Source organism: Chiloscyllium plagiosum, unplaced genomic scaffold, assembly GCF_037043375.1.
Source record: "Chiloscyllium plagiosum isolate Xiang-an unplaced genomic scaffold, Cpla_swu_hap1 HiC_scaffold_37, whole genome shotgun sequence".
In the NCBI taxonomy this organism is placed as follows: Eukaryota; Metazoa; Chordata; class Chondrichthyes; order Orectolobiformes; family Hemiscylliidae; genus Chiloscyllium; species Chiloscyllium plagiosum.
This window is the reverse complement of record NW_028270175.1, coordinates 786,885-858,973: the sequence shown is the minus strand read 5'-3', so window position 1 is coordinate 858,973 and position 72,089 is coordinate 786,885. Positions and strand designations below refer to the sequence as shown.

Below are 72,089 nucleotides of genomic sequence, written 5' to 3'. Positions count from 1 at the left end.
AACTAATCTGTTAAGGTATAAGTGACAGAGAACTCCCCAAGTTCCATTATTTAACAAAAATATCAATTTTATTCTCTAACTCTAAAGTGAACATTAAACAACAATTATTTACAACTCTAGGCCTCCTTTCTCTTAAAGCTTTGTTATCTACCTCCCACTCGATAAAAATATACTGATCCAATAAAGCCCTGATTAAATTTACAGCAACTTAATTTTCAACAAAACAGACAATGGCTGTCATCTCCAGTGTCGATCTTCCTCTGTTTGCAGATCTCCCTGAGTCATCTTTAATATTTTCCTTCACACATTTTTCGTATGGGAAAGGTACCTTTTGATAGACTTTTCTTTTGGGCGGGCAGTCTGTCTGACAATGGCAGGTGGTGCTCTTTCTGGCGGACTGTCCAAAATGATTGCTTTTGATACCCCAAACATCAGATCGTCTCATTTATTCAATGTTGTCAAAACAGTAAAATTCAAATTTGATTGGGCTTTAGAATATTGGGACATAACTTAAACTGGTTAAATTTGAACTGCTGTAAAAACAGCTGGTATCTAGGTTACAGCCAAAACGATATATCTTTCAAGTTTCCAGCACACTCTGTGATAGGTGTTTGCCAGCTTTCATTCTCCCTTAAAGGAATAGTACACACCTTCAACTTCATATCAGTGAAAAGGAAAATGGTTGTAATTGTTGGATGTCTGCTCCAGGACATCCTTTTACTCAATTCCTTTTACTCAATTCATTCTGATATATTACGATTCATGCTTGAAACTATTGGTACTCAAACACTGACCATCTGATCCAAAGTTTGTGTTAGGTCAAACTGTCTGTTGCTGGCGAGGTGATGGCCTAATTGTATTATTGCTGGACTTTATTCTAGAACATTCCCTGAGTCTTTGGAGACTGAGGTGAATCCCCCCACAGCAGATGGTGGAATTTTAATTCAATAAAAATCTGGAATTAAAGCTCTAATGGTGACCATGAATCCATTATCAATTGTCAGGAACAACCAATCTGGTTCATTAATGTCCTTTAGGGAAAGAAACTGCCATCCTTACCTGGTTCAGCCTACATGTGACTCCAAACTTACAGCAATGTTGTTCCCCAATGATTGTGCAACATTCAGCAAAATTCCCGACTAAAGAGCTCCTTGTTCAAATGCAGTGATTTCTGGACAATAATAAGACACAAGCAATATTCACATCACACAAGTGCCAAGTAATGACCATCTCTATCAATGAGAATCTAATTAACATCCCTTGATACTCAATAGCATTACCATCAGTAAATGTCCCACTGTCAACATCCTAGTGTTTACTGTTGACCAGAAACTCAACTGGACTGTCCACATAAACACAGTGGCTACAAGAATAGTTCAGAGGCTGAGTCCAGTGTCCAGTAATTCACATCCTGTCCAATATCTACAAGGAATAGATAACCTGTTATTTAAATAAGAGTTCTCTTTAACTAAAATGTCCCATTTAACTAGCATGAACCACATAATCACATTGATAGGAAGAGCAATTCATTGTACACTTTGACATTGAGGGTTAAAATAGAAGATAAATTGACAATGATATGAATGTTAAAAGCATGAGGAAAAAAATTCAAAAGCAGAGGTCATTTGTGGCAGTACAGAATTAGGATTTGCCAGGAATCTCTCGAACATAATGAATCACAGGAATATGATAATGAATTACTTGACTGGCATCACATCCATAAACATTCACTCCCTCTACCACTGACACTCAATTGCTGCAATGTGTACCATCTACAAGATGCACTGCAGAAAGGTGCTTAGGCAATATCCCTTACAAACCTGTTCCCAAGACAGCCCCATTTCTCGCACAATCCCATTCTCCACTGAGCCCAATTCTCCCATGGCTGTATTTCTCACACAGCCTTATCTCTCATTGTTCAAATATTCCATCCTTTCTCCTTGTTTACATTAGTTCTTATATAATTGGCCATGACAGTCCAATGAAGTCAATGTTATTTGTTGCTACAGGTACTCAACAAACAAAGGGTATTTATTAAATTTGATCCCTATCCAAGGTTGTTCCTTGAGATTCCTATAGTTCTTTTATCAACCAAAGTGAGGTCAAAGATCCTTGACCTTAGCTGATACTCAGTGCAATGGACTGTATAAATGTGCAGAGTCTGTGATAGCTGTGTACTTCAGAAAGGAACAAGAGATATAAAATTGTCAAGAAAAATTCACTGAAAAAGACCATTTCTGTAGACCGTGATGATTAAATTACTGTGAAAGGTATAGTGTCATATAACAAGGTGACAGGAAGTCCCAGAACAGATGATTCTTTGTTCACATTCTGCTTTGTGTAACGTTTTATAATGTGATGTCTATTTGAACAAAAATTGTCAACAAACTTAGCCTGAATGAAGAGTAATTTTGTTTATGGGATTTCTGCAAAATGGCTCCAGTTCAGTTTTGATACCACAAAAATGGAAATAGATTTAAAGTGGATGGTTAAACAATAACATCTTTGCAGTGGAAAGAGAGCTGTAAACAAGGTTAGATCATTTGATAAAGGGTGATTCTTCTTTGAGTTTTTTTGCCTAAAGTTTCAGGATATTGTGTGACAATAATTTTATTTGCAATTCATTTTGATTGATGTTTTTGTTGTGAAAAATGGTTCAATTTTGCTCAAAGCTTTATCTATTATCAGTTGCAGTATGATACTTACATTAATCAATCGTGATGAAAGCCGTGTTTGTGGTCCTGGCAACATGTAGACTACAGAGCCATTTTTAACCCTGCACACTGACAGAAACTGGGTTGATGAGTTGTTACAATATTCCTTGTGATTTCTCACAGTAACTCTGCTGTCTCCCCAAAGGCTGTGATTTAAGCCTCATCTTTAAGCAGACAGGAGGAAAGCTATTTAAAGGCAGCTGACTTGGAACACTATCACTTGTTCCTTCTCTGTCTCTGAAAAAAACCCCAGAGGCCTCTCCCTGACAGCAGTGCTAGGACTGCAGCAGTTCACCAATGCTTCCTCTAAGATTGGTCAATAAATGATGGCCTTGTCAGTGATACACATATCCCACAAATAAAATAAATTCACTGACCTTGGTCGCTTGTACAAGGTCATTGAACTTCCTCTGGCCCTGTATCGAAAAATCAGAAGTCTGGCAGTAATTTGTGTGGCATAGTGTCTGACTGGAGAGCCAAAGTATCTCCTGGGGAAAGATGAATTCTCTTCTCCTTTCTGCCTCATGAACTAAAGCCTTAAGAGTTGCATTTGAGGACATGGAGCCTTTTTTCTGGCATGAAGCTTCATTTCACAGCTTCTTCGCTGTTGTCTGTTTACATGATGTGGGTATTGCTGGCAATAGCCCAGCATTTGTTGCTCATCCAATGGAGGGGAACTAGCAAGTGTTGGTTTTCCCATGTATGTGTTGTCTTTGTCCTTCTTTTTGGTAGTGATCATGGGATTGGAAGATTGAAAGAAACCTTGTTGAGTTGTCATAGTGCATCTTGTAGGTGATACATGCTGCTGTTTCCACTATCCATGTGTTCACAGTTGGGTTGCATAACACAATTTACCGAAATGAGAAAGCAATACGACATTTTGCATGCTGTCGCATCTTTTCCTGTGGGTGAGGAATCCTCTAATCTCTCTTAACTTCAATCCTCTCATTCACTTGTGGGCTTAATTGAAATATTCTCCTCAATTTTTCCAGCCCTCCAAACTCATACAGCAGGATTACTCGCTGTCTACCTGGAACCCACAGCCTGGAGTTAAAACAGGGGCTTTTATTTCAAAACAATGTCGAGATGCTTCCATTCAACCATGTGATTATAGTAATGATACAGAATTTGTTACTACCAGATTGGAATGTCTCAGCACAGTTTCAGAGAAACTGTTTCTTGTGGAACTGAATTCTAAACCAGGGAGAGTGAGGCTGGTTGCAGTAGTGAGCACTCTGTTTGATTTGATTGTTCCTTAACCAATCATAGCAACACACTTTGGAAACAGGCTTCAAAGCATTTTTGTAACTTATCATAGTAAGTGTAAACATAACAGTTAAATACACTTGCACTTTCCTCACCATCCATTTTTTTCTCTACTGACCTCTTGTATGTTTTATTCGTTATCATCTTCCTGTGATTTATTATGTTTATTATGAAAGATTCTGGCTACATCCTAATTCCCTCCTGCCACAATGGCCTCTGCTTTAGATACATTTTCCTCATGCTTTTAACATTCACATCATTGTCAGTTTATCTTCTATCTTAATCCTCAATGTCAAAGTGTACAATGAACTGCTCTTCCTATCAATGCGATTGTGTGGTTCATACTCGTTAAATGGGACTCTTTAGATAAAGAGAACTCTTTTTTTTAAATTACAGATTAACTCACTCCAAATACTCGTCAAAAATTGTTTTGTAAACATAATTCTCAGGCTCCTGCATGGGGCCATCAATGAACAGAAGTGTTTCATCTGTATCCAGATGGAAAGTGCTAGTTGCAGCATGATGAGTGCAGGTTTAATTTTTAATCTGAAAATAATTTAACAGATTTATTATTAAAACTTGCTAAAGCTCAGTGAAAAGGAACTCAATGTGATAATATTTCACTTTATTATACAATGTAAGTTATAAGAAACTATTTTCCTCCTATGTCATTAATAGGCTCATATTTTTCATTTTTAATGAAAGACATTGATTCAATTTGACCTCATATATAAATTAACCTTTACTATAAAATGTGTCAGTACAGGATATATTCCACTGGGAGGTGGGGGCAATGGATGGATGGTGTTACACTATAAAAGTGTCCTGCAAAGCTCTGCTTGCTCACATTATATATGCACCAATGAGCTGGATCAGTTCCATTGGTAGTAATCATATGTCTGAGGCAGCAGGTGTGCTTTCACTCCCAGGAGTTGAGCACACAATGGGCAGACGTAACAGGGCACAGACCTGCATTGTTGAAATTATTCAGGTGGATGTTAAACGATCCCTGTTATTTTATCTAAAGATCAGTGAGGTTTCCTGGTGCTCTAGCCAACAATAGTTCTTCAATCAATGCCACTGCTAAACAGACTAACTAATCATCTGCCTCATTTGCTTTTGTACAATTGGCTGCAGCTACCGAACAAGAACACTTCCATATTATTCAATTTGTTGTCAGACATTTGGAGGCAGCTTTAAGTCATGTTACACTGTTGTTTGAACCAAACTTCTTCCATTCATTGATCTATGGTAACTTATAGAATTGTAAATTCCCAGAGAGAAGATACATTGACTTTTGCTGAAAGTGTCCTGTCCAATAAATCTTATGTTCGAAAGAACCCAGAGAAGGTGCTTGTCAGAACAAACAAATTAAACTGCAATACAGGATGTATCAGAACAGACTATACCTGCAGATCCCTGCAATAAAACCAGACATTGTCTCAGGCATTTTAGAGACATATAACAGTGAATGAGTTTTGCATTTCTTCTCTGCATTTATAAGTTGCAATTAAAATAATTTTGATAAAAAGGCACAGTTCTTTATGAAAAGAGAAATAAGCACAGTAAAATATATTGATTCTTTTTATTTGGAAGTCCAAAGGCTGGATTTTGTTGCAGTGAAATTCATAGCGATACTTCATTTGTAGTATACCAGGTTAAAAATGAAATTCAACAGCCTCATTGTTGCAAGTTAACTGAAATCATGAAGTTTGTTATTGTTAGTGGACTGACACAAACAAAATCAGCTTTATTAGTTAAAAGGAGCTTCAGATTAAATTACATGTACAGTAATTGGAGAGATTTTGAAAAACTATGCATGCCTTATATTGCATGCTATTACTCTATTTAATGGAGCGGAGCTGAATTGCAATAGGTTTTTGTGTTCTTCAACATGAAAAATCAAGGTTTAAAAAAACAAAAACATTTCCAGAACATTATTTAGCCCAATATAGATGAGATACCCAGTAAAATCCCTTTTACGTAGCTTCAGAGTGTAACTTCAGCCTTTGAATGATATTCACGAGTTAGGGATTGTTCAAATTCCACAATGACCATTTGTGTGATGTCATTAAGTAATATTACCAACTAGCGCTGAACAAAACAGCTGCATTTTATGTAATATGGAACAACAGAAACTAATTTTACTAACAGAGAAAAACTGGGGAAAAAATCTTTTGGAGCAAACTTAACTTTGGAAATGTGCACCATGACAATCCATTTCTCAAAAAGAAAGGTTCACATAGCCAGATCATTCAAACTTGGTTCAGACAGGGTCTGATTGCCTGTTTATGCACCGAAGGTATAAGAACAAGCCATCAGCTTAACCTGTCTATTATCAGAAAATGTGTTGCTGGAAAAGCGCAGCAGGTCAGGCAGCATCCAAGGACCAGGAGAATCGACGTTTCGGGCATGAGCCCTTCTTCAGGAACTCATGCCCGAAACGTTGATTCTCCTGCTCATTGGGTGCTGCCTGACCTGCTGCGTTTTTCCAGCAACACATTTTCAGCTCTGATCTCCAGCATCTGCAGTCCTCACTTTCTCCTACTATCAGAAAGTAAAAATAATCCATACTACATTTACCAATCTCTGTTATCATCCCTTCCTTCATTGATCTCTCCAATATGATCTTGAATGTTGGCATCATTTCTGCACCATCGCCTTGGCACTCTGTGTGATGAGTTATCTCTTGGTTTTCTATCCTAAATCTCTTGCACTTAAATCTTGTGTCTGTGCTCATTTGCTCGACCAACAGTTACTGGAATGTATAATTTGCTTCTCCCTTTGTGACCCCCACAACCCCCCCCCAACTCTGTAGCCACCTCCAACCATATATCCTGACTCTTCCCCCAAGGCATTTACACTTATCCAGTTCAGGACTCTTGACAGCTCTGAGTTTAATCATTCTACTATTAGCATCTGTGCCTTCAGTTATGTGGCATTTCCTTCCTAAAACTCATTATTTTTCTGTCCTCCTTTAAGATGTTCTTAAAGATTCCCTCTTTGATCAATCTGTTGGATGCCTGACCTAATATTCCCTTGTATGGTCACCGTAGATAATACCCTTGTGAAGCATTAAAATCTCTTACTTCAGAACATTAACTCTGTTTTTCTCTCTGCTGATGCTGCCAGTCTGCTGAGTTTCTCCAGCAATTTCTGTTTTTATTATATAAGATTTGTGTTTGCTTTAATGTAGTCTAATTGTTTCTGAATGTGTAGTTTTTGGGATTATGAAATAAACCTGCTTGTTATCCAAGAACAGTGTCTTTTCTGTAGATACTTTACGATGGTGTATCCTCCACTACTGATCTTCTTTTATTACAAGAATATACTTTATTCACAAAAAATACTTTACAAACGTACATAATTACTGACAAACTTTGGAAATCTGGCATTCTCTGCAATTGTAAAAAATCCAAGGCATTTCTTACTTACACAGGACTATATTTATATACAGTGGGGCATCAAGAGAGTCTGGTAATGATCTGTACTTCAGCAGAATGACTTTAGACAGTGGTCTTTCCCTACTGTGCTTTGGCGGCAGCTGCCCCAAGCTTTAGTGCGTTCCTCAGCATGTAGTCTTGGACCTTGGAATGTTCCAGTTTGCAACACTCAGTTGAGGTCAACTCTTTGTGACAGAAGACTAATAAGTTTCGAGAGGACCAAACAGTGTCTTTTACTGAGTTGATGGTCCTCCGGGTGCAGTAGATGTTTGTTTCAGTGTATGTCTTGGGGAACAGATCATAGAGCACAGAGTCCTGTACCATGTAGCTGCTCAGGACAAACCTCTCTCCAGACCTTCTTTAGGAAGTCACATTCCAGAAGAAAATGTGTGACAGTCTCTTCAAGCCACTTCAAGGACAACATGGTGGCACACAGAGACTCGGCATGCACTAGGGATCTGACAGGCAGTGCTCTTCTCCCCGCCAGCCAAGTGATGTCTTGGTGCTTGCTGGAAAGTTCTGGTGCTGAGGCTTTGGCAGTCTGCTCAGGGAACTATGTGACAGAATCCACCTTCTGCGTTTCCCGCAGGGTCTTGGAACACTACATGCTGACTACTTTATGCACATCATCATAGGTGGGGGGGGTAAGCGACTAAATGAAGTTGAGAAGATAGATCACTCTACTCCTGCCCACAGTGCACTCCTCTCTTTCAAGGCATCGACAGTATTCATGAACACCGAGTGCTCCGTCTCTAATGACACCTGGACACGAACATAACTGTGGAAGGGGGCAGACAGTCAGCAGAGATGACTAACTCCATGGCCTGCTACCTGGGCCTGTTTTTAACTAACCTGGCCAGGCCCAGGGGCAGACTCATAAGGAGATCCTCAAATCTGCCCACATCCCTCTGCACTGGGTGCCCAAAGATCAGGAGCGTGGGGCTGAAGTGCAACCATTTATATATTCGGATGGCTTAGTCATAATTCCAGGGCTATATATTTTGGGAGATTAATTAAATGAATTCATTTTTAGATGAATAATCTTAGTTATCATGAAACAAAATAGAACATAAAATTACAATCTGATTTCCAGGTTTGTGATTTTAATTGCTTTTCCAGAATGTGATTGCAGCTCTGGTAAGATGCCTTAGGTGATTTGTCAATGGTGTTGTTTCCTTTGGTATTTCTGTCAGGTTGAGATGATGCACAAGTGGTTATTCTCAATGGCTTTGAAATTGCACTTCGAACACAACTACTCAGGTAAAGAATTTCCTGTGCTTCCTGTAACTTTGCCATAGGACCTGAAGTAGAATCAGTGGAGATTCATTCCTGGATCTCCCATTGATTTTAATAATGTAGATGTGAGGATCATTTAATTTTAAATTACATGAAACTAAGCTTTCAATGATAAGCAGTTATGCCTCACCTGCCAGTGCGGGATTAATGAAATAAATTACAGAAATAGAAAATACTGAAAACACAGTAGGTCTGTTAGCGTCTGAGCAGATGTGCAGATACTGGATATGTTTTCATGGTGAAAGTTTGTTTTGTTTTAATAAAACGTAGATGCAATTGTTTGAGATAATCGTAATTATATCCTCAGCTGAATGAACTGATTTTATTCACATGTTCCTGTTACTACACTTGACACTAGACTTCAGAAACGAAATAAAGAGAGGCTGGGTGGGGGAAGATGGTGTATCTGGGGAGGGGATGTATCTGCGAGGTGTGTGTGTGTGTGTGTGTGTGTGTGTGTGTGTGTGTGTGTGTGTGTGTGTGTGTGTGTGTGTGTGTGTGTGTGTGTGTGTGTGTGTGTGTGTGTGTGTGTGTGTGTGTGTGTGTGTGTGTGTGTGTGTGTGTGTGTGTGTGTGTGTGGTGATATCTTGCAGAATGTATTTGGTGGTTCCAATATTTCCAAAGTTATTGCTGTGATATGCAATGGAGTCATTGGTTTGTCTGTAAGGGTCGTGGTTGGTTATTTTACTCTGTCATGTTATTTTGATGCTCGAGATGGACGTAATTTTCTTCCTGTTGAGGAGCTGGGGACAGAGCCTGATCAGAGTGGGTGGTCTCTGTAGGAAAATGTAAAGAACACTAATCTTCATAGTGAAATGTGCAACAGTCAGGTGCCAGCAATCAGGAGGGAGAAAGTGAGGACTGCAGATGCTGGAGATCAGAGCTGAAAAAATGTGTTGCTGGAAAAGCGCAGCAGGTCAGGCAGCATCCAAGGAGCAGGAGAATCAACATTTCGGGCATAAGCCCTTCTTCAGGAATGAGGAAGGTGTGCCAAGCAGGCTAAGATAAAAGTTAGGGAGGAGGGACTTGGGGGAGGGGCGTTGGGAATGTGATAGGTGGAAGGAGGTTAAGGTGAGGGTGATAGGCCGGAGAAGGGGTGGGGGCGGAGAGGTCAGGAAGAAGATTGCAGGTCAAGAAGGTGGTACTGAGTTCGAGGGTTGGGACTGAGATAAGGTGGGGGGAGGGGAAATGAGGAAGCTGGAGAAATCTGCATTCATCCCTTGTGGTTGGAGGGTTCCTAGGTGGAAAGTGAGGCACTCTTCCAGCAATCAGTCAAAAATATTGGAAAGCGCAAAATTCAGCAACTCAAACTAGTCTCAGAAATTGCTGGTTTTTTGACAGTACTTACTCCTGTTGCTAAAAGTACATTTTCTGACACTATCAGAAAAAAACAAAATGGGCTCAGAAATACTATGAATATCAACTTGGTACTTAAAGTGACTTAAAGCTGCCATTGAGAGAGTGAACAAAATGATTTCACCTTGATTAGCAATGACAGGTATAAGAAAGCCAAAGGGCTGCCATTCCTGTCCTGAGACGGGAAAGGTCATCTGGTTTAGCACCCAAGCTTCATTAGTATGAAACGTGACCAGGAGGTTGGTGGCAACTGAATAGTAAATGGTCACAAATTGCCACCCAGCTGCCCACTCCTGCTTCTGAATGCACCATAGCACCTCGGTCCTGCTCATATATTCCTTCATATGCACAACTTCAAGTAAGACTTGTGCCTAACTTTCAGAAGCTTCAGAAGCTCACACATTTGCTAACAATGGTGCTTGGCTCAGCTGGAGGCCAGAGGCTGAAATGGAAAACAGGATTGTGAGGACGTTAGCCCAACCAGATCTGTTTGGATCCCATTGACCTACAACGGCCAACCTAGTCTCCAGTAAATTTAAAATTAAAGTTGGCCAGATTGTGTGGGAAATTGGCCTGCTCCACTTCAACTATTCCCCCAACAGTATACCCTCCGTCTGAAACTAGTTACCATCAGATGGGGTGGGATGAAATCAAGCATCTAGGGTACATTGTTGCAGAATAAGAAGACATTTATATAAAACTGGGATGTGAAGGAATTTTGTCTGTCAGAGGATAGTGAATGTCTGGAAATCTTTACCCCAAAGAGTTGTGGAGGCAAAATCAATGAAAGTATTTAAAAAAGAGGTAGATATAGTTTTGAAATATCAGGGAGTCGAGGTTACGAGGGGATATCATGAAAGAGAAGTTGAGGCCTGGGGCTGTGATATTGCAGAATGGTGGGGCAGGCTTGAAAGGATGAATAGTATGCTCCGATTTCTTCAATAATTAGAAACATAGAAACAAGAGTAGGCCATTCAGCCCTTCAAGCCTGCTCCACTATTCAAATGATCTTGGCTGATCACCCCTGTTCATCTTTTTACCAATATATTTTGATCCCATTTGCCCTAAGAACTACATCTAACTCTTTCTTGAAAACATTCAATGATTTGGCCTCAATGGCTTTCTGTGGCAGAGAATTCCAGGGGCTCCCAAATCTATGGGTGAAGAAATTTCTCCTCATCCCAGTACCAAATGGCCTACCCTGTATCCTTGGACTGACCGCTATGGTTCTATATCCTGCTGTCATTGGGAGCATCCTTCCTGTAGTTACACTGTCTCGTCCTGTTAGAATTTTATAGGTTTCTATGAGAACTCCATAATCATTAAAAACACAGAAATAGAAAATACACACCGGATCATCAACGCCACATTCACAGGAATCCGATTCACTAGAGAGGAAGAAAAGGACAACCAACTCCCATTCCTAGACGTGATGGTACAGAGAACACCGAACGGAGAATTCACCACAAAGATATACAGGAAAGCCACACACACAGACCAAGTCCTAAACTACGAAAGCAACCACCCGAACACACACAAAAGAAGTTGCATCAAGACACTATTCAAAAGGGCCACAACACTGCAGTACACCAGAACTGCAAAAAGAGGAAGAAGAACACCTATACAATGTATTCGCCAAAAACGGATACCCCCGCAATTTCATCAACAGATGCCTAAGGGAAAGACAATGGAATGAGGACATGCCACAACCCAAAGGACTAGCCACACTACCATACATCAAGAGCATTTCCGAACTGACAGCCAGACTACTGCGACCACTAGGACTCATAACAGCACACAAACCAACAGCCACACTCAGACAACAACTCACCAGGGCGAAGGACCCGATACCCAGCATGAGCAAAACCAATGTAGTGTACAAAATCCCATGCAAGGACTGTACAAAACACTACATAGGACAAACAGGAAGACAGCTAACGATCCGCATCCATGAACACCAACTAGCCACGAAACGACACGACCAGCTATCCTTAGTAGCCACACACGCAGATGACAAGCAACATGAATTCGACTGGGACAACACTACTATTATAGGACAAGCCAAACAGAGAACAGCCAGGGAATTCCTAGAGGCATGGCACTCATCCACAGATTCAATCAATAAGCACATCGACCTGGACCCAATATACTGGCCACTGCAACGGACAGCTGGAACTGACAACCAGAAGCGGCAGGTACAAGTCACTACAAATGCCGAAGGAAACATCACAGAAGCACTTCACAGGAGGCTCCCAAGCACTGAGGATGTCACCTAGACAGGGGACGAAACGTCTGCAACACAAATTCCCAGCACGGCGAACAGAACCACAACAACTCCCTCCACCTTCTAAACTTCAGGTAAATACCAATTCAGTCTCTCTTTGTGGATGTACAGTGGATGTTTCCCTTTGTGGGCAACCTGGAATGAGAGGTTATCATTTTAGAGAAGTGATATTGCCAGATTTAAAACAAAGAATCACTTCTGTCAAATGGTCATGAATCTGGAATTCTCTAGCCCAGAGTGCAATGGATGCTGGGACAATGAATAAATTTAAGGAGGAGATAGGCAGATTTTTAATTAGTAACAGGTTGAAATGTTTTGAGGGAAAAGACAGAAAAGTAGAGTGGTGGCCAAGATGAGATCAGCCACGATCGTATCAACTGGCAGAACAGGCTAGAGGGCTGAATGGCCTCCTCCTGCTCTCAGTTCTTCTCTTTTCAGACATGAGTCCTGCCATCCCATTGAAATGAGGAAAAGAGACAGGATGGCTTGAGTGTATTTCTTGTTCAGAGTTCAGTTATGCGTCAATGACTTTGGCTGAGATAATACCCTCCTGACTTCATGTGAAAATCTAACTGATTTACTAGAAATAGTAACAGATTCTCCTCATTGAATAATGTATTGCCTGTTTCTGGCAGCAATGAAATTTGGAACAGTAACAGATCCACCAAATAAAGTGTCAAAAATTACCATTTCCATTGGGGCAAATCCTCAGAGCTGCCTAAAAGTAACTCTTATACCTTCAGCTCCATTCAGTAATTTCAGCGTTGACCATTATGGCCAGACAGTAGTCTTTACATAAACTGTTACATTTCAGTGTACACAATAGAGACACAAATAAGTGTTGGATCGAACTGTTTGTTCTACTTGACTTCTTGACACCATTTGGACAAGGGACAAATGTAAAGAATGCTTCCACTTTCAAAGACAGAAAGCTGAGTAGAGACTCAGTGCACAAAATCCTGGTCTCTCTCTACAACCAATCTTCATCACAAGAACCCTCTGAAAGTAATTAGCCAGTTCAGTTGATGTATGTTTCTACATCTCTGTTTGTCTCAATATCTCTATCTCTCTTCCAGGGTGAGATTTCACATCTTACTGCTGTAGTTTCACAGGCCTTTGTTAACTCACACATGCATGAGAAATCCCAGTGGATAAACAGAGGGTTTACACAATCCTCCATGTCACAATCAGCAGTATTTTGGTGCTAAAGGTTCTGAAGACCTTTCAGTTGTGTTTTGTTACCTTCACAAATATTGGAAACAACTTCAAAGACAATTCATGTAGTAAATGAAAGCTAATTAGGATGTTTCTAATGGGTGTAAAGGAACGTTATACAGTTTGTGTTGATGCTGAAGAGTTTCAACTTGGAATTGATACAAATTGCATAGTGTACATGAAGTGTGAAGTTAACCAAATCAAAGTTTGAGAGCATCTCTTGCAGTGAGACACTTGAAATCGCAATGGCTGTGTATACTTGTCATAATTTTCTGATAGCCATTTTTGAACTTCTTTCATGTCAGTCCAGGTTTAATTTCATGGATAACAGTGATTATGCAACATGGCTATTCCAGGGTTAATATCACAGAAATCTCTTGTGTCTGTGGCGCTAGGTCGTTAAATGCAGTGAAAACAGGAAGTTACTTTTGGAGATACTCTGCTGTTGCACAAGGTGCAATGTTTCAGCAATAGACTTGTGCTAAAGGTGTGAGGTTGGGTTGTTTCCCTCCAGCTCCAGATGCCAGAAACACAAATTAGTGGTAAATTTTTATAATGTGTGATCTTTTAACGGTATGCGGAGTACTAATTACTATCAAACTCCTCTTTGCTGAAAAAGTAATTTATAATTGCAGAGTTTCATTTATTAAAGAGCTAGTTAGGATTGGAAATTGAAACATTACTTTATATGGTTTTCCTATACCTGTAACCTTGCATTTTCCATGACTAATCCATTTAGCCTGTACATACCCAACATGATAGGACAATTTAGAATGGCCAGTCCAACTAACCTGCACACCTTTGGATAGGGAGGAAACCATTGTACCTGAAACCCAAACAGACATGGCGAGAATGTACAGAGACCACAGAGTCACTCAAGGCTGGGACTGAACCTGGGTCCCTGGCACTGTGAGGCAGCAGTGATAACCACTGAATCACTGTACTAGTCTGGTTGCAAAAAGTACAGGAAATGGCTGGGAGAAATTCTGGAAACATGAAGAAGGCTGAGGAATGGAGCAGCAGCTGAGAGAGAGAATCACCTAATACAGCAGTTAAAGCCTCTGTGCAGGAGATGAAAAGGAGGAGAGAGTTGCAATACCAGATAAGCACTTCAAAGGATATAGGAACAGATTATTGTAGAGATCAAAGGCAGAATTTGTTTTCCACCAGGACTTGCATTTCAGGAGGTGTGATTTAAGATGTAATATTTACACCACAGAATCACAGAAGTGAGACAATGCAAAAGGAAGTTTATCTTTGGTAAACAGCAGAAGCTATCTTTAGGAATTTTATGAAAATTATACTGAGTCTTGGAAGAATAGCATATAATTGATTACAAAATTCAGAAAGCTGATTCCTTTAACTGACTTGGATATATTGTATTAATTATAATAGATGTAATGAAAGGTGATTTCTCTTCCTACAGATTTTAACTGAATTGTTCGAGGCTGGTAAATCCTGCTTCATAGTTATAAAGTCAATTTTCTTGATAGGTAGATTAATAGTCTTTTCTTTCCTAATATAAGCATCATTTTTCTATTGTATTTATTATTATTCAATTGTTTTCAGTAATGTCAATTGTTAGTTGATGCGTAGATATTCCTTTGCACATATTTATATAAACCTGGACCTGAGTGGGAACAATCTTCAGAAACTTGTCTTAATGGCCAAAATTTGCAATTGTGTGGTAACTGGTAACATTTCAAAATTGCAATGTAAGATAGTAAATGAGACAAAAATGCATTACTGAAAATCATGACAATAAATTGACGTATAAATTCATGACATTGGTTGGTAGGTGGAGGCACTAGGGTTACACCGAGACATAAGAATTTCAAAAGTAACAATTGTTGCCTCACATTTTCCCATTGCATCATTAATGAGAACAGAAATATAATTATAAATACTTGTGAAATCAATTAAGACCAAGAACAAAGATTTTAATATCTAAAATTGCTTGAACGATAAACTCCAAGTCTAAAGTATTGAGGTTTCAAATTTCCATAATATCAAAAATCAATACCACATTTTTGCAAACTTAATATTGTCATGAATGAAAAATGGACTAAGAACCCCTCATCATAGATTTGCAGCAAATTTACCTGAACTGTGCTCTGATTTTTTTTTACATTTAGTCTTAACATTATTATCCTCTCATTTTAATTCCACTCAATACATGTCCATTCCTGTCTATTGTTCTATCCCTTCAGAATTCTAAATGTCTCTATGGAACAACTATTCTTATTTTTACTCCAATTTGAAATACTGCTTGATGTGTTTTCCTGAACATTAGCCACCAATATTATTTCTAATGTCACAGAATTTTCTCCACAATATCCTTGTAAATCTCTGCCAAACTTTCAGGTCTCACGGATCTCATTTGTGATAAATGTATTTGTTATGGAGTCCTCTCTATTGTGAATAGAGAGTTTTACTGTGATGATCCATCACATGTAATCATTTCCACCCATGGTGGCAATGCTGTAATCTTCGGGCTTTCCTACAATAGTTAGCAGTATTGATTACATTTCTATTGCAATCAAAAATCACCATTATGGACATGACAACATAAGGCTGAGATCTTTTTGTGAAAATAACATTATCTTTAAATTGTAGCAATCTGTCAATATCATTCGTAGCTTCATAATAATGTCTCGTCATGCCCTCACTTAACAAATGTGCTAGATGTGCTATATAAATGCAAGTTTTATTGCCTTTCTGTGCATAGAACATAGAACATAGAAGAATACAGCGCAGTACAGGCCCTTTGGCCCTCGATGTTGCGCCGATCCAAGCCCACCTAACCTATACTAACCCACTATCCTCCATATACCTATCCAATGCCCGCTTAAATGCCCATAAAGAGGGAGAGTCCACCACTGCTGCTGGCAGGGCATTCCATGAACTTACGACTCGCTGAGTGAAGAACCTACCCCTAACTTCAGTCCTATATCTACCCCCCCTTAATTTAAAGCTATGCCCCCTTGTAATACCCGACTCCATACGCGGGAAAAGGTTCACACTGTCAACCCTATCTAACCCCCTAATCATCTTGTACACCTCAATCAAGTCACCCCTAAACCTTCTTTTCTCTAATGAAAACAGCCCCAAGTGTCTCAGTCTATCCTCATACGATCTTCCTTCCATACCAGGCAACATCCTGGTAAACCTCCTCTGCACCCGTTCCAGTGCCTCCACATCCTTCCTATAGTATGGCGACCAAAACTGCACACAATATTCCAGATGCGGCCGCACCAGAGTTTTATACAACTGCATCATGACCTCAGGACTCCGGAACTCAATTCCTCTACCAATAAAAGCCAGTACGCCATATGCCTTCCTCACCGCACTATTTACCTGGGTGGCAACTTTCAGAGATCTGTGTACATGGACACCAAGATCCCTCTGCTCATCCACACTACCAAGTATCCGACCATTAGCCCAGTACCCCATCTTTTTGTTATTCTTCCCAAAGTGAATCACCTCACATTTAGCTACATTGAATTCCATTTGCCACCTTTCTGCCCAGCTCTGCAGCTTCTCTATATCCTGCTGTAACCTGCCACATCCTTCCTCACTGTCAACAACTCCTCCGACTTTCGTATCATCCGCAAACTTGCTCACCCAACCTTCTAACCCCTCTTCCAGGTCATTTATAAAAATGACAAACAGCAATGGTCCCAAAACAGATCCTTGCGGAACACCGCTAGTGACGGCACTCCATAAAGAAACTTTGCCATCAACTACTACCCTCTGTCTTCTTCCATCCAGCCAATTCCTAATCCAAACCTCCAACTCACCCTCAATGCCATATCTCCGTATTTTCTGCAGTAGCCTACCATGGGGAACCTTATCAAACGCCTTACTAAAATCCATATATACCACATCTACCGCTTTCCCCTCATCAACCTCCTTCGTCACCTTTTCAAAGAATTCAATAAGGTTTGTGAGGCACGACCTGCCCTTCACAAAACCATGCTGACTATCCTTGATCACATTATTCCTATCCAGATGTGCATAAATCCTATCCCTTACAATTCTCTCTAAGACTTTGCCCACAACAGAAGTGAGACTCACCGGCCTATAGTTACTAGGGTTATCCCTACTCCCCTTTTTGAACAAGGGAACCACATTTGCTATCCTCCAGTCTTCTGGCACTACTCCTGTAGACAAAGAGGACATAAAAATCAAGGCCAATGGCTCTGCAATCTCCTCCCTTGCTTCCCAGAGAATCCTAGGATAAATGCCATCAGGCCCAGGGGACTTATCTATTTTCACCTTTTCCAGGATTTCCAACACCTCTTCTCTACATACCTCAAAGCCATCCATTCTACTTATTTGTGACTCAGTATTCACATCGACGACAATGCCCTGTTCCTGAGTAAATACTGAAGAAAAGTATTCATTCAGTGTCTCCCCAATCTCTTCCGCCTCCACACGCAACTTCCCACTACTATCCTTGACTGGACCTATTCCTACCCTAGTGCAATTCTTGATTATTTCAAGTCTCTGAAGTTGAGAAAAGATTTAATCTTGTTTGTAGACAGAACTATTTGATTTTTTATAACCAAAGAACGATTAATTTATCTAATTAATATTTAAAATTATAACCATAAAAAGAATATAACCGTTGTATTATAAAATGTGTTTCAAATTCACAAGTTATCAGGTTTAGAGTATTTCTTGATACACCTTTCATAATAACCACATTATTGTTAATCTTGCTACGTTGATGCCAGAAAGATGCTAATCCTTGCAATGTGCTGCTAGATAATGTGTATCCTGACAGCTGCAGCCAGCACCAAAACTGATACAACAAAAACAAAATGAACACCTTTGACATAACTGATGAGGAATAAACTTGAAATGATAACAGACACAGTCTATGATTTCAAGACAGCAATCTAATCTCAGATCACTCAAGCTTAAGTGGATGAAACATCAACTGAGCCTTTGATTAAATTCCTGTCCTTGGAATCTAATATTGATATAACAAAAACAAAAACATGATATCTGAGTAAATATGCATATCAAAACTCAGATAGTTGATGTTTTTGTATGTCTGATCCATCTCTCACACAGGGCAGGATAACATGGAAAGTTTTTTTTCTCTGTTATGATTCTTCATTCAGTTATACCTTGCAACTGTGGTCATGGGGATATATGGAGTGTGCTTATCTCTCTTTTGTCTCACTACATCATGAGACACAACATCCATTTAATTGTTTTTCCTAATTCCTGATATGACCAATCAAGTGCTTTTTTTCTAAAATAGACTTACAATGAAAAGATACATCAATTAAATTACTTTAATGAACACAACATTATTACTTTATGATAAAACTAAACTTTATTTCACAAAAATACAAAACTGGTAAACAGTTTGTAACATGAAAACATGAAAATTTGTAACATGAAAACTAAATGTTACCCCTCCAAATAACTAAAAACATCTGCAAAAATACACAGACACACAATGAAGTAGAGAGAGATTCAAGCATCATGATGTTACTCTTCAGCTAATTTCCAATTGGTAAAGTGTTCAGGTATGAGCTGTCCACAAAAGGTAGACCAAATTCAACCCAGTCAATTACTGCCCCATCAGTTTACTCTCGATCATCAATAAAGTGATGGAAGGTGTCATCAACAGTGCTATCAAGCAACACCTGCTCAGCAATAACCTGCTCAATGATGCCCAGTTTGGGTTCCACCTGGCCCACTCAACTCCTGACCTCATTACAGCGTTGGTTCAAAAATGGATAAACGAGCTGAATTCCAGAGGTGAGGTGAGAGTGATGGCCTATTGGTGTCAAAGCTGCATTCGAATGTATGTGGCATCAAGCAACACAAGCAAATCAGAGGGTTAAGTCTCCATTGGTTGGAGTCATACATGGCACATAGAAAGATGGTTGTGGTTATTGGAGGTCAGTCATTTCAGCTCCAGGATATTTCTGCAGATGTTCCTCAGGGTGTGTCCCCAACCCAACCATCTTTAGCTGTTTCATTAATGACTTTTCCTCCATTATAAAGTCAGAAATGGGAATGTTCGCCAATGATTGCACAATGTTCAGCACCATTCACAACTCCTCAGATATTGAAGCAATCCGTGTACAAATGTAACTAGAACTAAACAATGAGCAGGGTTTGATCTGACCAATGTCAAGCAACATTTGCACCTTACAAGTGCTAGGCAATGACCATCTCAAACAAAAGGGTATATAACCACAATCCTTTACCATTCAATAACATTATGTCACTGTTACCAATGTCCTGGAGATTACTGTTGACCAGAAATTGAATTGAACTGGCCATATAAACAAAGTGGCTATAAGAGCAGGTCAGAAGCTAGGAATACTGCATTGAATAACACATCTCCTGTCTCCCCAAAGTCTGTCCATTATCTATAAGGTACAAGTCAGGAGTGTGATGGAATACTGCCCACTTGCCTAGATGGGTGCAGCTTCAAGAACACTCAGGAACTTTGTCACCATCCAGGATAATGCAGCCTACTTGATCGGCACCACATCCTCAGTCACCCACTCCCTCTATCACCGATGTCACAGCAGTGTGTACCATCTACAAAATACACTGCAGAAAATAATGAAGGCTCCTTAGACGGCACATTCCAAACCAATAATTACCACCATCCAGAAGGACAAGGCAGCAGATCAATGGGAACATGACAACGTTCAGGTTCCCCTCCAAGCCACTCACCAATCTGACTTGGAAATATATCGCCGTTGCTTTAATGTCACTGGATCAAATTTCTGGAATTCCCTCCCTAAGAACACTGTAGGTGGACTGCAACTGTTCAAGAAAGCAACTCAACACTACTTTCTCAACAGGCAACTAGGAATGACAATAAAAGTTGGCCCAGCCAGCGTTGCCCACATGTCATGAATGAATAAACATCTTTCTTTCTTGATTCACCATTAATCTCAGGATCTCAAAGCCATATTACTCTTTAACTCAACACTTTATAACTCCTAACTAATTCTGAAACTTTTTTGTTTTATAAGATGTGGCTCTTAGCAACAATAACCACCATTCCTTAAAAATGTCACACCTGATTCATAACTGTTAGCCTCAGCATTACTGTAACCCTCTCTTCTCCAAGTCAGGAGTTGCTGGGTTCAAAGATTTGGCCTTTAATCTGGATTGGTACTTCAGGGCTGTTCTTTACTATTTTAATTCTGTGACAATACTTAAAGTATCTATATCTAGGTACACTTTAGGTGGCGCTAAAAGCAACATTACAAACTTTTCACTGCACTCATTTGAGTGCATACAACAAGAACAGCTACACTAATTCTAATTCTTCTAAGGGAATTCTGTTGTTTGAGTAAGATGTTAAATGGAGATTCCATCTGTTCTTATGAATGGTCTTGAAAAATTCCATGCCACTTTTTTTAGAAAGACAGTTTTCCAGTGAGTGAACATCAGTGGACAGCAAAGTTTGATGTGTTTTGTAATGAGTTTTATTCTGCGGCATCAATGAACAAGTCCAATGGAATCGAATCATTTTTCTCATCACAGTTTATGGGACAATTTGGTGGCAGAATTTAGCCACCATAATGACATCACTTCAAAAGTACATCAGTGTTTATGGTGGGTGTGCAAAAAGCTCTTATATAAATGCAAATTCTTTAATTTATAATGACTAGAAAGGGGAAAGCTATCTGCCCTATTTTTAATTCTGTCTTCGTCAGTTGTAACATTTTTTGTAACACTGATATTACACTTCAATTAAAATGTAGATTGCCAAAAAAATGGAGGAGTCAATCCTGAAGTTTTCTTGAGTCAATGATAGAAGAATTTTATTACTTATTTAACCTCAAAAAATAATAAAAAAGCAACATCAAACACACTCTCCTCCATTGGTGATCAAAAGTGGTGCTCGCAGATTGGATGCGATGTTGAATTGTAAAATTAATGTTGAGAGGTCTCTTTCAAGGTAAGGGAAATGTTCCACATTTGTGAGGATTTCTCCATTTAACTTAATGAAGAGATGGACTGCAACTTGCCCTGGGATGGGTTGGTAAAGGATTTGAGTCTTTTTAAGGTTGAGGCTGAGGCCAATTCTTCAGTATGCTTTCGCAAAGATATTAAGTGAGGCTTGTAGATTCTCTTCCAGGAGAGCAGAGATGATGTCATCCACATACTGAGGTCTCACAGTGAGGTTAGTGTCGTTTTCTTCTTGGATTCAACCACTCAGAAGGAACTGACATGGCAGAAGCTCTTGTAAGAAGGGACACGATTTTTTGAGAACATCTGGTGACGAGAGGAAGTACGGAAAAGGAACCGGAGAAAGAAATGCCAATGACATCAAGGTCAAGGACCAATTCCACCTCCTGGAAACGACTGCCAAATGTGTGGTGAGAGATGTGGCTCTAGGATTGGACTCAACATCCATGCAAGGACCCACAGAACCCAGGGACAATGACACAGAATTTCTGAGTCATATTCAGATAATCATACACGTTAGTAAATGGTTCTGGATGACCTTTTCATCCAAGGTCTGGCCCCGTCACTGTGCCCCACTTGCTAAAGTAAAAAAGGATGTTGCATTAATGCCTAGAAACTTTGATGGATTGACACAATCCATTGCTGTAAATTTAGCTAGTGAATCATGCGACCATAGAGAGACAGTGCAATCAGGAGACCTCCCCTCACATTTTTGTCCTGTTATTACTAATTTACTGACATAATCACATGAACTCAGTGATCATTTTCCCTCATAGCTGCATGTGTCAAGCTGCACTTTGTGTCTCTTTAGCTCTAACAATAAAACGGCAAAATTACTTTCCACTGTAGATTCTGTTAATCAGAAGAGGGCTGTCCAAAAATGCAAAAAGTAGCATATCACACACTTCTGCATTACCAGAGCCAGTTTAAAAGGTCTCAAGAGCTCTCATTAGCTGAAGGTTGCTGATGCTTGTGATAAAAGATATTACTGCAGTGCACAAATTTCTTTCCATTTCAAATAAATAGAACCATATTCCACTGTCACCCTTGAGAGCCTGAACCTTCTTGTTTACTGCAAACAGTTAGTCAGGATGTAATTTCGTGGTTAATAACAATGCAAGCATTTCTATGGTATTGCTGTTATCATTGCTTGTCAATCAATCTTGTTTGAAGCACAGAAGAGAATATCTGAAGGTTGTGAATGAGGCAGTGCCTACTTGTCTGATTAAATGTGGGAATGTAAGAAATATTTGGCACTAAGATTTGCAGGGAGATATAGGAATGCAGTGTGCTAGTACATTGCTGGCCCTTTGCTATCATTACCATCCCTGGTCTCACGGCTCAGTTGCTGGAAATCCATCCTTCCCTTACTTGAAATATGTCAAATACTATAAACTGCAACAATCCTAAAAGGTACAAAAGGATCATAAAATCCTAAAACATTAGAAGCATGAGTAGGTCATTCTATCCCTCAAGCCTGTGCTGCCATTCAATGAAGATCATGGCAGATTTAATTGTGGCCTCAACTCCATTTTCCTGTCAATCAAATATGACTTGGATGAGGGGATTGAAGGATGGGGCAGCTAGTTTGCAGACGACACAAAGGTTGGAGGTGTCGTTGACAGTATAGAGGGCTGTTATAGGCTGCAGCGGGACATTGACAGGATGCAGAATTGGGTTGAGAGGTGGCAGATGGAGTTCAACCTGGATAAATGTGAGGTGATGCATTTTGGAAGGTCAAATTTGAAAGCTGAGTACAGGATTAAGGATAGGATTCTTGGCAGTGTGGAGGAACAGAGGGATCTTGGTGTGCAGGTACATAGATCCCTTAAAATGGCCATCCAAGTGGACAGGGTTGTTAAGAAAGCATATGGTGTTTTGGCTTTCATTAACAGTGGGATTGAGTTTAAGAGTCGTGAGATCTTGTTGCAGCTCTATAAAACTTTGGTTGACCGCACTTAGGGTGACCAGAACTGGACGCAGTATTCTATTATAGGAAAGATGTGGATGCTTTGGAGAGGGTTCAGAGGAGGTTTACCAGGATGCTGCCTGGACTGGAGGGCTTATCTCATGAAAAGAGGTTGACTGAGCTCGGACTTTTTTCATTGGAGAAAAGGAGGAGGAGAGGGGACCTAATTGAGGTATACAAGATAATGAGAGGTATAGATAGAGTCGATAGCCAGAGACTATTTCCCTGGGCAGAAATGGCTAACACGAGGGGTCATAGTTTTAAGCTGGTTGGAAGAAAATATAGAGGGGATGTCAGAGGCGGGTTCTTTATACAGAGATTTGTGAGAGCATGGAACGCGTTGCCAGCAGCAGTTGTGGAAGCAAGGTCATTGGGGACATTTAAGAGACTACTGGACTTGCATATGGTCACAGAAATTTGAGGGTGCATTCATGAGGATCAGTGGTCGGCACAACATCGTGGGCTGAAGGGCCTGTTCTGTGCTGTACTGTTGTATGTTCTATATTCTAAATATCTGATGCAATCTTGAACATATTGAATCACCCAGTGCCCACTACATGCTGGGAAAGTGAATTACAAACACAAATGACTTTCTGAAAGAAGAAATGACTCCTTAGGTGGGACATTATTTATGTTTAAATTCCCCCACAGGGGGAAACATCCTTTTAGCATATATACTGTCAAGCCCCACCCCCAACCCCACACCCACAGGATCTTATATATTTCAATAAGGTCACCTCGCATTCTTCAAATCTATGAGTACATGCCCAACCTGCTCAATATTCCCCCATGAAACAATACCTTTATCCCAAGTATTAACCCAATGAATCTTTTGTGAATTTCTTCCAATGGAAGTACATAGCCCTCATTAAAAATGAAGGTAAAAGTTATACACATACTCCAGGTGCTGTCTCACCAATGCCCAGTACAATTGTAGCAACACTGTCCTACATTTATACTCCATCCTCCTTGCAATAAAGGCCTGCATTCCACTTACCTTCCTAATTACTTATTGCCCCTGTATTTGACATTGCTAAAATAGTTGAGATTAACCAGTAAACTGGAAAATGTTAATATATTGGCTGGGGAAAGTATGTTTAGTCACCGAGATTAAATAGTGTGCATCTGTGTATTTCATAATGAAACTTTAGTCCCCAGTCTGGTAAACAGTCTCAATTGTTAGTTACTTTGTCAACAGTACTCTTAACCCTTTGAGTATCACAGACAGATTTTGTCACTCTCTGGCCTTGATGCATTTGACATTTGCCTATGTCTCAATCTTCCAATATAAACTAATTCCAAAATGTTTTTAAGTTCTTTAACTAATCTTTCCCTATGTCACTCGGGAATCTGTCACTTTTCTACAATCATGTCATCCATTTTAAATTATCATCTTTAATTAGTAACTGCCTTCTAATTCCACAAAACTGATCATTTTATTCAAAAAAGATGGAAAATTAATTTTAGACAGTAAATGATCATTCCCATGCAGGACACTGATATTATTACTTATGACTTATTTCAATAACTTTATCCCTACAACACAACAATTAATAACATAGATTGTACAGCCCACAATAAAATTAAAAGTGTTCAAAACTTCAAAATGATGAATGGGAGCCAATAGTCAAGAAAATCATAGGTAAAAGGTGGCAATAATGTGGGTTAATGAAAATGTAAGAGTTAAATTGACATGAGAGAAAAAAGCAATGTGGCAATAAAATGATGTGAAGTCAAATTAAGGCAAAGTATTTAAGTGCATTTACTTTTTACATAAATTTGCTTTGTACGTGTTCTATACAGTAATTTTAAATCTATATCATAAAACTGGTTGAAAGTTTATTTCAACATCATGTGAATTGCTTAAAAAAATTATAAAATAGTGAAAGGTTAAATATTTAATTACAGAGACGGCATAAAGCTCATTTCTAGCTGTACATTCAGGCTGAGGAATATTGCAGTTTCAAGTTTATGCTTCCAGTGTTATAAATTAAAATTGACAAGAAAATTAATCAAAAAGCATTCCCTCGTCATTCAATTTCTTTTGCCCTTCACTGGTACAGTCTCATCTATTGTTTGTAACAAACTACAATCAAAAGTATTTGCAGAAATACTGAATTTTAAAAAAAGAGAAAACGGCAACAGTATTCTGCAATTTTGGCCAGCAGACAAGTGGTTAACTTAATTCCATTACACTCCTTTTTTAAAGAGGAATTATGGTCTAGATTAATGGCAATATATGGATTCCTAAACTTTGCATGATTGAATGTACATCAAGCACAAGGTCTTCCATTTGTCCAGAATCCTATAATGCATGGTAGGAAATATAATCCAGTGTCAGGACTTGGGTATAATATACAGTGAAATCATATCCATTAGATGGCACATTGGAAAGTCCAGAACTGGAATGCAAATATCATATCATTCATCATGGAATACATTCTGAAACTGGCATAGTAATAGAGTGTAAAAATCAGCTGAAACAAACACAGAACATTTTGGAGAAATTCAGCAGGTCTGGCAGCATCTATGGAGAGAAAACAGAGTTAACATTTTGAATCCAGTATGACTCTTGAATCAAACTGGACCTGAAACATTAACTCTGTTTCTCTCTTGAGAAATGCTGCCAGACCCTGCTGAGTTTCTCCAGCACTTTCTGTGCTTGTTTCAAATGTCCAGCATCTGCAATTCTTTATTTTTCAGTTGTTTTTGCTGTTGCATTCATGGGTAACAAAGTGTACAATTTTTAAAAATGGGCTGGCACTTCCAGAAAATGAGGAGAATATGATCACAAATATGTGATAAGTCATGGCTTGGGTGCTACATTAATCTCCAAAGGATTTCACATAGAGTGACTAAATAACTTTTGGGTGTGTGGTGTGCTTTGTGTTGTTGAAATACCTGCCCCTGGGGGGCTACGAGATACACTGTGTTGAGGAGTGATGTGCCTTCACATTCACTTTGTAATGCATTGCAACAACACTTAAAGTGGCTTTCCCCCCACCATGGGAGACTGCCTGGCAGATCCTGGGACTTGCCTATTCCTGCTTGAGCACTCTGTGGATCAACAGATATGACTGTTTCCCTCAATGACACCCCTCCCCAGAACCCTCACAGAGCCTACCTGATTGGTTGCAGCAACCCCTGCTCTCTGACTGTGCTGCTGGAGCAGTATCCATCATTGTTTCCACACGTTGGGTACAGTTGCAGGAATGGCTCCCAATGGTACTGTTGGAACTAAAATCAATGGCACTTCAATTGATTGGCAATTCTTAGCAACCGCAGGAGGTGCAACACTTGCGCCCACACCTCCCCCCTCACTTCTCTCCAAGGCCACCGCAGGAGGTGCAACACTTGCGCCCACACCTCCCCCCTCACTTCTCTCCAAGGCCCCAAGGGAAACTTCCATATCCGCCACAGATTCACCTGCACCTCCACCCACATCATCTACTGCATCCGCTGCAGCCGGTGTGGCCTCCTCTATATTGGGGAGACAGGCCGCCTACTTGCGGAGCGATTCAGGGAGCACCTCTGGGCCACCCGGACGAACCAACCCAACCAACCTGTGGCACAGCATTTCAACTCCCCCTCCCACTCCACCGAGGATATGCAGGTCATTGGACTCATCCACCGCCAAACCACAACAACCCGACGGTCGGAGGAGGAGCGTCTTATCTTCCGACTGGGAACCCTCCAACCGCAGGGGATGAACTTGGACTTCACCAGTTTCTTCATCCCCCCTCCCCCCACCTTGTCTCAGCCGGATCCTTCCAGCCCGGCACCGCCTTCCTGACCTGCAGTCTTCTTCTTGACCTCTCCGCCTCCACCCTACTCCGACCTATCACCCTCACCTTGACCTCTTTCCACCTATCACATTTCCAACTCCCCTCCTCCAAGTCCCTCCTCCCTACCTTTTATCTTCTCCTGCTGAACACTCTCTGCTCATTCCTGAAGAAGGGCCTGTGCCCGAAACGTCGAATCTCCTGTTCCCTGGATGCTGCCTGACCTGCTGTGCTGTTCCAGCAATAAAGTTTCAACTTTGATCTCCAGCATCTGCAGACTCACTTTCTCCTGGCAATTCTTAGAGGCAAGGCCTCCACTGTTAAAGGGATAGGCAGCCCAAGGGCAGTTTACCGCCTTCACATTGGTAGCTGCGGTTCCCCTACACAGCCTTCCAGCCTGTTGTTGAGGCGACTGCCATTCTGACAAAATGCAGCCCATTGGGATGTCAGAGCCACCTGGCAAAATGGGGAATGAAGAGCCAGGTCTGCCTGACTGCATGCTTGTCTGTTGAATGTTTAACCAGGTTCTGATTCACAACTGCATCATGTGCTAAACTACTATGGATGCTTAGTTTTTAGATTCATTATAGGTTCATCCAGCAGAAAATTACCCCTAAATGTGCACTAATTGCAATTCCCTACACTTGCCTCACATCCTTGAATGTTATGATACTTGAAGGGCTCATCCAAATCTTTTTAAAGTTTGTAAGGTTTCCTGCCTCCACAACCTTCTCAGTAAATGCATTCCAGATTGACTCCACTCATTGAGTTAAAAAGTTTTTTTCCCAAAAAATTCTCTGGATCTCATACCCCTTACCCAAAAATTATGCCTTCTTGTGACTGACCCCACAACCAAGGGGAGCAACTACTCTCTATTCACCCTGTTCCTACCCCTCATAATCTTATACACCTGAATCATGTCCCCCCTCAGTTTTCTCTCATCTCGAGAAAACAATCCAAGCCCATTTAGTCTCTCCTTATAGCTCGGTTTCTCCACCCCAAGCAACATCCTGATTAATCTCGTCTGTAACCACTCTAGTGTTAACATATCCTTTCTGTAGCAAGGTGACCAGAACGCCACACAGTACTCCAGTTGTGACCTGACGAATGCTCTGTACAATTCCAACATTACCTCCTTGCCCTTATACACTATGCCATGACTGATGAAAGCAAATGTTCCATATGCCTTCTTAACTATCCTATTCATTTGCTCTGTTGACTTCAGGGATCTGTGAATAATTACCCCAAGATCCCTCTGCTCCTCTGAGCTACCCACTGTCCTGACATTCATTAAATACTCCCTCATCTTGTTTCTTCTTCCAAAGTGTATCACCTCACCACTTATCAGGATTAAATACCATCTGCCATTGGTCTGCCCATCTGACCAATCCATGCATATCTTGCTGTAACCTATAACCATCTTCTTCACTATTAACCACTTTACCAATCTTGACGTCATCTGCAAATTTGCTTAACATTATCCCTACATTTTCAACTAAATCACTTATGTATATAACAAACAATAAGGGCCCAGTACTAATCCTTGTGATACATCAGAGGCCTTCAGTCACTCAAAGAGCCTTCTACCACTATCCTTTGTGTGCTATTACTAAGCCAGTTTCTGATCCATCTGCCAGGTTTCTCTCAATTCCATATGCTTTAACTTTCTCAATCAGACTCCCATGTGGGACCTTGTCAAAAGCTTTGCTAAAATTCATATAAACTACATCAACTGAACTTTCCTCATCCATATACTTGACCACATTTTCAAAACCTAACAAATTTGTTGGACATGACCTCCCTCTTACAAAGACATACTGACTGTCCCTAATTAATTCATGCCTTTCCAAATTGGTATTAATTCGCTCTTCTAGAATTTTCTCTAAAAGATTCCCTCCTACTAACATGCTCTGTAATTTCCTGGTTCATTTCTACCACCTTTGTTAAAAAATGGAGCCACAATTCCCAACCTCCAGTCCTCTGGCACATTTCCCTGTGGCCAGAATTAAAATTTGTGCCTGAGTCCCTGCAATTTCCTGCCTCACCTTCCACAGCAGCGTGCGACACAATTCATCCAGTCCAGGGAATTTGTTTGTTGTTAAGACTCACAGATGAAGTCCTGCCTTCACATTGAGAATACCTTGCATCGTGTTGTGTGGTACCAACACTGTGCAAATGGGACAGAATTCAATCAGATCTAGCAACGCAAGACTGGGCATCTATGAGGTGCTGTGGGCCATCAACAGCAGCAGAATTGTACTCCATCACAATCTGTAACATCATATGTCAGCAGATTCCAATTACCATCAAGCCAGGGGATCAACCCTGGAGATTGCAGGAGGACATGCTAGGAACAGCACCAGACCAAACTGAAAATGTGGTGCCAACCTGGGAAAGCAACCAAACAGGACTATTTGCGTGCCAACCAGCATAAGCAGTGAGTGATAGACAGAGCTAAGGAATCCCCATAACAATGGATCAGATCTAAGCTCTGGAGTACTGCTAGTCATGAATGGTGATGATAATTAAACAACTCACTGGAGGAGTAGCCTCCACAAATATCTCCATCCTCAATGATGGAAGAGCCTACACATCAGTGCAAAAGTTAAGGCTGAAGCATTTGCACCAATGATTGGCAGTGATCTCCAGAATCACAGATACCAGTCTTCAGCTAATTTGATTCAGACTACATTATGGTTGGAGGCATTGGATACTACTGCAAAGTCTATGGGCCCTGACAAAACTCAGGCTATGGTGCTGTGCACCAGAACTTGCCACACCCTTAGCCAAGCCATTCAGTATAGTGACAATACTGCATCTACTCGACAACGTAGAAAATGTCCCAGGTATATCCTGTACACAAATCCAACCCAACCAAATTACTACCACATCAGTCTATTCTCAATTATCAGTAAGATGATGGAAGGTGTCATCAACAGTGCTATCAAGCAGCACCTGCTCAGCAATAACCTGCTCAGTGACGCCCAGTTTGGGTTCCCCCAGGGCCACTCAGCTCCTATCCTCATTACAACCTTGGTTCAAACATGGACAAAAGAGCTGAATTCCAGAGGGGAGGGGAGTGACAGCTCTTGACATTACAGCTATATTTGACTAAATATGGCATCAAGGAGATGGGAATCAGGGGAAGATCTCTCTGCTAGTCGGAGTTATTCCTAGCAAAAAGAAGATGGTTGCGGTTGTGGGATATCAGTCACCTCATTTCCAGGACATCTCTACAGGGATTCATCAGGGAAGTGCTTTAGGCCCAGCCATCTTCAGCTGCTTCATCAATGACCTTCCCTCCTTCATTCAGTCATGAGTGGGGATATTCAGTGATGACTGCAAAATGTTCAGCACTGTTCAACAGCTTTACCATTATCGAATCTCCATTTCAACGTCGAAGAGGTTAAAAGTGACCAGAAAGTAATCTGGACCAGCCAAAGATTTAAGCGTGAGTGAGCTTTTCCAACAACTTCTGTTTTTATTTCTGATTTCCAGCTTCTGCAAATATTTGTGTCTTTTTTGTGATGATAGGTTTTTGAAAACTAAGGGGATCAAAGGTTATGGGAAGAAGGCAAAAGAATAGGATTGAGAAACGTTTCAGCCATGATCAGATGGTGGTGCTGACTTTATGGGCCAAATTGCCTGATTGTACTCATACATCTTATAGTCTTATGGTCTTAAGTAAATTCTGTCATGACAAGAACATGAACATGCCAGGAGTTCTGTGGTGAATGACTTATCTTCTAACTCCTCAAAGCCTGTTCATCAAGAATGAGTCAGGGGTGTGATGGAATGCACCCCCTTGACTGGATAGGTGCAGCTCCAACAACACTCAAGAAGCTCAACATCATCGAGGACAAAGTAGCCCAATGATTGGCAACCCATCCACAAATATTCACTCCCACCATTGACTTACAATAGCATCAGTGGGTATTATTTACAACATGCATTGCAGAAATTCACTTGGACTCTGTAAATAGCACATTCCAAATCCATGACCATTTAATACATTTAAAAGAACAAAGGCAGCAAATACATGGGAACACCATTTTTTGCAAATTCCCCTCCAAGCCACTCACCATCTTTGAAATATATTACTGATCCTTCAGTGCCATTGTTAAAGTCCTGAAATTCCCTCCCTAATGACATTGTGGGTCTACCTACAGCATAAGGAGGCAGCTCATCACCACCTTCTCTAGAGAAATAAAATACTCCAAAAGCTAATGCTTCCAAATAAACTTGTTGGACTATAACCTGGTGTTGTGTGATTTTTAACTTTCTCCGGAGGAGTGAGGGATGGGCAATAAATGATAGCCCAGCTGTTCAGTGAACGGAACTGTAAAAGGAAATGCAGTAATGACTGCCATTGGTACAGAGAGAACTATAAGGTACTGTTATGCCACTACACTTAGGTTTTTTACCCAATACAGGAATATAGAACTGACAGACCAAAGCTACACCGCACTCCTTCTTAGCATTCTCCTGTTCAAAATAGACCATCAAGCACAGAGTTTCATTCCCTTCCTTCTGAATGCTGATTGGATGTTAATATTGGTGAAGAGTTTATTGAACAGTTGCCTGCGAATCTTAAATAAATTGACAATAAAGTTTAATATTTCATAAAATTCAAAGAAATGTAAAGAATAATCTGTCTTTATTTGGTGTGTACATTATTTGCTCTTATTTTCTTTAGTTTGGCTTCCAATCCTCTCTGGATTGGCCTCTCTGCTAAGTACAGCTCCTCTTTCTCCTTGGAGTCTTGTCAACAATATGTTGTCAGTGGGATCTTTTCACATATGAACTATCTGATATTTTAACCTGTGGGAAAACAAATTTCATTAATAAGACTCAGTTAACTGAAATTACTGCTGAAATAAAGCAGAAAATATGTATGTGTGAATACTTTTGTGAAACTTAACATATTTTAAACTAATGGAATTATTAATGCATCCAAGCTTCAAAAAAAGGAATCTATGTTTTTGATTATTAAGTGACATAGAGGCTTTTTAATAAATTAAATGGTTGGGGGAAGTAGGAGATAGGGTTGGGATGAAGCAGCAATGTGACATGTTATGTTCCTCAGAATCTGTTCCAGAGCCTTAGATTTTTTTGCCTCAATCACAAATCATTAACTGAGATGAATGAGGAGGGAATTATATATGTCAGTTTTCACGTAACACCAAATTAAGAATTTTCCAAAATTTTTGTAAATAAGAACAGGCAAAACTATGACTGATGGGGTTTAATGTGAAAAGGCATAAAAGCATAAGATTTGAGTGCAGATAAATGGTATTGAGTTTGACTGAGCAAATGCCAAACAGAGAAATAAGCAATATTGTCCCCCTTGGAGAGAGAATATAACATTTGTGTTAAATAATTCTGCACTTTGAGCATCGTCATTTTAATCTATTCACCATTTGTTGCCATGCCTTCAGTTGCTTAGGCATCAGACTCTGGAACTAAACCTCACCACCTTGTTCCCCTTTCAAATATTCATTGAAACTGACTTCTTCAGTTAAGCTTTCAGCCATCTGACCTAATTCTTATGATGAGTGGTGTCATATTTTGTTTATATGCTTCTCTAATCATCTTGGGACATTTTACAATATTAAAGGCACTGGACAAATGGAAGATATTTGATCATTCTTTTGTTTGTGTCAGTCACTCTACATTGTGAAGGAAAGATGAAAATCTTTTAAAGACTGCAGTCAGGCACTGCATGAAAGGAGTTCTTTCTAACTGAACTGTTCACCATTGGCTTGTTTGTTTGTGTTATTTTATATTCTCTTATCTCCCTTGCATCCTTTTTTGTAGCTCCTCACGATCAGAGATGAACTCCTTTTGCTGTGGTTCGGTGGGTTCTGGAATGGCTGATAAGTCCAACATGTGACGCGCAGACTCTACCACATGCAAGGGCAGGTGGTGCTTGTTACTCTCTTATCAAAGGAGACCATTCCTCCTTGTTCAGCATCCCTTGCTGACAAAGGTTTTATTGCGAAAAGTCATTCATTCCCCAGAGACTTCTGAAAATGTGCAATTTAAGCCATTTGATAGAAACAACATAAATGATATGAAATCAAACCAAATCCTAATCTGACATGTTTTGTAGTTCCCGCTGCTGCTCCATTTTTGCAGCAGCAGTGGGAGTAGTGAAAGTGAAGACCAGGAGACTGCTGGGAAGGTAAAATAATCCTTTAATAACTTATCTCATGATTAAGCAGAGTGCACGCTGAGCATGAGTGGACATGGGACTGCTGAGTAAGTGAGGTAATGTATTTGGGCAGTTGCTTTACTTACTTAGGTAGTGTCTCTCACCCATCCTCCTCTAACCAAAAAAAGGTTCTGTGCTCCAATTCGGTAAGGTTACTAGTTTTTTCAGTAGTCTCTTTGAGAATTCAGAATAGCGGGAATGGATGTTAGGACAGTGACATGCTCCTCCTGTTGGATGTGGGAGGTAAGGATCACCACTAGTGTCCACACTGACTTCATCTGAGAGAAGTGCACCCAATTTCAGCTCCTCGAAAACCGTGTTAGGGAACTGGAGCTGGAGCTGGATGAACTTTGGATCATTCCAGAGTTGGAGGGGGTAAAAGAGACGAATTACAGGAAGATAGTCTCACCTCAGGTGCAGGAAAAAGGCAGATGGGTTACTGTCAGGGGATGGAAAGGGAACAGGCAGATAGTGTGTAGGGATCCCCTGTGGCCGTTCCCCTCAATAAAATGTATACTGTTTTGGATACTGTTGAGAGGGACGACCTACCAGAGAAAGCCATAGTTGTTAGGTGTCTGGCACTGATCCTGGCAGTGTGGCTCAGAAAGGAAGGGGGCAGAATGGAAAAGCGCTAGTGATAGAGACACAATAATTAGAGGAATGGACAGGAGATTCTGTGGTTGTGAACGGGACTTCCGGAAGGTATGTTGCCTCAAAGGTGCCAGGATCCGGGATATCTCTGATCGAGTCTACAAGATTCTGAAGGGTGAACAGCCAGAAATCATGGTGCACATTGGCACCAATGATATAGCTAGTAAAAAGGGATGAGCATCTAAAAAGTGATTTCATGGAGTTAGGTTGGAAGCTAAAAACCAGAACAAGCAGAGAAGTAATCTCAGAATTACTACTGGTGCTGCGTCCTAGTTAGGCAAGGAACAGGGAGTGAGTACAGCTAAACACGTGGCTATAGGGCTGGTGCAGGAGGGAGGGCTTCAGATACGTGGATCATTGGCGTGCCTTCTGGGGAAGGTGGGAATTGTACATGAGGGATGGCTTGCACTTAAACTGGAGGGGCACTGATGTCCTGGGTGGGAGATTTGTTAGAGCACTTCGAGAGGGTGTAAACAAGGTTGTCAAGGGGATGGGAACCAGAGCTACAGATCAGAGGAGAGGTTAGTTGTTGAATAAGCAGAAATAGAATGTCTGTCAGGAAGGATACACAGTTGATAGGGCAAAAGGATATGTTAAAATGTGTCTGTTTCAATGCAAGGAGTGGCAGGAATAAGAATGATGAACTTAGAGCATGGATCAAACAGATGGATCAGGGTAAAGCAGTTGATGTGGTCTATATGGATATTAGTAAGGTGTTTGATAAGGTTCCCCATGGTAGGCTATTGCACAAATTAAGGAGGCATGGGATTGAGGGTGATTTGGTGGTTTGGATCAGAAATTGACTTGCTGAAAGAAGACAGAGGGTGGTGGTTGATGGGAAATATTCATCCTGGATTTCAGTTACTTGTGGGGTACTGCAAGGATCTGTTTTGGGTCCTCTGATGTTTATCATTTTTATAAATGACCTGGATAAGAGCAAAGAAGGATGGGTTAGTAAATTTGCAGATGACACTAAGGTCGGTAGAGTTATGGATAGTGGCAAAAAGTGTTGTAGGTTACAGAGAGACATAAATAAGCTGCAGAACTGGGCTAAGAGGTGGCAAATGGAGGTTAATGCAGAAAAGGGTGAGGTAATGGTAAGATTCTTGATAGTGTAGATGAGCAGAGAGATCTCGGTGTCCAGATACATAGATCCTTAAAAGTTGCCACCCAGGTTGATAAGGTTGTTAAGAAGGCATATGGTGTGTTAGCTTTTATTAGTAGAGAGATTGAGGTTTGGAACCATGAGGTCATGCTGCAGCTGTACAAAACTCTGGTGCAGCCGCATTTGGAGTATTGTGTTCAGTTCTGGTCACCCCATTATAGGAAGGATGTGGAAGCTTTGGAAAGGGGTCAGAGGAGATTTACTAAGATGTTGCCTGGAGTGAAGGTTTTATGAGGAAAGGTTGAGGGACTTGAGGCTGTTTTCGTTAGAGAGAAGTAGTTTCAGAGGTGACTTAATTGAGACGTAGGGTTAGATAAGTTTGACAGCGAGAGCCTTTTTCCTCAGATTGCAATGGCTAGTATGAGGGGCCATAGCTTTAAATTGAGGGGTGATAGATGTAGGACAGATGTAAGAGGTAGTTTCTTTACTCAGAGAGTAGTAGGGGTGTGGAACACACTGCCTACAACCGTAGTAGACTCGCCAGCTTTAAGGGCATTTAAATGGTCATTGTATAGGCATATGGATGAGAATGGAATAGTGTAGGTTGGATGGCCTTCAGATTAGTTCCACAGGTAGGCACAACATCAAGGGAAGAAGGCTGTGTACTGCGCTGTAATGTTCTATGTTCCATCAATACTTGGAACTCGATATTGTGGCCATAATGGAGACATGGATTTCACAGGAACAGGAATGGTTGCTGGATGTTCCAGAGTTTAGATCTTTTAAAAAGATCAGGGAGGGGCATAAAAGAGGAGGTGAGTAGCATTGTTAATTCGAGAGTGCATCATAGCTGAAGAAAGGGAGGTTATTGAGGAGGGTTTGTCTACTGAGTCAGTATGGGTGGAAGTCAGTAACGGGAAAGGAGTAGTCACTTTATTGGGTGTTTTCTATGGACCCCCCCAATAACAGCAGAGGGATGGAAGAACAGATTGGATAGCAGATCTTGGAAAGGTGCAAACATAAAAGAGTTATTGTTATGGGTGACTTCAACTTCCCCAATATTGATTGCAACCTCCTTCGTGTAGATGGTGTCGATAGAGCCGATTTTAAACAGGTGTGTCCAGGAAGGATTCCTGACTCAATATGTAGATAGGCCAACTAGGGAGGAGGCCATATTGGATTTGGTGCGAGGCAACAAGCCAGACCAGCTGTCAGATCTCTCGGTAGGAGAGCGTTTTGGTGACAGTGACCACAACTACTTGATGAAGGGTCCTGGTGAAGGGCTTATGCCTGAAACGTTGATTCTCCTGCTTCTCAGATGTTGCCTGAGAGGCTGTGCTTTTCCAGTGCCACACTCTTCGACTCCTCATAACTGTCTCACCTTTACCATTGCCATAGAGAGGATAGAAAGGGGGAAGGGAAAGTATGCTGCTATTAGACAGAGTTATGGAGTATAAATTGGGAACAGTTGTTCTATGGGAAATGCACAACAGAAATGTATAGGCTATTTAAGGAGCACTTGTAGCGAGTATTGGATAACTTTGTCTTGAGACAGGCAAGGAATGGTAAGGCGAAGGAGCTTGGATGACAAGAGAAGACGAGCTTCTTGTCAAGAGTAAGGAGGAAGCTTACCTATGATTGAGGAAGCAAGGATCTGGCACAGTTTTAGTGGATTACAGGGTAGCTAGGAAAGAACTCAAAAATGGACTAAGGAGAGCTCGGAGGAGGCACGAAAAAGCTTTGGCGGGAAGGATTAGGGAAAAGCCAAAGGCATTCTACATGTATGTGAGGAATAAGAGAATGATCAGACAGAGAGTGGAACCAATCAGGGATAGTGGAGGGAACTTGTGCCTGGAGTATGAAGAGGTTGGGGAGGCCCTAAATGATTTTTTCTCTGCAGTATTCACTAGAGAGAGGGACCTAGTTGGTAGACTAGGTTAATATACTTGAACAGATTGATATTAACAAAGTGGATGCGCTGGAAATTCTGGGAAGTATCAAGATAGACAAGTCTCCAGATATATCCAAGGTTACTACGGGAAGCGAGGAATGAGATTGCTGTGTCTCTGGCGATGATCTTTCCATCCTCACTGTCCACGGGACTGGTATCAGATGATTGGAGGGCGGCGAATGTTGTTCCTCTGTTCAAGAAAGGGAATAGGGAAATCTCTGAGAATTACAACCAGTCAGTCTTCCACCTGTGGTAAGCAAGATGCTGGAAAGAATTCTGAGAGATAGGATTTATGACTATTTGGAAAAACATAGTCTGATTAAAGATAGTCAGCATGGCTTTGTGAGGGGCAGGTCATGCTTCACACCCTTAATGAGTTCTTTGAGGATGTGACGAGACAAGTTGATGAAGGTTAAGCAATGGATGTGGTATAAACGGATTTCAGTAAGGCATTTGATAAGGTTCCCCACTGTAGGCTCATCCAGAAAATTAGGAGGTATGGGATACAGGGAAATATGGCTGTCTGGATTAGGAATTGGCTGGCCAAAAGAAGACAGCAAGTGATAGTGGATGGAAAGTATTCAGCCTGGAGGTCGGTGACCAGTGGTATCCTGTAGAGATCTGTTCTTGGGCCTCTGCTCTTTGTAGCTTTTATAAACGACTTGGATGAAGAAGTGGAAGGGTGGGTTAGTATGTTTGCCAATGACACAAAGATCAGTGCTGTTGTTGATAGTGTTGAGGGCTGTTGCAGGCTACAAGACATTAACAGGGTGCAGAGCTGGGCTGAGAAGTGGCAGATGGATTTCAACCTGGATAAATGTGAAATTATTAATTTTGGAAGGTCAAATTTGAACATTGAATACAGGGTTAAAGATAGGATTCTTGGCAGTGTGGAGGAACAGCAGGATCTTGGGGTCCATGTACAAAGATCCTCAAAATTGCCACCCAAGTTGATAAGGTTGTTAAGAAGGCGTATGGTGTTTTGGCTTTCAATAAAAGACTGACTGAGTTTAAGAGCCACGAGGTTTTGCTGCAGCTCTATAAATCTCCGGTTAGACCATACTTGTAATATTGTGTCCAGTTCTGGTCACCTCATTATAGGAAGGATGTAGATGCTTTAGAGATGATGCAGAGGATATTTACCAGGATGATGCCTGGATTGGAGGGCATGGCTTATGAATAGAGGTTGAGCGAGCTCGGGCTTTTCACTTTGGAGAGAAGGAGAAAGACAGGTGACTTGATAGAAGTGTTCAAGGTAATGAGAGGCATAGATAGAGTAGATAGCCAGAGACCTTTCCCCAGGGCAGAAATGGCTGTCATGAGGGGTCATAATTTTAGAGTGATTGGATGAAGGTATAGGGGAGATGTCAGAGGTAGGTTTTTTTTATGCTGAGAGTGGTGGGTGTGCAGAATGCACTGCCAGTGGTGGAGGTAGAGTCAGAGACATTGGAGACATTTAAGTGACTAATGGACAAGCACATGGATGGCAGTAAATTAAGGGGTGTGTAGGTTAGGGTGATCTTAGATTAGGATAAATACTTGGCACAACATCGTGGGCTGAAGGACTTGTATTGTGCTGTATTGTTCCATGTTCTATGTGTATGTAAAAAAGTATTAGATTTTGCTGTAACATAATCTGTAGATAGAGAGAATCTCTATTCCCTCTGATGGGACATTCAGAACAAAGGCGAACAATTTTAAAATTAGCTGTTCATTTGTAAAATAAGGATTCATATTTCCACACAAAGGATTTACATTTTCACAAAGATGTCAAATTCCCTTCCCCAGAAAGCTGTGCAGTCAGGGGAGAATTAGAGCTTTCAAGAATGGGTTCAACATCGTTTTTATCTATGAGGAAAAGGTATCCAGGGATATGAAAAGATGGCAAACAGAGTGATGTACAGATTAAATATTGCCTCTTTTGAATGGGGGAGCAACCTGATGGGGAAATCAAGTGCCCAAGAACCCTTTTATGTGATTGCATTCAATATTTGATAATGTAAACTCTTTGATAGAAGGAAAACTGGTATGGTTTACAAGTTCGAAAACTAAATTTTAAATATAAGTAGATTTTATTCACAAATTGTTCTTGTTACCATTCTTGGAGTTAACGAACCTGACTATTTTCTCCTTATAACTCCCAGCTGACTCTTCCCTGATTTGACTATTCCAAACTGATGAAATGCCTCTAAACACTTGCATGGGATTCATTAATTTGAATAATTTGCATAACTATCAGCTAAATTTAGAAAGGGCCTGACAATCGTATGTTCTCTATTTTAAGTCTGTGTTTCCCCTCAAACTACAGTAATTAAGATAACCAAGCAGAAATATTTGGATTCACATCCGTCAAACTGGACCTCCAGGACCAGGACTCTGACTGAAGTTGCTTTTAGAACATAGAACATAGAACATAGAACATAGAACAATACAGCACAGAACAGGCCCTTCGGCCCACAATGTTGTGCCGAACATTTGTCCTAGCTTAAGCACCTATCCATGTACCTATCCAATTACCGCTTAAAGGTCACCAATGATTCTGACTCTGCCACTTCCACAGGCAGCGCATTCCATGCCCCCACCACTCTCTGGGTAAAGAACCTACCCCTGACATCCCCCCTATACCTTCCACCCTTCACCTTAAATTTATGTCCCCTTTTTAATCTTCTTAGCCCGGAAATTCTGTTGTGAATCTATTAATAGCCCCAACCCCTGCAGAGCTCCAGTAAGAAGCCAACGGACAAAAAAAAAGTGCAAAAACAAAGGCTGTGTGAATGATTGAAAACAGACAATGGATTATATCTTTGGGAGTTCTGGCACTGTCTTGTTAGATTCCCTGGTATGGGTTCAAAGAACTCTCATTGGCTCTCAATTTAATTCTTATTAATTTAATCTATGTTTTATTTTGAAAATCTGTGAAGTATTGTCACTGGGGAATCAATGGCTTTGCTTTATGGTATTTCATAAAATGGAGGAAACCAATCAATACAAGTTTTTAAGAATCTATTTCCCTTTCACCTCATTGCTCTTCTCCAAGTCTCACCAGCCACCCTGATCTTAACTAATGGTAGAAATAATATGACATCTCAATTATTTTAGTCAACCTGTTTGGACATGATATGGTCCACAACTGGGGCAGTGAGGCTTCAACCAGGACCCTCTGGCAATATTTTTCTATAAGCAATCTGTTCAGTGATATTGTGATAAACCTCTTCAACAGGGGGATGTCAGGTTGGGTTTCCTGTTCAGAGGTAGGGGCATTACCACTGTGCCTCAAAGGCCTTCCCTCTGGCAATATTACTAACTTCGTATGTAAATATTGGAGCAGAAACAGCCGAAATAAATCAAAGTATTGAATTAAAAAAGGGAACTTACTGATGGAGACATGATTACCTCACAGATCTGTCCAATTGTAATTGCAGAGATGTGCTTTCTCTTTTACAATACAAAGAAAACAATCTATAGAGAAACCTCGATTATCCAAATGTCGATTATCCGAATTTCAGATTATCCAAACAAGATCGCAAGATCCCGATGCTTGACTAAACTGTGTTATCTGGTGTTCGTTTATCCGAACATTTAATTATCCAAATGAAATACTCCCCGCCCGTGCCATTCGGATAATTGAGGTTCCTCTATATACCCAAAAGACATCAAATGGAATCAAAACATCCAGTCAATGTAAAATGTAGCAGATTTCTGGGATGAGGTTATAGTTTGAAACCATACATTATGTCTGTTATAAATTCATTTGATACTGTTTCAGTGTTGTATAAAAAAATCCATTCAAAAACGTGTAAATATCAAGAAAAAGGACAAAATAACTTGAATAATATGAAATAAGCAATGCAACCCACGACTCTAAATATTGCAAGAGGGAGAAGATTGAGGAAGTTGAGGAATTCCACTGTTTTAAGGTGTTGTGAACTAATGAATTAGATTCATGATTAGCACAGTAAGAATGTAAGGAACAAATAGAGTTGAGAGTGTGTTGCTGGGAAAGCACAGCAGGTCAGGTAGCATCCAAAGAGCAGGAGAATCGACGTTTTGGTATAAGCCCTTCATCAGGGCTGATGAAGGGCTTATTCCTGAAGAAGAGCTTATGCTTAAAATGTCGATTCTCCTGCTCCTCAGATGCTGCCTGACCTGCTGTGCTTTCCCAGCAACACACTCTCGACTCTGATCTCCAGCATCTGCAGTCCTCACTTTCTGGGAACAAATACAGTCAGTTATAACTGGAGCTTCAAAAGAAGATAAGGAAATGTTGAGAAGAATAACTGGAAAGTCAAGAAAGGCAAAAGTTTGCTTTTACTTAACTCCTGGGAATATAGCTAGCTAGCTCGCTTGTATATCTTTTAAAAAAATTCAAAGAGCAAACACTGCTTTCAAGAGTTCAGCACCAAAGCTGTTCAGAATCATTGAGTCTCAGGGTAGAACTTTAAAATCATGCTGGATACTCCTTAAAAATTATCTGTCTGAAGAGTGAATGTTATGAGAGAAAAATAACATTTGGGAACACTTCTATTTAAAATAATATGAATGCTGTTGTTGTCTCTCCAGTGTGGACAGCTGCTGCTGGTTATATATGCTCATATAGATTGGTACATATAAATGGATTATTCTGCACCCTAACATTTCTGTGATTCACTCTGCCAGGCCTGAAAGACTGCAAGGAATGAAGCCTGGAACATGTGCTGTTATGTTCCAGCCAGCTGTAATTTTTGAGAACAGGGCTTGTTCCTTCTGGATTAAATCTTAGATGTTTATTAATGGGTCAACTTCATAATGAATCCATAATTGTGGTACACTATATAAGTCATTGAGTAATGTAAGGACATCTACAATAATCTTGATACTTCAAAAAGTAGAAAATTACATTTTTAACATCACTGTATCCCTAAATTTTCTGTCAATTCTATGATAGATTATACAATGTAAGGGAACAAAAGCATATACAACAAGATGCTGAGTCAGCATAATGCATAAAAACAATCTGTTTCATTCTTATTCCTATATCATGATGTAACTGAACAGCTTTCTGGAGTCTGAACAATTAACATATTCACAATAAATTGCTGAACTCCAGTGTTACAATAAAAGTGACTCTGCCATTGTTTCGGTAAAATAGTAGAACTTGAGACAAAGACAAAAATCAATAATGGACCAGATCCTTTAGTGTGTATGAGAAACAGAGGACAAAAGGCAATACTAGTCACATGAATATTGGACCTGTTCACAATTTCACAGCATCGATTTGCCTCACTGTAACCAGCTATGTCCGAAATCAGCTGAAGTGGGGTGAGGGTTAGTAGATTTGTTAGTGAAAGGGGGAAAACTGGTACACGACTGATAAAAAGAAGCCAAATATTTGCGTGACTGGGGAGATGTGGCATAAATATGATAAATATAAACTTGATGTAAGAATTATTTCTGTGCATTTTAACCAAAATAGCTTTTTGTTGAAAAAGACAATATTTAATACAAATGTCTGGGGAAATTTTCATTTGGCTATATAATAAGAGTGCACATTTTTATTTTATGACATCTTCAAAAACTTGTCTCTAAATTGTGGAAGGATTCAACATGAGAGCAGTCCTATTATAAAGCCACTGTTTAAACATATTATTGTGCTTATGGAGGAAGAATGTTGGTATTCATCAAACAGGTGTTGTTACTTTGTGGATCTGCACATTTTTCTTTTTGTGGCAACTGTTTGTGCTGTCTTTGCCTATCATCCTGGTTGCCATGGGTGATGCCTTAATCTACTGAGATTTGTAATAATTACTGATGTAGCTAGGATATTGCTGAAAAACACTGGTGATGCCTTTGTGATGGGTTTAGAGAAGAAGTCAAAATTAACAACTTAGTTATCATCTGGTGATAAACATGTATATATAGCCTTGTTTTGGGCACTACCAGTATGGATGCTGATTTTACAATTGGAGAAAGTTCTTGTCATTATCTTTTCTTGGCAGTTCAACTATTACTGATTTGCTCAGTAAAGGTGCAAAGAAAGCAGCAGAATTTCTCTGACGATGATTCTAACAGCTGGAATGCAAATGGGTTTCCAGTAGCATGGGCGGCACGGTGGCACAGTGGTTAGCACTGCTGCCTCACAGCGCCTGAGACCCGGGTTCAATTCCCGCCTCAGGCGACTGACTGTGTGGAGTTTGCACGTTCTCCCCGTGTCTGCGTGGGTTTCCTCCGGGTGCTCCGGTTTCCTCCCACAGTCCAAAGATGTGCAGGGTCAGGTGAATTGGCCATGCTAAATTGCCCGTAGTGTTAGGTAAGGGGTAAATGTAGGGGTATGGGTGGGTTTCGCTTCGGCGGGTCGGTGTGGACTTGTTGGCCCGAAGGGCCTGTTTCCACACTGTAATCTAATCTAATCTAATCTAGCATCTGTGCATTTGTGTTTGTGTGCACAAATGTTTTGAATCACAGCTCTGATGTCAAGTAGCTATTATACATTGTGTGTTTGCCTATTGGTTGATTTATGAGATCAACTCCTGAGAATCAAATGATCTTTCCCTAAGCTATTATGAAATGACACCAAAATTTCTATTTCAGATGTCAGTGCCAACAAAATGACATGAAAAATTTTAGACTTGAGAAACCAGCTGCGGACAGTCAACAGCATCAACTGGAAAACATTTAATCCCCTACCAACCAACTAGAAATTAATGCAATGTGATTTTTTTTTTCCATCTGGATTCAGTTGATTTTTTTTTGTAAACACATTTAAGTCATTTCCAGACTATCTGTTTAGGAATACCTTGGTGAAAATCTGACACATCACAGGAGCTTTCTCTGCAACCAATTCTGTACTGATTTTCATGCTTTTAATCCTGGTTATGGCAGCAATCAGCATAAAAGTAGATTCAACACAGATTGATTCATCCACCTCATTGCAAAATGCTAAAAAAATATGGCTCTACTTTTCCAGAGTTAGATAATTCTTCAGCTGCCCTGTCTGAATGCATGCTTCTCGACTGAGTTGTTAAATAAATAATCATGAAATGTGCATGTTTCTAACATAGCTATAGTCAAGCAAGTAGATGCAGGTTGATATATATATATAGTGTGCAAAAGTATTATCCTTGTAACTTTGCAGAAAATACAGAGCTTGAACATATGTACCAGCAGGTTCAGGAACAGCTTCTTTCTGGTTGTTATTAGAGTGATGAATGGATTCTCTAACTTTAAATAATACTGATCTTACCAAGGTTGGTCTTGCCTAGTGTGATGTAACTTGTATGCCTCTGTCTAATTTTTTTTCATCCTATGATCTGTATGTCCTTGCTTGCTATGATCTGCCTGTACCATCTCATAAACAAAGTTTTTCCTGTACTTAGGTACATGCAACAATAAATAAATCAAATCAAATAACAGCATCACTTGCTAGTGGCAGACATGTGTTTATTGTTGGTTACTGCACCTTACCTTGTCTCCTTTAGGGTGTGGTCAACAACAGAAAGGTCAGCAAAGCATTTCAAAAATAAGATCAGAAATTATCTTGAAAAAATATGAATGTTTCCTCTTCAGACATGCTTTCCCAATTATTACATAGGATTGATTAGGTTGAACAGTAATCAGGCTATTCACCCCCATCCAATCCGTATTGGTGTTTACATACCACTGAAAGCTCCACATGTCTTTCTCATCTAAGTGTATCATCACTCCGTTCCCTTCTTCCTCATTTGCTTGTTTAGCTTCCCCTGAAATGCATTGAAAGACTTCACTTCCACCACTCACTGTGGGAGCGAGTTCCTCATTCTCCACTCTGTCTGGATGAAGATATTTCTCCTGACTTCACATTGGATTTCTCGTGGACCATCTCAAATTGCTGGTCTTTAGTTATGCTCTTGTCTTTTTATCCATTTTCTCAAATGACTTCATTTTAAAAGCCTTCATTTGGTCACTCCTCAGTCTTTGTTTCTCCTGAGAAAAGCCAATTGATCCTTTTCTGTTTTTTGTTTCATTAGTTCAGAAGATATGGCCATGGCTGACTTGCTCAATATTTCCCATCCATCCCTAACAGCCTGATTCCTTGGAGCTTGTTGTGATTAAATTCAGACACAGCTAATTAACATCTGGAAACCAATTCAGAAGGTAAGAGACAGTTTGTAAAATTCAAAACTAAGATGATGGGTCACCAACCTGAGCCAAATATTTCTCTCCACAGATACTACCTGATCTGCTGAGGATTTCCAGCAGTTTCTGATATTATTTCAGTTTATCAAATTTATGCTTTTACTTCCTACAAATGAGAACACCAGGAATGAAGAAGAAATCAAACCTCAATCACTCAGCCTGCTTGCTCCAAGTTCCTTTCTTTGTTCTGATCTTGTCACTGTAGTTCCACACATCATCTCCCTAAAATAGAGAGGCCACAGTCACCAAAACGACTCCTCTCCACAAAAAGCTGTTCAGCTTCCAGGTCAATTGGAAATTTGAAATTGAGATTGATCAATTTCTGTTAGGTTATGGGTGGTAAGGGTTAAGGAGCCATGCTGAGCAGATAGAAATATAGAAAATAACAGCAGCATTGACCCTTCCAGCCTCTTCCACCATAAACAGTGTTATGGTCCATCATCCAACCCAGTCTCCAGTCCCCTTTGATCCCTTTAGCTCTAAAAACTATCTCTCACTCCTCCCTGAAAACACTTAAAAGTCTGGCCTCAGCCGTTTTTCGTGGTAGTGAATTCCACAGGCTCCCCACCCTTTGGGTTGAAGCCATTTCTCTTCATGTCAGTCCCAAATAGTTCCCCGTACCCTCAGATTGTGACTGGTGGTTCGGGACTCTCCATCCCATCAGGTCTCTCCTTTCTCGCTGTCTAGCCAGGTTCGAATGTTATGGGCTTCTATGAGGTCTGCCTTCATTCTTATAAACTCCGAGAAATAAACCCAGTCCCGGTTTATTGGAATGCTGGAATGGGGCGAGAGGCTTCCCTTTTGTCCTATGGTGTGCACACTTTAAGTATTGTCATTGAAAAATTGTTAGGCCATTTTTAAAGATGCAGACTTTAAGATATTAATAACTGAGTGGAATATTTTACATTTGTCCATATAAAGTATTTTGGGGAGCTGTTTTGGCAGCTGCATTGCGGTGTTTAAGTATTCCAAGTGACATCGTACATTCTGTGAATTGTTGTATACGGGGTAAATATAATGACATTGAAATTTCTAAGTGTTAATCAGAATTTCGGAAGGCTGTTTAAGTGTTAGTTAACAAATTATCTGGAGCATGCCCCAGTCGGTGAAGTCCAATGGAGGGCAGTTTAAACTGTGTTAGCGTTAGTCTGACGCCTGGCTGCGGTTTGTCAGGGACAGTCCCAATCCCGGGACAGACCCTCCCGCCCGGTGGTACATAGCTCCTGACCAAGCTGCACGGCGAGTGGTGGGTCCGCATTTTCCGCTAGCCGAGAATTCTAAAACCAGCCCCAAAGGGTAAAGGGCTTTGGGTTTGCTGGATTTACCGAGCCCGGCTGTAGACCACAGCACTGCGGCCAAATGAACCCGTTCCCCATTGACAGGAGGATTCTTCTAGAAGCCCAGGCCTGAGTGAACTTCCTCGCTGTCTCATTGAAGGCTGTCCTACCTCTGCAGACAGCTCTCCAATGAGCCGTCCACCTTAAACACTCGGCAGAATTCGATCAGCCATCGATACCCCCGTGAGTTGCTCATTCGGAAAGGGGCCAGGAGGTGGACAATACCCACCGGCATTTACCCCCGACACCCAGAGATGGCGGAACCCAGAGCGGACACAAACTGAGATAAACACTCGGTTCACTTCGAGCTGCGGAATGACCAAAAAAAAACACAGCAAGAAGAAGGTCCAGAAATGGAATCCTTCGTCGGGATAAAAGACAAATTTAACACTGAATAAAGATCCCACAGAAATAATTGTCATCCAAAAGTTGCGAGGCGCCGGGCGTTTGTACACTTTTCCAAAACTGCCAAAAGAAGCTCAAATCAGCGCCGTCTTAACGCGTTTTCCCCTCTCATTAAATCCAGGTAAATGCAAGCTGGGAGCCTGGGCTGTGGACCGCAGCTCTGTCCCCAGACAGTGCTGGAGAAACTCAGCAGGTCAGGCTGCATCTGTGGAGAGAGAAACAAAGTTAACGGCTCAGCTCCATCAGCGGCTGGTACTCAGCATTTAGAAAATCAGAGGAGAGATATCCCAGACCGGGATAGGGAACTCTGTCAATGAATCTGCATAATGTTTTCCAAAACAAAACATCCGAGAGAAAGGGAAGTTACACAGAGAAACCAAGAAATAATTATTTTATTTGTGGACATTGTATATACACATCTCAGGTGGTGGAGTTAGAACACTCCTGCATTATTCTGAAATCAGATCTTTCACTTTAACACCTGGGGTTTTGGCCCAGCTCAGAATTAAAAGCGCCTAACCTTTCTTGTTCAGGGAATTGAATGTTGATGTGCACTGACATGCAAAATTGAAATAATATTCTATACCCAGCAAACACAGTTATGCAGATGTAGCAACAGCACTGAGCCAGAGCTAGTTTGGAAGGTGAGGGCCCGGAGAGGAGAGGAGAGGACAAGGACACTTTCCCAAAGTTTAGGGAGAATCAGACAGAACTCTCGTTGACAAAATAACTCTCTACAATATCTGACATTCCCGATAACAGAGACGTCGATCTTCGTGTCATCGCAGGTAGAGAAGAAGACGGAGTTGTATAAACCCTGACCGAGCGGCTGCTTCTAACCAGGGGCTGGGTGTAAAGCAGGTGATTGTCCCATTGGGGAGATTTGGGAATGAGTGTGCGGACTGTGTAAGTTACAGTCAACAATAACTATCACCAAATTAGTTAATGTAAAAAGAATTGAATAGTTTGTAAGACTATTCATATCACAAAGCCCCGTGTATAATGTACCTTTTACCCCCGCTTACCCCATGAAGCGGTACTTTACAAAGGCTGGGTTGGGCTTCGTGTTGAAATGACAATTTGATCACTTTGTAGCAGCGGGTATGGGGAATAAGGAACAGTGTTCTGTGAGCGATGCCCCAGGTTGTGTAGTTACAGACTCTCTCCCAGTAACAGTGTCCCAGGGAATCCTGTCTCTAATATTTCCCACCTCAGTGAATATCACTCTCCGGACAAACCCTGAGTTGGGAAGCTATCGGTTTGATTATGTATTAGAGAGGTGCTGGAAAAGTGGTGCTGGATTCCTGAACGGCTTTTGCCCGAAACCTCGATTCTCCTGCTCCTCGGATGCTGCCTGACCTGCTGTGTTTTTCCAGCACCACTCTAATCTAGACTCTGATCTCCAGCATCTGCAGTCCTCACTTTCACCAAGTGGATTATATATTAGTCTATTTGTCGGTTTGGGCCACGGGGGTGGAGAGAGACAATGTGGGTGAATATTCCTTACCACGAGGGTGGGTGGCCGGTTCCCCCCTCCCCCACCCCCGGCTTATTGCAATCTGCCCCTTCCCTTTACCCGGCTCTCAACAGGTACCACCTCCCTTCCCCCAACTCCGCTGCTGTGGCTGAGGGGGTTTGGGGGAGTTCGGCCCTTGCTCTGCTATCCCACCCGCGGGTTGTTGCAGGGGGTGGGTCCCATAGTGCCCAGGGCCGTTTCCCCCTACCCCCCGGGAGGGCAGGAGACTGACAGACCCCCCTCCATCTCCCTCTCCCTCTGTCCCCCCTCCCCACCCTCTCAGTCCACCCGCTCCCGGGCTGTGCCTAGTGCCTGGCCCAAGGGGAGAGGGTACAGGCGGGGTGGCTGGTGCAGGGAGGGGTCGATGTGCCAGGAGCTGAGTTGGTGGCACACGTTGGTGATCCCAGAGTCAGTGCCAGGCTCCAGCCCGCGCTCCTCCTGCTCCTCCCCGGTCACATCCTCAGCGATGGGCATTAACCTGAGGCCGCTCCGGGCCCGCTCCAGGGGAGGTCGGTATGGGCACTGGCTGTTGAGGAGCTTCCTGATGGGCACCAGGGGCACCATGCCCTGGCCGAGCCGCTGCTGCTGCCGGTGCCGGGCATCGTCCTGCCGTTTGAGCCGCTTGAAGTCGGCGAAGGCGGAGCGGGAGAGCTGCTGGAGCTGAGCCGCTAGTTCCTGGGCCCGGGCGGCTTTACACAGCAGCACCGCATGGCATCGCAGCACCACCGCCTTGTGCTTCACCTGGTGCCGGTAAACCCAAGCTAACACCCGCCGCCGCTGCCCGTCCGCCGCGCAGTACGTGATCCGGTGCAGAAGGTACAAGTGGCCGCTCTGTTTGCATTTGTATTCCGCCTGCCTCATCCGGATGCCGTGGGGGCCAATGGTGAGCTTCATCTTGGTGCCCGCCGTGCCCTGCTCACACCGTGCCCAGATTCTGGCCACTGCCTGCTCGGTGCAGCCTTCCCCCCGGGCGGTGAAGGTCACTGCGTTACCCAGGTACCAGACCGTGTAGCTCGGGGCGTCCCGGGTCAGCTGCAGCTTCTGCCGCCTGCTCCTGAACATGGTACCGAGCCTGGGCAGCGGGCACTGAGGCCAAATGCCAGGACATGCCCGCACCAAGGAGGACAGCAGCGAGCTGTAGCTCAAACCGCCGCCCGGTAAACTCTTCGCCTTCGCCTGGTTTTCCTCATCCAACAGGACCAGCTTGCTCTTTCTCCAGGGCAGCATGGTGTCTGTGTGTGACAGAGAGAGAGAGTGAGGGAGAGAGAGGGAGCAGCGCACAGACCCTCACACACAGAGAGACACGCACCCTCACACACAGAGACCCTCAGCCGCACAGAGACTCTCACTCACACCGAGACCCTCACACACAGAGAGACACGCACCCTCACACACAGAGACCCTCACCCGTACAGAGACCCTCACTCACACCGAGACCCTCACACACAGAGAGACACGCACCCTCACACACAGAGACCCTCACCCGTACAGAGACCCTCACTCACACCGAGACCCTCACACACAGAGAGACACACACACCTTCATACACACCGAGACCCTCACACACAGAGAGACACGCACCCTCACACACAGAGACCCTCACCCGTACAGAGACCCTCACTCACACCGAGACCCTCACACACAGAGAGACACGCACCCTCACACACAGAGACCCTCAGCCGCACAGAGACTCTCACTCACACCGAGACCCTCACACACAGAGAGACACGCACCCTCACACACAGAGACCCTCACCCGTACAGAGACCCTCACTCACACCGAGACCCTCACACACAGAGAGACACGCACCCTCACACACAGAGACCCTCACCCGTACAGAGACTCTCACTCACACCGAGACCCTCACACACAGAGAGACACACACACCTTCATACACACCGAGACCCTCACACACAGAGAGACACGCACCCTCACACACAGAGACCCTCAGCCGCACAGAGACTCTCACTCACACCGAGACCCTCACACACAGAGAGACACGCACCCTCACACACAGAGACCCTCACCCGTACAGAGACCCTCACTCACACCGAGACCCTCACACACACACAGACTGAGACCCTCACACACACCCCTCCTCACACACAGAGAGACACACACCCTCACACACAGAGACCCTCACCCACACAGAGACCCTCACACACAAGACCCTCACACACACACACCCAGACCCTCACCCACACCGAGACCCTCACACACACACCCAGACCCTCACACACACACACCCAGACCCTCACCCACACCGAGACCCTCACACACACCTTCACACACACCGAGACCCTCACACACACACAGACCCTCACACACACACACACACACTTGAGACCCTCATCCACACCGAGACCTTCACACACACAGACCCTCACACACCCACACCGAGATCCTCACACACCCACCCACACCCACACACACCAAGACCCTCACACACACACAGACCCTCTCACACCCACACCGAGACCCTCTCACACACACCCACACCGACACACAGACCCTCACACACAGACCCTCACACACACCCACACACAGACACATAGACAGACCCTCACCCCCCCACACACAGACACACACACACACCCACACACACAGACACACACACAGACCCTCACCCCCCCACACAGACACACAGACCCTCACACACACACATCCACACCCGCACACACATACCCACACACAGACACACACACAGACCCTCACCCCCCCACACACACAGACACACACACAGACCCTCACCCCCCCCCACACACACAGACACACACACAGACCCTCACCCCCCCACACACACACAGACCCTCACCCCCCCACACACACAGACACACGCACAGACCCTCACCCCCCCACACACACACAGACACACACACAGATCCTCACCCCCCCACACACAGACACACACACAGACCCTCACCCCCCCCACACACACAGACACACACACAGACCCTCACCCCCCACACACACACAGACACACACACAGACCCTCACCCCCCCACACACAGATCCTCACCTCCCCCACACACACAGACACACACACAGACCCTCACCCCCCCCACACACACAGACACACACACAGACCCTCACCCCCCACAGACACACAGACACACACACAGACCCTCACCCCCCCCCACACACACACAGACACACACAGACCCTCACCCCCCACAGACACACAGACACACACACAGACCCTCACCCCCCCCACACACAGACACACACACAGACCCTCACCCCCCCCCACATAGACACACACACAGACCCTCACCCCCCACACACACACAGACCCTCACCCCCACACACACAGACACACACACAGACCCTCACCCCCCACACACACAGACACACACACAGACCCTCACCCCCCCACACACACAGACCCTCACCCCCCACACACACAGACACACACACAGACCCTCACCCCCCACACACACAGACCCTTACACAGAGACACAGAGAGTGCCGTCGCCGCTGCTGCTGCAGCTGCACTGAGTCCCCGCCTCCCTCCGCCGCTCAGGAACCGCCTGCTCACGGGGACGGTGAGGGGAGGAGAGGGGAGGAGCTCGGTTCTTCCAGCAGCTCCTGGAGCATCCTCACATCCTCACCCCAACCCCGCACCTTCCCGGGAATATAACCCCAGCCGGCCCCGGGGGGAGCCCTCTCTCGGTTTCCCTGCCCTTCCGCTCAACCTAGGATGAGCCGGACAGGCCGAATGGTCCCGCTGTAACCGGAGAGCTGCTCCTTAAAGTTTGCCCGGATTGCAAACTTCCTGAGAGCAGGAAGGCTTTCCCAGAGCGCGGTCTCCATTCCCAGGGAACCGCTCCGAGTTTGGATGGAATTCCGTGGACAGGTTCCGCTTGAATAAACAGGGAGGAACCGGGAATCTGACAGTGTCCGGCTTCACTTGCCGCTGGGTAATCAGGGGGAATGATCCAGTCTCTGTGATTCAGGGATCCCAGTGGGATCTGCTCGATTCCCGTTGCAGCGGCTCCGGGTTGATGGCTATCAGATGTAGGCGCTTGTCCAATGCACTGGTTTCCCAGGGTTTTCACGAGGTTCCTAGTCTCCGGGATTCGCCAACTGCTGCCGAGGTCAACTTAAATCCGGAGCTCTCCGCTCCAGCCCACTCCCGCTCCGGTTTGTGTGTGTGTGTGTCTGTCCGCACCCTCGGGTATCCAGAGCTCAAACCCTCCCTGAGTTCTGTATCACCCTCACAATCGCTGGCTGCAGTTGCGGTAGGCCAGGTTCCCTCCCACACTGGGAAATCTCAGTCTCCATGGCACCAGGTCCTTCTCATTACCCTCTGCTCATCACTCAGCTCTACTGCTTGCCTTTGGAAACTCAATTTCAAACCCTGCTCTCCTGTTTCCCAGTCACTCCACTGCATCCTCCTTCCATACCTCTAGGTAGTGGTATTACAGCCGGCCTGGTAATCCAGATAACATCCCGCAGAGCCGGGTTCGAATCCGAGTGGACCATGAATTGATTGTCAGGAAAACCTCATCTGGTTCACTAATTCCATCTTGGGAAGGAAACTGCCATCCTTTCTGGTATGGACTACATGTGACTCCAGATCCACAGCAATATGGTTGACTCTTAACAATAAATGCCACCTAGACAGCTACAGCCTTATCCTGTGAATGTATAAAGGAGAAAAAACATGCTCCCCCCCCCCACCCCCTTATCCCTGTCATCTCCACCAGCCCTGGAAACTTCCAGGTTAGTTGTGCTACCCTCACCTCTTGTATATCTCTGATTTTCATGGTTCATCACTGGAATTCTCTTCTAAGGATTCAGCCTCTGTCCTCTTTTAACATCCTCCTTTCCTCCCTCTCATTGTTCTTTGGGAGTCACACATTGCACATTGGGATGTGAAATTATTTTATCAGTTGGTAGTATTAGTGCCTTTCATTTCATTTGCAAAATAGTTAGGAACTATCTTTGAAAATGGTGAGAGAAAATGATTCTTTTTTGTTTTATAATTTTATATAAGTTTAGAAGCTAAGAAGTAACTTTAATGTTGAAAGTGTAATTGTAACCACTATTGGTGCCAATCAGAAATTGAATGAATCATATACATGGTGTCATCTTCCTAAATGTATCACTCTACCTGATAATTCCCTCTCTACTCATTTCAAGTAATAGAGATTATCATAAAGGATCATTTAGCCTGATCAGAGCACCCCCCAGCCACTCACAGGTCATAGATTTTCATTTTCATGCTTTCACTAAAAGCTTCTAATAGAATTGTGAATCCACGTTCGTGTTATCCGACCCTTTCTCCTTGGAGAGGTGGTGTAAATAAATTTTCCTTTCACTGAACAATTGCAGAGGCTCAGAAAAGTTAGTTTGCTTTCTGAGGCGAGAGTCCTGTCTTGCTAGAATACATTAACATCAATCAAGAAGCATTTTTTATGTGTTGCAATTCTGAAGACATTGTGGTATAAATCAGAGATTAATGAATTAGAGTTCTTTGAACACAAATTTACAATATACCAATCATGAATTGGTAACATAGCAGATATATTATTGAACAAATAACTTAAAAATCTGGACCAACATTTTTTTTGTAGTGTGCAGTTTTCTGGGAGGAAACAAGACAGACTATCTGGTACTGACCTACGCGTTGGAAATGACAAGAGCAGACTTATTGACCCTGAAAGGTGCTCCTTACTATCATCAGGGATTTTGTGCCAAAACTGGGAGAGCAGTCTCACAGACTACTCAGACTGATATTATCTGTAAGGTATGATTTGATGAGTGTGACTATGTCCCAGACATCACCATCACCATTCTGGTATGGCACTATATCTCAGTGGTTAGCACTTCTGCCTCACAGTACCAGGGACACGGGTTTGATTTTAGCCTTGGGTGACTGTGTGGAGCTTGAATCTTTTCCTCATGTCTGTATGGATTTCCTAGAGGCACTCTGGTTTCCTCCCACAGTCCAAAGATCTGCAGGTTAAGTGGATTGGCCATGGGAAATGTGTGGTTACAGGTTTGGGGATGGGTCTGAGTGCAATGCTCTTTGGAGGGTCGATGTGGACCAAATGGGCTGCTTCCACACTGTAGTGATTCTATGATTCTATCTGTAGATATGTCCTGTCCCACCAGAGTTGGCATACAGTTGGGAGGGAGTTACCCTGGAAGTCCTCAACATTGACTCCTGACCCCTTGAAGTCTCATTGCATCAGGTAACACATAGGAAAGTGAACATCCATCTGATTACGATCTACTCCCCCATCTCAGCTGATGAATCAGTATTCCTCCAAGTTGAATGCCAATTAGAAAAAGCAGTGAGAGTGACAAGGACACAGAATATACTCTGGATGAGGGGCTTCAGTGTTTATCATGAAGAATAGTTTGATAATGTGATGTAAGAATGAAATACTATTGGGTAAGAGTGTATTATCACTGATGTCAGATAATGTACAAGCTACATGAAGCTGAGACTTGATGGAAGCAAATCCAGGTATCAACCTTCTCTACCTAAATTAAAGTCACAGAGATGTACAGCACAGAAACAAACCCTTTGGTCCAACTTGTCCATGCTGACCAGACATTCTAAACTAACTTCATCCCATTCGCCAACATTTGGCCCATATGCCTCTGAATGTTTCCAATTCATATACCCATCCAGCTGTCTTTTAAATGTTGTAATTGTAAGAGCCTCCGCCACCTCCTCAGGCAGCTCAATCCTCACATCACCACCTTCAGCATGAAAAACTTGTGCCTTAGATCTATTTTAAATATTTGCCCTCTCATCTTAAACATATGCTTTCTAGTTTTGGATTCCCCTACCCTGGGGAAAGATCTTGACTATTCACCGTATCCATGCCCCTCATGATCTTATAAACCTCTATAAGGTCACCCCTCAGCCTCCAACGTTCCAGGGAATACAGCCCCAGCCTATTCAGCCTCTTCCAATAAGTCAAACCCGCCCACCCTGGCAAATCGCTGTAAATCTTTTCTGAATCCTTTCAAGTTTCCTACAGCAAGGAGCCTAGAATTGTAGGCAGTGTTCCAAAAGTGGCCAAACCAATGTCCTCTACAGCTGCAACATGACCTCCCAACTCCTATACTCAATGCACTTACTAATTAAGGCAAGATTCGGAGGTGGACTCGGGTGTACAAAGTTAAAAATCACACAACACCAGGTTATAATCCAACAGATTTATTTGGAAGCACTAGGTTTTGGAGCACTACAATTAAGGCAAGTGTACCAAATGCTTTCTTCACTATCCTGTCTACCTGCAACTCCACTTTCAAGGAACCATGGACCTGCACCCCAGGTGTCTTTGTTTGGTAACAATCTCCAAGAGCTTACAATTAAGTGTATAAGTCCTGTGTTGATATGCCTGAATGTAGCACCTCCCAATTATCTGGATTAAATGCCATCTGTCATTCCTTGGCCCATCAGCCCATCTGCCCATCTGCTCAAGGTCTGCTGTACTCTGAGGTATCCTTCTTTGCTGCCCACTACACCACCAACTTTGGTGTCATCCGTAAACTTACTAAGTGTACCTCCTAATCAAAATCCAAATTATTTATATAAATGACAAAAGGTACTGGACCCAGAACTGATCCCTGCAGCACACTGTTGGTCACAGGGGCCTCCAGTCCCAAAAGCAACCTTCCATCACTACCCTCCGTCTCCTACCTTCGAGCCAATTTTGTATCCAAATGGCTAGTTCACCAGGTACTCCATGTGATCTAACCTTACTGAGCAGTCTACCATGCGGAACCTTATCAAACACCTTACTGAAGTCCATTAGACAATGTCCACTGCTCTGCTTTTATCAGTCTTCTTCATCACTTCTTCAAAAAGCTCAATCAAATTAGTGAGGCATAATTACCCATGCACAGAGATAAATGACTATCCTTTGCCTTTCCAAATACATGTAAATCCTATCCCTCAGAATCCCCTCCAACAACTTCCCGATCACTGACTTCAAGCTCACTGGTCTATGGTTCCCTGGTTTTTCCTTACCACCTTTCTTAAATAATGGCACCATGTTAGCCAACCTCCAAGCTTCCTGCACTTCACTGCTCGCTATCTATGATACAAATATCTCAGCAAGAGGCTCAGCCATTACTTTCCCACAAAGTTTTAGGGTACACCTAATCAGGTCCTGGGGATTTATCCACCTTTATGCATTTTAAGGCATCTAGCATCACCTCCTCTGTAATATGGACATTTGTTAAGATATCGCTATTTATTTTCCCAAGTTCTCTAGCTTCTCCACAGTGAATACTGATGTGGAATACTCATTTAGTATTTCACCCAGCTCCAGCCTTTCGTCAGATAGGTGGCCTTGCTGATCATTAAAGGGCCCTATTCTCTTCCTAGTTACTCTTTTGTCTTTAATGTATTCAAATTCAAATTCAAATTGTTCATAAATACTATTAGTTTGCATTGGTATCATGTACAGTCCTTGCAGAAGCTGCTAATGACACTTAGACATGGAGGCAAGCATTAAACACCAGCAATAAAGTCCTAAAGAGGCATTCAGCAGCAGCAGGGGCTGGTGGGTGAAGGATTTTGAGGCCTTCACAGCAATCAGACCTGAGAAAGGGAAACTGCAAGGAATCCAAGCTGACTCTGTCAGAGTATGGGAAAGTTAAAAGCCACAAGAACACACTTGAGAAAGCCACCAATAGCATGTAGATGAGAAGCTCACCTGACAACAGCCAATGTGAACTGTACGGGACAGCAGAGGATCCCATAGCTTAACCAGAGCATCTGCAATTCCAAGCCATATCATTGACAGTCCAATATTGCTGCTTGAATTGCTACCAGAATGTCTTCAGATTCACTTAGAGTCAGATAAAGATCAGAGTTGGGTGGAAGACAGCCCTGTGATTAAAAAAACACATGGGTTAACAGATCATCAAAGCCTTCATTTTGTACTACAGGATACAGAAGGGGGCTCTTAGAGGCTGGGACAAATTTATCAGGTACCCAGGGTTCATTATTAAACCTGAATTACTTTAATGGCAGAGAATAAACATCAAAGATTACAATTTCCTTCACAATTTCCTGTCACAAACCCCTTCTAAGCATGAGAATAAGTGTGATACCAGAGCACCTAGAGGAAAGCAGAACAGGAAGGCAGAGGGCATAGTCACCACCATTGTCTCCTCACCACACTAAACCTGGCCAACTACTAAAACTGATTGCCATGCAGGCCATGAGAGGCATGTTAAAAGTGGTTTGCTGAAGCAGCATTTGAAGACTTCCATCTGTGAGAAAATGTTTTATAATAGATCATTCTAGTTCACAACTGTCCAAAAAGTAGAGGAACCTGAAGAGCAAGAAAAGTAGTAGATCCAAATGACAATTTCTGGTTTACAGATATCATGGTTAATGTCAAGTAAACTAAATTGTATCCAGGACTAGATGTATACCATCATTCAGGTGCAGCATTGTGGAAGTCTGAATTTCACCAACCCACCTTATGTTCAAACTCTGGCTGAGATATTTCTCAATAACAGCATGAGGGCAGATGCAGGCTACATTCTACTATAACGAAAGAGAGAGAATCCTGATATGATTAATATCTTTCCTTATCAACATTGTTCTTTATTAAATAGAGACACTTGTGTAGCTTTGAATCTTTTTTATTTACCAGCTGTAGCTAATCCTGAATCAGTCTTCACGGAAGAAATCCCATCCTCTTGACCACAGGAGGATTATGCAAAGCTTAGAAGTAATTGGAACACAAGGCACCAAATGAAGGCAGCCAATCACAGGATGAAATTTTAGCCCTTAATTTTCAGGAAGGGGCAAAAGGGAATGAAGCTGCCATTGATGCTGATGATTTATTGCAAGTAGAGGTCCTAGATTTCACAATACGCTTTGACAACAGCAGCAATAATGTTGAGTGTTTTGTTGTCTCATTCAAGGAGAATCAAATGCTTTTTGAAGAAACCACCAATGACATGTAACTGCAACAACTGAAATCAAATACAGAAATTCCTTTCTGTAAAGAAAACCTAAGCACTACAGAGAAGGAGAAAGAGACCGTCATCATTGTCAGAGCACAGTTACCAGCAGTTGAGACAAGCTGTGACCTTACCCTGCCAATACTTTGCCTTTCCCAGATGAGAATAAGGCAGCACATACATCCTACACCTCCTCCAAGAGAGTAAAGAACCTTCTGGAAGTAGTGTAGAGGATTGGTGGAAATGGGAATAGGATGAAACTGAAAATAGTTTAATATATGATTGGGATTAATAGCAGTATTCAATGTTAACATTAATGATGTCAGATCGCAAGCAGGTCACATATAACTGAGACTTGATGGATGAAGAGATGAAGTACCATTACCTTCTCTGCCCTGCTTCAGTATATTATTTCATAATTAATAAAATGTTACTAATTTGCACTAGTTTTGTGTTCAGTCCTCTTCTGATCCAAGTTCCCAGAAGCTGCTAACAATATTCATACAAGAAACACTTCTGCTGACCGAACTGGTCAAGTCCTGAAGGACACAGCTGCTAGGTTAGCTCTGTGGCAGGTGGTGAGGGAACCGGCTAATTGCATGTTAAACAGTGGGAACAGTATATGATAGACAGTGTTATGATCTGGAGTGATGTAACATTGGACAATTCAGCTCTGAGTGAAACATGACTTTATAGATTGTATATTTAATTTTTACAAATGGTTAACATGGTTGTCAGTCATCAAAATATATTCACACGAGGCTGTAACAAAACATCTGTTAATTACACAGTAGAAGGGAGAGCTATACATTTATATATATATGAAGATGGAAAGATCTTAACATAAACATCTGTACAAAGTTTTAACCCATTTCCCAAACACAATCTATACAGAGACTCAATCCCAGAGAAGTTGACTTTACTCAACAGATAATTTCTAGTTTCATTCTCCTGGATTGTTGAGGCTATTTTTTTATTTTTATGATTCCTTTCTAATGCCACAGGCACTAAAATCTCACAATCCTGATGGCCTAAACTTTCTCAGTTCTAATAACTTCAAGATTTCTACCCAAATTCACTTGGCTTAGAAGCTCCACAGATCAGAAACCATTTCTACTGAGGTGTCCAATTGCCTTGAACTGAACTGGAAAAGTATGTGTTCTCCTGCAAGAAGAAAACTGCTCTCTCCTGATTGAACTCTGACATTTTCTGAACTAAAATCGTGAACTTTCTGTACTGAAAGCAAAACCAAATTATTTGCCTTAATATTAAAAATCACACATCACCTGGTTATAGTCCAACAGGTTTAATTGGAAGCACTAGCTTTCGGAGCACCGCTCCTTCATCAGGTGGTTGTGCAGTATAAGATTGTAAGACATAGAATTTATAGCAAAAGTTTACAGTGTACTGTAACTGAAATTATATATTGAAAAAGCCCTGGATTGTTTGTTAAGTCGCTCATCTTTTAGAATGAACATGTTGGTTTCAGTTCTTTCATATGTAAATCACAAAACCTTTTTTAAAAGTTACATTCTCAAATGAACTTTAACAATTGGTGTCATGTTGGACCAGATAATGCAATGAAGGTGTGAGCTTCTCTGTTTGAGGCTATCTGTGTCACAATGGTCAGACTGATTCTAATCTAAAAAAGCGGATTTACAGAATCTTACATGGATTCATGCAGTTTTTAAGCAAAGTAAAATGTAATTCTGCAAGTACAAATTCACCCCACAAACTTATATGTGGGTGTGTGTGTGTGTGTTTGGGGGGGGGGGGGGGGGGTGGTTGGGGTTATGGGTGTCTGTGAGAGAGTGTGTGTATGTGTGTGAGTGTGAGTGTAAAGGGATATAAGTCTGTGGGAGGATGCGTGTGTGAGTGTGGCAACAGTGCTCCGAAAGCTAGAGCTTCCAAATAAACCTGTTGAACTATAACCTGGTGTGGTGTGATTTTTAACTTTGTACACCCCAGTCCAACACCAGCATCTCCAAATCTTGCCTTAATATGCTCACCTTACACATCACAAACCCAACAGTATAAACAACTTAGCTGTTAACACTATATTGGTTCTTCCAGGCATGCTACTGCAACTCTGTTTTCTTGGAGCTGGTGTATTTATGTTATTGTTCCAAATTGAATTTCTGATCTTTTAAACAGACCTTCATAGAACTAATCCATAACCATCTGTTTCTATTTTAAATCCAACCCCAAAATAGTATTAATTAACTGTACACATTGTTACATCTCACAGTGGTAACACACTGAAAATCAAACTCTGCTGTTCTTGGAGTCATCATGCAAGTGAAAGGTTTTATAAAGTATGTAAAGTTCCCAAAATTATGTGATTTTCAGACCCAGATTGATAGAAAGCTCAGCCCAAATCTCTATCCTGAACAAGAATTGCCATTCATTACAAGTGCTTAGACTCTAGGTACAGGTTAACAGTTATATACTTTTAGTATATAATACTATTAATTCAAACATGAAAGCCCTCATAAATTCTCACCAACTTTTACAGATGCACCACAGAAAGCATTCTATCCAAGTGCATAATGGCCTTGTATGGCAACTGCTCAGGACCATAAGAAACTACAGAAAGTTGTGTACACAGCCCAGGCCATCACGGAAGCCAACCTCCCATCCATGTACTCCACTTACACTTCTTATCGCCATGGAAAAGCTGTCATAATCATAAATGACTCCTCCCACCCCGATTATACTCTCTTCCAACCTCTTCCATCAGGCAGAAGATACAGAATCTTGAACATATGTACCAACCAGTTCAAGAAAAGCTTCTTCCCTGCTGTTATTAGACTGCTGAATGGACCTCTCTAATTTCAAATCTAATGTTGATCTTGTTTTAATGCACCTCCTGTGCAGCCATAATCTTGTACGTCTCACTCTCTCTAAATATCCTACGATCTGTGTGTCCTTGTATGATAGGATCTGCCTGTACTGATCTCAAAACAAAACTTTTCACAATACTTAGGCACATGCGACAACAATAAATCAAATCAAGTAAAATCACACACACACACAGAACCAGATTATTAGGCAGTGAGGAAAAACTGGAAAGAGAGTTCAGTGGTCTTCTTACCCCCATTCTGTGGCTGGCATGACCTTTATTATTCTTCTGCTTCATATGTAATTCTCTGAATATTTTCATTGTTTGGTAAGAGATTCTAAATGATGAGTTCACTTCTAAGAAGTCTCTGACTGTTCAGTTAAAAGTTACAGATTACAACAACTGTTGAAGGGAAGAAGAACTGGTTTTCTTCAGGCTTATAGTACATTTTGACTGCAGAGAACAGAGAGACTGTTCCCAAGCTGGAAAAGAACTGAACACTTCTCTTTCTCTTGCTCTCTGTAACTTGTTACCACCTTGTTCCATTACCTGAGAACCAATCATACAGTGTTGGCAGGCAAAGGGTCTCTGTCTTCCATAACAGCAGTATGGCGTACCTACCCCACACTGATTGCAGTGGTTCAAAAAGGCATCTTAAAAAGAGCAGTTAGGCCTGGGAAAATTAATGCTCTCCTTGTCACACCCCATAATTAAATTTAAGAGAAAAATACTCTTCTTGTAGACTGGATACAATATCTGATGTAGACTGTTCCCTCAGCATCAGCCAAATAACTGGTATACAGTTGCCTTTCTTGAAACTGGCTAGTCTCATTAAAAGCTTTATTAAGGAACTGAAAGGGGCCATTCAATAAGATAATGAATGACTTGTATCTTAACCCCACTTAGTCACCTTGATTTCATAAGAGAAAGTGAGGACTGCAGATGCTGGAGATCCAGCCGTCGTGCCTCATCTTCCACCTAGGAGACCATAGCAACACGATGGCTGGAGGAAGAGCGCCTCATCTTCCGTCTAGGAACCCTCCAACTACAAGGGATGAACTTCAGATTTCTCCAGTTTCCTCATTTCCCCTCCCCCCACCTTGACTCAGTCCCAACCCTTGAACTCAGCACCACCTTCCTAACCTGCAATCTTTTTCCTGACCTCTCCGCCCCCACCCCCACTCCGGCCTATCACCCTTACCTTAACCTCCTTCCACCTATCGCATTTCTAACACCCCTCCCCCAAGTCCCTCCTCCCTACCTTTTAGCCTGCTGGACACACTTTCCTCATTCCTGAAGAAGGGCTCATGCCCGAAACGTTGATTCTCCTACTCCTTGGATGCTGCCTGACCTGCTGCGCTTTTTCAGAACACATTTTCAACCTTGATTTCATATCCTATAAAGTTCCTCTGCTGCTTAGTCATCACAAATGTGAAAATCTGATGAAGCCACTAATTGTCCCAATTCGACCTAACTGTCTAATTCAGATTGAAAGAAGACGCAAACCAGGTTTATTCCCAATATTGCATTAATAAGTATTTACTGAAAATAAATTGGGTTTAATCAATGGCAAAAAGAAACATGACATTGCTAACTTATTACTGCATACTGTATATTTTAAATTCTATCTCTTTTTAAAAAAAATTCCCACACCCTCATCCAGACAGTCATACAATGATAGACAATACATGACTATGATGTGAGGGTCAAAATAAAATCAGGGAATCACAGTTTGAGGTCAAAGAGTGCAGTGCTGGAAAAGCACAGCCGATCAGGCAGCATCCAAGGAACAGGAGATTTGACATTTCGAGCATAAGCTGTTCATCAGGAATGAGGGGGTGGGCCAAGGGGGCTGAGAGATAAATGGGAGGGGATGGGGCTGGAGGGGGGGGGGGGAGGGTAATGAGAATGTGATAGTTTGGCAGAAAGATGGGCAAGTAGGACAGTTCAAGAGGGCGGTGCCGACTTGGAAAGCTGGATCTGGGAATAAGATGGTGGGACAGGAAATGAAACTGGTGAAATCCACATTGATCCCATGTGGTTGGAGGGTCCCAAAGCAGAAGATGAGGCTTTCTTCCTCCAGGCGTCGGGTGGCTAGAGTTTGGCGATGCAGGAGGCCCAGGACTTGCATGTCCTTGACGGAGTGGGAGGGAGAGTAAAGTGTTCAGCCGCATGGCGATGGAGTTGGTTAGTGCGTGTGTCCCAGAGACATTCTCTTGTGGAATGTTTCAGCATCTCCAGCATCTGCAGACCTCACTTTTATCCGAATCACAATTTGTAGCATCAGTTCAGATCACAGATGTCAATGAGTTGTTTTCTTTCAGTATATTTCAATTCATTTCAATTTGCTCCAACTCTTAGCTGATAATACAAGGTTGTGGGTACACCAATTCCCGGTCTTCCTTTCACTAGTTAAGGATTTCTAATTAAGGTTACTGTTCTTCTTTCAACAGATATTTGTCAGGAGAGTATCTCAAGAGGGAAAGTGAGTGAGAGTAAATTGCTGCTAAGGAATTTTCTTTAATTCTTCATTTGCAAGTGTTGTTGCTACATTGTTGCTAAGCATTGTTGCTACATTGTCCACACAAGACTCTAGCCATTCGCTCAGAAACCAATCAAGAAAAACTTACAATGCTGAGTTTTCCTGAACCTATGACAACGGGTGTCAATTGAAAAGCCAATGAAAAGTCTGTCTCTGGGCAGAATTGCCCTGATCATAGACAGGCAGTGGATTTCTCCCTCACTACTTCAACATTGTATTTACAACACAGTGTGTTCCAGTATCTTATTTTTAAAATGGCAAATACCTTCTAACACAGCTTCTTTGGTTTAAAGTAGTATCTTTTCCCAGTTTTAGTGCACAGTCCAAAGAAAAAATGTGTTTTTTACGCCATAAACAACAAAAATATATCAATATCGTGCAATAGCACAAAAGCAAAGATAAAATAGTGTAGATGTTGGAAACCTGAAATAAAAAGTATCGAAGATACTCAGTAGGTCTGGCAGCAGCTATGGAGAAAGAAACAAAATTAATGCTTCCAATTCAATAAGACAAGCTGGGGGCTGGAAGAAGACAGCAAGCTAAGAAGCATCAGGAGGTGGAGAAGTCAATGTTTCAGGTGTAACCCTTCTTCAGGACTGGAGGTGTGTGTGTAGGGGAAGCTGCAGATAATGAGATGGGGAAGAGGGATTGGGTGAGGGTTTTGTGTGGGGAAAGGGCAGTAATGATGAGGTAGTGATAGGTGAACACAGGTAGAGGGGACGACCTGGTTGGTCAATTGGTGGAATGAATCCAGTTGGTGGCTGGAAGGAAGAGTCTGTAAGTAGAATGGAAGGGAGGGGGAGGGGCTGGGGAGGGAGTCAGGGGATGGGAAGGGAGTTTATTTGAAACTGGAGAACCTAATAAAGAGTCCTCTGGGTTGTTGGTTGCCCATGAGGTGTTGTTCCTCTAACATGCAGTCTGATTTGCTGTGGCAATGGAGGAGGCTGAGGATGGTCATGTTGGAAGGGGAGTGGGAAGGAGAATTGAAATGGGCGGTGACTGGGAGGTCTGGTCGGCTCTGGCAAGCCCAGCTGAGATGCTCGGCGAACCATTCCCTAAGTTTATGTTTGGTCTCCTCGATGTAGGGAAGACCACATCAGGAGCACCAGATACAATAAACTAGGTTGGAGGAGAGGCAGGTGAACCTTCGCCTGTATGGGGCTCTGGATGGTAGTGAGTGGGGTGATGTACCGGAGGTTTCGCATATTTTCCAGTTGCAGGGGAAGGTACCTTGGGATATAGAGGGATTGGTGCAGAGAGTGGTGCAAACCAAGGAGTGATGAAGGGAGTGGTCCTTGTGTAAGGCAGGGAGGGGTGGGGAAGGGAAGATGTTCTTGGTGATGGAGTCTAGTTGGTGTTGGCCAATAAGGATCTTCTTCAGAACTTCTATCAAATGAACAATTATTCAAAATATCTGCCAACCTCCACTTTGAAATGTTCAACTGTTGTCAACAGTTGTTTGGGGGAGAGTTCCTGGATTCCACCAATCTCTGTGTGAAAGAGTGTTTCCTGTTATTAACTCTGAAAGGGATAAGTGTAATTTTAAAACTGTGCTTGCTATGTTGCATTTCTGTTTGTTGTGTTTTTCTGTGTGTAAGCCTGATACAACAGGCAATGACCTTGTGACTATTTTATTGGCCCTAAAGTATTTTGGAATACCCTGCTGAGGTGATAGATAGATACAAGATTTTTTTTCCCAATGATTCCAATAAATATCCATATTATGGGATGTTATGAATTGCAAAGTATTCACTGGGGTGAAGATCCAGTTCAGAGCAAAGCTAATTGAGCTGTCTCCACAGCTTTACATGATAGCAAACATGTCTTAAAGTCTTAGTCCCAGCACAACCTATCAGTGCACTTGATCATCTTAATTTATATTCCAAACAGAAGTGATAAGCCTCCTTCAGATCATTAGATTATATTAGATTCCCTACAGTGTGGAAACAACTCCACACCGACCCTCCAAAGAGTAACCCACCCAGACCCATTTCCCTCTAACTAATGCACCTCACACTATGGGCAATTTAGCATGGCCAATTCTCCTGAACTGCACATCTTTGCACTGTGGGAGGAAACCGGAGCACCCAGAGGAAACCCATGCAGACACGGGGAGAATGTGCAAACACCACACAGACAGTCATCCGTACCTGGTGCTGTGAGGCAGCAGTGCTAACCACTGAGCCACCAACTTGCAGAGGAAATTGGTAAAATATGTAAAATTTGATTCATTTTAGTGTAATCATTGAATTTCTAAATCACTATCCTCTCCAATAACTTGTTTTTTTTGTAAACAATGAAAATTGACATTTGAATTATTCAAAGCTACAGAATGTGATGAGGTCTACTCACTGTTGAGATTTGAAATAAAGTCTTCCAAAAGCAGTGAGACCTGCACATGAACTATGTCAAGACTCATTTGTGCCATATTGAGTATTCTCATTCAGGAAAGAGTGAAAGTAAGCAGCAGTCACAGCTGCACCTTGCTGGGAATCACAAGGCTTGGGTATGATACAAGAAATTGACAATCAACCCTTTTTTTTTAGAATTTCCTGAAAGAAGCAAAAGAGTACCCTTCTATCCTTCAACAAAAGCAAAATACTGTGGCTGTCGGAAACCAGAAATGAAAGCAGAAAATGCTGGAGAAACTCAGGAGGACAGACAATGTCTGTGGTGAGAGAAACAAAAGTTATGTTTCCGATCATCAGAATTCTGATTTAAGATCACAGCATGAAACTTTAATTGTTTCTGTCTCTACAATTCTGTCAAACCTGCTGAGTATTTCCAGGGGTTTCTGCTTTAACTTCAATCCTTTGGTTTTGTTGATCTGATATTTGTCTTTTCTTGCCGATCATTGTTATACTTTTTTATTCTCTCAGCAAGTATCGTCCAAAATCTCTGGCCTCTCATCTATGCACCGGCCGGTTTTCCTCGAAGCACGGCATTCCAACCGGAACTCTATAAACATACACATTGACCACCCCCTGTGAAAAAGAACCGGAAATGACATCACCACAGGAAACGGTGTCACCACCGGAAATGATATCACCGACTGAAGGAAACCCAAACACATAAATAGAAAGCAGGCTACACCACCAGTGCTTCATCTGGAGACTCACTGATGATATTAGCAAGTGTGGTGACGAAACGTCTGAAAACGAACCTTCCAGGTCAGCGAGCAAACCTACATTCAGTTTTCCCCATCATTGTAGTTGTGCCTACAGCTATCTCAGAAATACACTTTTGAATTTCCTGTCTAAATCTCTGATTCTCAATCTTTCCTTCTTTGAGACGTACCACCTTGACCAAGCGTTAGTCAATCATTCTAATATGAATTGTTTGCATTCACACAGAAAAAAAAACACATTTTGCGGCTGTCTTATTTGCTGATACAAAGCAGTGCATTAGACAATCTAAATCATTTCAGCTCTAATCCCTCTCCCACTCCTTTTTTGTAACCTCAGTCTAACTCACCTTAAGTAAATAGTTTGTGCAATTGGAAAAGCCCCATTTCTCCTTTGTATTTAGTCAGCAATAATAGAGAGTACTGCCTCCATACAATGCAGATTGGAATTATTCCTATCCCCAGTATCATAAGGCAGCAGCTTTGGTTATTAGCATTGGACACATTGACAGGTTTTCAGTATAACTGGAAGAATGGAGAAAAGGTTGGGAAGAAAATAGCTGGACTTGCAGAAAGATACTGTTCTTGGTTCAGGTACTTCTTTAATTTAAATATCTAACATGGCACTAATGAGCTTCACATACAGTTAATATGCAGACTTTTACTGCCTTTTACAATGTTTTCTTTATTCCAAGCCTGTAGTTAGGGTTAGGTCATACTATTATCAAGGGAAAAGGGGAAATGGTTCAGAAGGGAAAGGAGATTTTGGAAAGGGGAGGGGTGAACTGCTTAGGGAGATCAAGAAATTCAATGATAGTTTGTAAAGGAAATTGTTGATTAGATTAGATTACTTACAGTGTGGAAACAGGCCCTTCGCAAGTCCACACCGACCCGCCGAAGCGCAACCCACCCATACCCCTACATTTACCCCTTACCTAACACTACGGGCATTTTAGCATGGCCAATTCACCTGACCTGCACATCTTTTGGACTGTGGGAGGAAACCGGAGCACCCGGAGGAAACCCACGCAGACACAGGGAGAACGTGCAAACTCCACACAGTCAGTCGCCTGAGGCGGGAATTGAACCCGGGTCTCCGGCGCTGTGAGGCAGCAGTGCTAACCACTGTGCCACTGTGCCGCCCACCAATGTGCCTGACATTTGAGCTGATTTTTCCTCTCCTAATCCAGGCTGTTCAGATCAGTGGGTATCTCCCCAACTATTGCTGAGGTCAATGAATCATAAATCTGTTGACTTTTACACCCCTAATACTAAACCAATAGTCCCTTAGAAACAGGATGTTATGAAACTTCTAGATAGTCATCTGTGAACTCATTGTAAATGATCTCAAAATGTGCTGATAAGACTGACCAGCCCAAAAATGCTGTTTGATTTTGTAAAATACCAACAATTAATATAATGGGAAATGACTAAAAGCTTGGTCAAAGAAGTGTGTCTTAAAGGAGGAAAGATTTTATTAAAGGACAACCATTGAAGGCAGTATCATTAAATAATCTGCACAATATATTCATGTCATAATTTACAACTGGTGATTTGGCCTGTTCACCCAATGTCTGTTTCTCTGTTTACTTGAATAAATGCAACTGAAACTTTACAAGGATAACATTATTTTTTCAAAGACATTTATACAGTTATTGGAATTGTGCTTAAGTCAGCATTTCCATAAATTGTCGACAGAAGCAAATAATTTTCAGGCAACCCATTGGTTCAGCAATTAATTTGTTTGTGTCACCAAATGAAATGTGTCAAAGAGTTAATTGTATTTAGAATTTTGAGCATGGTAAACAAAATCATTTATAGCTAGGTCAAGAATTTTATTGAACAAAGTTATGGGTTGAAGACCTACTCCAATATTGAGCATTTAACCAGACTGTGAGGAGGTCTTGTGGTGTACCTCTGGACCAGGAGGCATAAGTTCAAGTCCCACCTGCTCCCAAGATATGTCACCTTTGAGCTACTTGATTAGAGAAATATCTATAATCCGAACTAATGATTTTGGCCTGTTTTTAACCCTATTTGTGTTTCAAGTGAATTGAAAACTTACCATTCAGTGCAGGAAGGGGCGCTCCACATTTAGAGATGCTGACTTTCAGTTCAGACTTTAAATCAAGGTCCAGGCTACCTTCTTACATGAATATAAAGGATTCCATGGAATCTTTAGTCTCAACTGATCAGGGATAGGCAACAACATATCCCAGAAATGACTAAATAAAAGCCTTGAACAGTGGTAGTTGGTTAAAACCTGTTTTAGGGCTGGGGTTCAGCGCTGTTGCATTTAACTGGAGCCAGAAAAAGAAGAGGTAATTTCCCTGGGTTGTTTGGGCAAAAGTGAGGACTGCAGATGCTGGAAACCAGAGTAGCGATCAGAGTGGTGCTGGAAAAGCACAGCAGGTCAGGCAGCATCTGAGGAGCAGGAAAATCGACGTTTTGGGCAAAAGCCCTTCATCATTCCTGATGAAGGGCTTTTGCCCACAATGTCAATTTTCCTGCTCCTCGGATGCTGCCTGACTTGCTGTGCTTTTCCAGCACCACTCTGATCCCTGGGTTGTTTGTTGAGTGGTTGCTTGTTGAGCCTCTTTAAGGACCTCTGGCTAGTCAGTGCAATCTCCACTTTACGGTGCATGTTCTGCTGATTAACACTGACGTGGAGGTGCCAATGGACTAGGGTGGACTGGAGTAAAGACTAACAGCCATGTAGGTTTGTTCAATACATTTGCATCAGATATATGACCCTTAGATCTTTTACTTATAAATTCTGTGCCTGATGTATTCTCTCTCACTAGCTGTCTGAGGAAGGAGCGTGGCTCCGAAACCTTGTGGTTTCAAATAAACCTGTTGGAGTATAACCCGGTGTTGTGTGATTGACACTGAACCAGCAGTAACAGAGCAGCCCGATGTGGATGTCTGAGCAGTTTATGTTCCTATCTTTAGCTTCACAGCCAATTCAAGAGTTGTGTTACTTATTTGTTTCCCACATTGATCACTTGGGCTTTGGATGTTAAAGAGGAGGCTGAAATGGTGCTTTCCCAATTTCCATCTGCTGAATGTCCATTGATCAGGTGAAAAATGAATATGAAATAACTCCTCAAAGCTGGCATCCCATCACCATTACCCTTCAATTACAATTTGACAATAGCACTGCCTCTCACTGACTCAGATATTCCAGGATCTCAATATCTCTGATATTCATCCCTGACATTCAACCATGTCGTACCCTCTACCTGTCATCACCTATCCCCACTTCACCATCCTGCCCCTGCCTCCCCCTTTATCTGCAGTTCCCTCCCCCCCCCCCCCCCCCCCCCCACCCACTCCCAGTCCTGAAGAAGGGTTACACCCAAAACATTGATTTCTGCATCTCCTGATGCTGCCTGGCTTGCTTTGTTCTTCCAGCCTTCTGCTTATCTACCATTCATCCTTGTATGCCAGGGCTCCCTGCTTGGACCAGACTAACAGCCCCAATCAGGGACTCATACTCTATAAAGTCACCTGGCCAACCTTGTTACAATCACTACAGAATAGCGAGGAATGCAACTTTTTCTCCTTGAGTCCAGATACAGTAGTGAGCTCAGAATGTGCTGCCTAACATATCTGTCAAAAGAACACTCCTGACTCCATATCATCCCTGAACAATGTTAACTGAATTCTGTGCATGCTTCCCTGCACCTGTGCATAGAAGTCTATGGGATTTAAATACTAATCAAATCAATTCACTAACTGTCTTTTAGCTTTCCTTTGAGATTAATTTGGGAAAGTTTTACTTCCCACCACCACTCAGATAGACATTTATACACTGTTATGCTTGTTTGTTTAAAGAATTCCAGCAATCACACTGACTGAAGCTGATTGGATGCAATGTGAGCACAGGCTGATCTCTGCAGTCTGCAAGTGTTACTCCCTCGGGAGATAATTCACCCACACCTGAGATTGACAAATCGAAATTTGAGTGGAGACATCAAGTTTAGTTTCATAATAAGATGTCGTTTTCAAAGTCATCAAGCAACACATCATTGCAATATGTCAAAACATTGGCTCAAAATTGATTTTTAATCAACAGTACTTTCCAATATCCAATCAGATAGTGTGATATTGCACAATACCACATTGCACAATGTCTCTAGGTTTAAACCTAATTTTTTGCCTTTTACAGATTTACACTTCGAGACCTTGTCAGTTCAGCTAATGCTTCCGAATATTTTATATGTAACTTTTTTGCCAATTTAATTCATGCTTCCAGAGACACAATAGGAATAAATGCTTTTGCAAATCGAAAAAAAAGCTTTGTTAAAGTGAATATCCAAAACATTTATGCATCTTTCTGAAAAAAAAACCAGAACATCAACAAAATTAGGAACAGAAATAAGATGGTGGGTGGGAAAAATTTCTGGCTGTAACAGACTGCTCCTTTTTTTGAGGTATTTAAGGTGTTGGAGGTGATTTCCTCGAATTCCAGGAGCAGTAATTATTGTTTTATATGCTGTTGCATTGTTTTGGAACTTTGGAGAAAAATAAGTCAAAAACAACACCACTTTTATAAAGGACAGGAACAGACAAAGGCAGCATATGGTCTATGCAGGAGAGAGAAAGAAACCCACACTGATAACTGGCAGAGCAGTAACTGCACAGTTATTGCCTTTGCTGTTGAATTTATGTAGTGCTGGACATTGGAGTGCATCTGGGAAAATTAATAAATAGTGAAATTCACAGCTGTCTTGGAGAAACCTGTTTGGGAGAGGTCACAGCACAAAAACAAACAAGTGAATAATTTTAGGTGTGGTCTTGCTGTAAATCTGCAGTAGTGAGTAGAATGGGTTCTTTCTTGATAATATGTTTTATTGGGATATGTCTCTAAAGTCATAAGCAGTGTTCGCCTGGAGCAGTGTTTTGTAGAGAAATAAGATGGTGCTATTTTCTGGGTCTGCAGATTGGTAGAAGCAAAAATGGCTCTTAGTAGAGTGATAGAGTCATAGAGATGTACAGAACAGAAAC

At 42.1% G+C, this 72,089-nt stretch overlaps 1 protein-coding gene and 1 long non-coding RNA gene across 3 annotated transcripts; one reads left to right on the top strand and one right to left on the bottom strand.

Moving 5' to 3' along the window:
• Window positions 1–33,312: 33,312 nt before the first annotated feature.
• LOC122540485 (uncharacterized) lies at window positions 33,313–47,628 on the top strand. 2 transcript variants are annotated; one of them, XR_006309320.2, is made up of 3 exons: window positions 33,313–33,474; window positions 45,194–45,320; window positions 47,226–47,628. It is a non-coding gene; the product is annotated as an uncharacterized LOC122540485 (long non-coding RNA). The 2 variants fall into 2 exon arrangements; XR_015753408.1 differs by lacking the exon at window positions 33,313–33,474 and adding an exon at window positions 33,594–33,650.
• fam43b (family with sequence similarity 43 member B) lies at window positions 47,481–53,069 on the bottom strand. The gene is made up of 2 exons (XM_043676357.2): window positions 52,071–53,069; window positions 47,481–49,852 (listed from the first exon to the last, which is right to left on the bottom strand). Exon 2 carries the CDS (start codon window positions 49,845–49,847, stop codon window positions 48,900–48,902), a length of 948 nt encoding a protein of 315 aa, XP_043532292.1. The 5' UTR covers window positions 49,848–49,852; window positions 52,071–53,069; the 3' UTR covers window positions 47,481–48,899.
• Window positions 53,070–72,089: the final 19,020 nt, after the last annotated feature.

Coding starts and splice junctions, on each gene's coding strand:
- fam43b (XM_043676357.2), bottom strand. CDS start 49,847: ATGCTGCCCTGGAGAAAGAGCAAGCTGGTCCTGTTGGATGAGGAAAAC.